General features: G+C 38.4%; 2 protein-coding genes across 2 annotated transcripts; both read right to left on the bottom strand.

Moving 5' to 3' along the window:
• Nucleotides 1-12,614: 12,614 nt before the first annotated feature.
• On the bottom strand, nucleotides 12,615-26,732 carry DTWD1 (DTW domain containing 1; the record flags this gene model as incomplete). Its single annotated transcript, XM_080351235.1, has 5 exons — nucleotides 12,615-12,713; nucleotides 20,301-20,545; nucleotides 23,777-24,053; nucleotides 25,273-25,416; nucleotides 26,457-26,732. 4 exons carry the CDS (start codon nucleotides 26,730-26,732, stop codon nucleotides 20,316-20,318), a joined length of 927 nt encoding a protein of 308 aa, XP_080207361.1. The 3' UTR covers nucleotides 12,615-12,713; nucleotides 20,301-20,315.
• A 16,453-nt stretch (nucleotides 26,733-43,185) lies between these two features.
• On the bottom strand, nucleotides 43,186-71,659 carry FGF7 (fibroblast growth factor 7; the record flags this gene model as incomplete). The annotated part of the gene is made up of 3 exons (XM_080351133.1): nucleotides 43,186-43,380; nucleotides 43,762-43,865; nucleotides 71,374-71,659. The coding sequence occupies 3 exons, from the start codon at nucleotides 71,657-71,659 to the stop codon at nucleotides 43,186-43,188; spliced, it is 585 nt and encodes a 194-aa protein (XP_080207259.1).
• Between the last annotated feature and the right edge of the window lie 430 nt (nucleotides 71,660-72,089).

Genomic DNA, 72,089 nt, shown 5'->3' with positions numbered 1-72,089 from the left:
ATAAAATACAATGGTTTTCTATTAAAACAAGCAGGGGTTTCGCCTCAGAGTGTGAAATGTATTTCAACCCTTGTGTAGCATCGTTAGGCTATATCCCGTGTAGACTCTGTAACAGCAGTAACCCTCATACTTTCCTGCATCCTTTGGCCCCTTATTCTGGGTGAAGAAAGGGAGCTAGATACACAGTTAAATTAGGAGGCATCCTGAAGATCTGTGGGAACTGATATTACTTGTATGTTGGCGGCAGTTTTTCTGTAGGCAAGATGTTTCTTGAGACAGACTGATTCTTTTTCATTTTGTTTTGGATGTAGTAAAGAGGAAGGCTGAATTTCCGTAGTCATGGTGAGTTAGAGATTGACAGGAATCCATATTTGCCTGCAGATAGCATTAAACCGAAGTACAGTCGTGCTAAACATTTAAATATTGGCAGACTGGAATTACTGTTTGGCTAAGAAAGTGTTTGTAAAGAGAAACATATTTGTGTTCAGCTTTTAAGGAATGTGGTCTAGTATTTAGGTATGTTTTCTTGTCTAATATTTGTTTTCTAGCCTTTTTTTTGTATGTGTGTTCTTGATTTTATGTTTTCCCCTCCAGTGTCAAGTGTATTACATCTGAAACATATCAGGCCAAATTTGGTGCCGTAAGAACACACAGATGGTTTTTACAACTGACTGAGTTCAATGGTCAGTGCTATTTTATAGACCAAGGGTTATTGCAATCAGTATAAGGTAAAGGCCAAATCACATCCTATTTACTCATGTGAGTAATCCCACTAATTTCAGAAGGCCAAATGAGTAACCATGATAGAACTTTGCCTGAAAGGTCAGGCCATAATATAATGAAAGGCAAAGTACAATAGGAATCCATCGTAATGATTGTTTTGTTATGCAACAGGAAGGTGTAGTGTTATTTCAATAACCCTTCCCAAGGACAGCATCCTTTTCTGTTCAAAAAAAGAGGCAAGCACAGGAAAAACCATACTCTTACAGGATAGGAAAATTGTGACCGTAGCTGGAATCTACTAGATACAAGGGAATTATCTATATTTCTTGTTGCCAGTTGGGCATTTAAATGAGCCATGCTAAGAATGATTATATACAAAATAAAATTAGCTCCTGCAAGGCAGTGTGGATTAACATGGAAAAGCAGCAGGCGGTGGTAAGTCAGGGTTGCCAATACATCATGCTGCTTTCCAATTGAATGTAAGGCTAAAAATTCGGTTTTTCAGGATCCTGGGTGAATCCTTGTATGCCTTTTGCTACCAAGAAACTACTTCTGATATTAATTCTTTATGAAATAAAGAGCCAATATGTTATAGGTTAGGGAGCCAGTCCAGGGCCAATGGAAATTAATGCAGACTGTTCTCAAAAGCTTTTGGGTCAGGGCCTGTATATACTGCAGAACTCCAGATGTCATTATCTGTGTTGAAATATGTTTGAAATGGAAAATGAATCGTATAACAAGGCTTTGGTTATGTTGAATAATATTTTCCTTATAAACAAGATTGTTAGGTTCTTTGCATTAACTGCTTTTAAAATAATGTTAGAATGTAGAAAGAATAACGCAAAAGCTAAAAGGTACATATAGTGCTTCTTAAGGGTTCACTAACTTCAGAGATTATGTTCAAGATATATGTGATGGTACAGAAAGCTGATTTTAAAGGAACAAAAGAGAAGGAAGGAAGCCTGTTTCACTTGGGGACCTGCTCCATAGCCAAGCTTTGTGCAGGTTCTGAAAGACCTTCCTTGCCGCCTCCTTCCAGCTTCACTGACTTAAAATGTTTTGTTCAAAGTACCATCTTTGTTTGAAGATCTATTTTTCTCTGATTAATATTGGGCAATTTGTATACAAGTTTTAAAATTTTTATTGAAAACTTCCTAAAATGATAATACAACTGAAAATTAAACTCCTATGATATCCGAGAACAAGATTGCAATATCTTTCTATGTTGGGCTTTGTCTTGACTGGAGAAATTCATACTGTACATTGATTTGTTTAGCACTTACTTGGGTATATTTAACAAAACATTATGCAAGTGATGACAAAATATATCTGCAAGTAAAATATCGTATTATCTTGAATTAATGAAATGATCTAGTCTTTTCCTAAAGAGGGAAAAACATTTCCTTAAACCACCAACACATATGGTGAAAGCGACTAGCACTGGGAGCAATAATATTTTCTCACAAGGAAGTATTGTTGAACTCGTTGTGTGGTCTGCATCTTGTAACAATGTTCAGATGCTACGCTGTGGTCTGTATTCCTACTAAAGCACTAAAGGTTGTGAGAAGTTACTGGGGAATTTATGACACATTTAACTTTTTTTTTAAATGAACTATTTCTCCATATTTGCCCAAGTGGAATATTTTGGTAGTCCCATATGCATGTACCGGATCCTGGGGTCCCCACTAGCATCAGGTTGACAAAGATTCTATTATTCCAAATTTAATTTTCTGGCAAAACCAATATATACCAGTTATGCATGTGAAAGCATGTGCAGGAAATGCCTTCTCCTGCCATGGGTGTCAGTGACACAACGTCAGTGGAAGTAGGGCTTGGGATCTAGGCCTGGTTTTATTTTATGATTAATGAAGAAAAGTGCCTTTTATTCCTGAGTGTATAGTTTTTTTCTTATAGGTTTTATATTTGTTTCTCCTAATCCTTCTTTTATTCAAATGGTGACCAGATTTGTTCATACTTGGAATGGTGGTTATCACGCTACCCAGGGAGTTACACCTGGCTTCTATTTGCCTCTCATACCAGAAATTGTATTTATTATTGCTAACTATACTGTCTGCTGCTTTGTCCTCTTGTGTGCTTCATTGTGACAGATTTGAGTTCAATTTCGTTAGGAGGGACTTACAGGAAGTCAAAATAAGGTTAATGACTTACCCAAAGGGAATTACAAATGCGATTAGAATTTGAGGTACTGCCTCAAAACTTTTACTACAGGCACTGAACAATGCTGGTTTCAGATCTTTACTTACATCCATGATGCATATTAATGCACAGAAGTTCTACTGGCAACCAATGGATTGTATAAGGATTGCTGCTTGTAAATACAAGAATGCTAATATAAGCCTCTGCTTTGTTTATATCTATTGTCTCTACAGTAAATATACATATTTCCAGGAGTGATAAAATGACCAGAGAAGAAAATGTTTAACAGAATTAGTGGGAGTAGTGAGAAGACGTGATAAGAAAACTTTGTCACCTCAGGTATGTGTCTATATCCTTTGCTTTTTCATCGGCGTCGGACCAATTTCTTTCTGCATGGTCTTGTCCAAAAAGGAAGATATATCCAAAAAAAGGAGAATGTTCCTTGAGTTGATTAAACTACTAGGTTAAGTGTTCCGAAGATCATTGCTACCCAAGTAGCTACGTTACTTTGTCTAATTGAGATACTATACGTATTTGCTATGATCTAGAAGTACTAAGCTGCATGTGGGAATTTACAATCTGAGCAGCATCCTTACTGAGCCAACTGTCAATTTCTTGGGGTAGAGGATTTTGTGGAGTAGACTCGTCCTGATTTTAATTTTTTTTAGCTTTAAATTTCCATTTAGGGTGGAAAAAACTATTTTAAAATGGGATTCTGTTCTAAGCAAAGCTCAATGCAAGTGGACTTCAGTTTGGCCTTAGAAGCATTTTAATTCTGATTTAATTTTTAGAACTTTAGATAGAACAGCCTGCTCTTCTAATACAACTGCTTATGATCAATTTTGTGTGAGGAGTCTGTTTTGGTAGTAAAAGTCAGTTGTTCAAGGCCTTTGCTCTGAAAAAGCATTTTCTAGGATAATTGACTAATTTTTTTCCATAGAGTATATCTGTCTCTTCCTTATATCTAGTCTAAATCTCCCCTCTTTTAGTTTAAAACCATTCCCCCTTTTTCTGTTGCTACAGGCCCTAATAAAAAGTCTGTCCCCATCTTTCTTATAAGCCCCTTTAAGTACTGACAGGCTGTTCTAAGGTCTCCCTAGAGCCCGTCCTCGCAGGAGAGCTGCTCCAAACCTCCAGAATATGCTTCTCTGCCTTCTCCCTAGAGCAGAGTTTACAGGAGGATATGGTACCGCTCTGTCGTTGGACATAACATTGGACAGGTTATTCAATGTTAAGTTTTCTTCTGTTCAATAGTCAAGCAATCCAAAACTAGGAGGGTGGTCTTGGCTAGCAAAGCCAGGCGTACCAGCAACAAAGAGCCCGATTCTGCCTCAAAATACGGATGCTGCAAGCAGCAAGAAGCCCGATTCTGCCTAAAAATACGGATGCTGCAAGCAGCAAGGAGCCTGATTCTGCCTAAAAATACGGATGCTGCAAGCAGCAAGGAGCCCGATTCTGCCTAAAAATACGGATGCTGCAAGCAGCAAGGAACGAGGGGTATGTGCAGAATCAGACCCTCCAAGAAAACTGTTCACTTATATGGGCAAATATTTGCCATGCCTGTTCAGTAGATCATGGAATCTGTTATCCCTAGGGCAAGGGAAACAATTTTATAGCCTTTTTGTTTTCTGTTGTCCTTATTTGAGCATATCCCTTTGGCTGTGCTATGTCTTTCATTCAAAAAGAATCAGCTTTGCATTTCCAGTTCAGTAACATTTAGTCAGTAACAAAGCAGCAACACATTCATCAAAGCACTGAATTAATTTGCAGAAGCACCAATCTGTAGCTAATTTGAGTGTGTAGCAGGGAAAAGACCATATATACTTTTATTTGCTATCTTATAATCCATCTCCAGATGAATGTGGTGTTCAACATTTATTAAAACTTAGCTATTTCTTATTAGAGGTGGAAAATAATTGGCAATATAATTAGTAAAGACAGAGAAAGGAAATATTTTGGGAAGAAAACAATCTGATAGTAATCAAACCTGAACTGGTTTTCTTACCTGCCCTTAAGGCTTCCTACACCCTAGAAAACTGTTCAGCACTATATCTGGAAGAAATGAAGTGTTGGGTTTCATTAATTCTTTAAAGTTTTTCTAAAACAATACCATAACTGGAGAGAAATCTGATGGATGTCCTGGAATTTATCCGGAGGTCACATAGCAGTCAATATACATATTGACAAAGCTTATTTTCAAAATGATTGTTCCCCAGTTAGCTTTACACTGGAGCCTCATTCTTTGAAATGGTATTGTGTTGTCAGATGAGAATAGCTCATATGTATTAAAAGAATAAAGTAAAACATTTTCTTCTGTGCTATAATACATGTAAGGAATGGATTGATTAAATCTGAAAAGTAATATGTGCCTCCAAGACTGAGCAAGCTGGGACTGAGTTGGAAGCAGTACCAGACATTTTCAGTTTCATTCTGCATACAAATGGAGACTCGACTCCTTACACTTAGATTTTGACCCGATTTATTGTGAGGACTAGGTTAATAATTAGAAAAACAGTGGATCGAACTTACATGCCGTGTTGTTCCTTCTTAAAGGTAAGGTGTAAAATCCAGTTGTCTTACAAACGAGTACTTGATGTATTCTGGAAAGCTTATGTTGCTTCTTGTGCTATCACATCTTTTCCACGGGCCATAGTACAAGCCATATCAACACAGCTATACAGCTATTCTGTTTAACCCCAAACTTCCAAAAGGAAGACTACATGTTTGCTAAATGTAGGAATTTCAGAGCATTCTTTATATCAAAATATTAAAAAAGAGAGAATCGGAGCTTCATACTTAACTTGATAAAATACACTGGTTTTACCCCTAAAGAATATAATAGTTAAAACAGTTTTAAATGTGTCCAGTGCAGAGCAAATCTAGCAAAGGTGCAATATCTTTCAACTTGAACTAATACAATCAGCATTTTTCTCTTGGGACAGAGTATTAAGAAATAAGCCTGGAAACAATAAAGAATAAGGCAATAACTGAGGCATTGTAGACTAATATTAGAAAACAATACGTCAGTGTTGATGCTAATTGAAAACATGTGCTCAAATATATGTCAATGGATCCTGAAACTGAGTTTTGGGGATGTCAATTATTTTCATGGTTGCTTGGTGGATTGGTGTCATGAAGAAATACGGAAACCAGAAAATGTGAAGGGAGGAATGTGTGGAAGTCTTCTAATCAGAAATGGATATTCACTTGCATTAATAAAGAATAAATCTTTCTCAACTTTAAACTATTGGTTCTCAGTCCTCCTGGAGCTTTTAAAAGACTTTCAATGCCTTTACGTTCCTTTATGAAGAATAAGGCTTTGGAGTGCAGCAATACTATGTGTTCATATTTCAATTTGATTTTCAGCTGATGCAGATAGGAAAATAGATGATGAAAGTACATGAATTCCCAAAAAGCGTCACTCTTAGCTAAGGGCGAGTATAAACTAGGGTGAAAGATCTGAATTGCTTATAAAAAGCTTAAGTTTTTTCAAAGTCAAATGTTCTGAAATGAAGAAAAAAAAAAAAGCACTGAAATATTTTGATTTTTTTTTTTTTTTGAACTTCTCATTTATTTTCTCAACTGAATTATGAGGAATCAACTAAGCACTCTGCAGAATGTTTAGCTAGCCCTATAGAAATCCTGTAACAAGTCTGCAAGACACACTGCGGAATCCCACAAACCACACTGCGGAGATCCGGAACAGCAGCAGTGCTGTAAAAGATGTGGGTGTTTATCTGCTCAGGTGTATATGTAATCCCAGCCATTGCTGTAACTGTGGGCTAGTTTTGGAAAGAAATAAGACAGTAAGAGTCTTGTCATGCAAAATATCAAATTATTTCAGCTTCAATTATTGCTGTGTAATCTTTCAGCAAAATTTCTAGAGGTGTATCTACTTATGTGACCCAATAATGATTGATAGTTGGTAATGATCATCTGCTGACTGAGTGCTTGAACTTTTGTTTTCATATAGTTCCTAAATATGAAATAAGTGAAACAATTTATTGAAATATTAACTTAATATTCTTACATAGTGTTTATTAAATTGCAGAGACTGGCAGTGGAGCAGATATGCCTGTTACTGAAATACCAAACAGTTACTCTGGCTGAGTCTTGCGTGCAGAAGGATTTCTTCTTGACAACAGTGCTGAAGACTGAGGGTGCCTGGGCTGGTTCCTCTGGATGGACGTATCCTGTCATGTGTTGTCTGTGTGGTAAGGAAATACCACTGCTTTGTCCCCTTTTCTGTGTGAAATAAGTCTGGGGCATCTACTTTGGAAACTTGTAGAAATAAGATGTTGCAGGAGACTGGATGACTGGACTGGCTCCCTGGCAGAATTTTCCTTATATTGCTAGTAAGTAATGAAAAGTTATGACAACTGGATAGAAGTCTGGGTTTTTCTAGAACTAGGATTTCGCAAATGAAGTCCTTAAATGCCAAGATCAGCAAAGAAATTGGAATATGTCTGGGCTGCATGACGCGGAGCTATACAGAGGTGTCCAGCCAGCTCAAAGATTGCAAGCAGGATATATGTGCTAGGAGAGCCCTTCCCTGTTTGTACTCTGCTTTTCAGTAGCTCCTTAACCCATCGCTCAAGCACTTCTATGAGGCGCTTTGCTGAGCAGCGTAGACACGCTAACAATTCAATTCCTGCGGGCTGTGGGCACGAGGACTGGGCATTGAGTGGCACTCACATGTCAGCATGGAGATCAAACACCTGGTCTGAGAGAGTCCATTCTTTCAGATAGGAGTGGTGCTCTTGTAAGAGAACTTGTATAGCTTTGCCTGAGTTGCCTTTCTGTATGTAAACAGTTCCTAGTACGTTAAATCTGGCAAGTGAACTTTAGCAGCAGCCAGGCAAAGTGCTAACTGCAGTGCGATTTACTCGTAAAACCAACAATCTGAGTTAATATTTTAGAAAATGCTGAATGGCCTTCATGGAAGGATCTCACCCAGCAACTGACTTTGAGGAAATGGGAAATGTGCTGTTTCATAACAAGCAAGAGGGGGGATGTTATTTAAACAAAGAACAAATCTGTTTTGCTTGGGCGAAATGTTAAGGTAGTTTAGGGAGAAGAAAAATTGTATAAAAATGGCAGAAAACCAAGGTTTTCTCCAAGGTGTATCTGAAAATCTGCTTGAAATATGTGATATTTACGCCAAGTGGGATTCTGAGGCTTTCAATTGAAAAAAAGGCCATGCAATACTGAACTGTTGAACCATGGCTGTGTCAGCTTCACAGCCTGTGCAAGTAAACCTCAATGAGCTGAAGAATAAGGCAACCTGCATCCCAAAAAATCTACATGAGATTTTACAGCAAATGAACTATTTATTTTGGGATTCTTCTAAGGGACTCAGAAGTGTTGCTTTGACTAGTGTGCTCATTTAATATGTTCACATTTACGGCATGATCAGATCTTTGCCAAATGCCATTTTTGGGTGGATATAACACAGCATCTACAGCAGGAAGGAAACCTATGGGAATTTTTGGAACTTGCACTGAAACTGAACTAGACCAAGCAATTGAAAAGATAAAGTATTCTACTTCTATCACTACTCTAGATGAGAGTTCATGTGTTGTTCAGTTATTCAATAGTAGGCTTTTCAAGCTACCTTGGTTCTTGCATAACACTCTGTGTATTTCACTGACTGTCACTTTAATCATGTTAAACTCTTGTTTCCATTTCCTTTGATCTATCCAATTCATACTTGTTATACAAATACTAAAACTGTTAAACATCTCTTTTTTTCCATATATGCCACCTGTGTCTCGTCTGATGGTAACAGTCATTCCTGCCCAGGCTTTGCCCGTAAATACAGACCTCTACAGTCATTACTCAGCTTCATGCCTAATAATTTCTGTTCCTGTGTATATGCTGTGCTACCTCAGAAGCTGGAGTGTCCTGAACTTTCCAAGAGTACCATTTTTCTTCACCTTGAAATCTGTTTTGAAAGCCTGAGCCTGCAGAGTCATTTACACACGAACTACCTTGAGTGCACATTATAAAAGCATTGCCCAGCTTCACCTTGACAAGTTTACTCTTGCTGTCTTTGACGCCAACTTTTATCCTTCATTTGAAGTGTCTCAGGGCACAGATTTTGCTTTCCTGTCTGGTGCAGACTAATGCCAAGTATTAACTGGTGTTTTAGTGATGTAGAAATATGTGAGAGACTTGAAAAATTGCATTATAGACACTACAATACAATATAAACTAAGAAGGGGTTATAACAAAGGTTCGATCACAAAATACAAGGTTGTATTTCTTCTTTCCTACATTTGCAGTGAAACCTTTTGTTCAAATGTACTCAAAGTATAACATTTTTGTGACTTGGTGCCCCCTTGTCACTAGTAAAGCTATTTGATACAGCGTCCTGTATGTATATGGTGTTAGTGAAAGCTGAATGCTTCCTGATGTAGTGAATTACAACTATATTGATGTTATAGTTCTAATGAAAAACCTTGGTTAACTAAAGTATCACACTTGATAATACAGCATGTGTCTCGGCAGTACTGCTGTCCCCATCCTTTTGTAATGATATAGCACAGGGCAAGAGGGTTCATCAAGGCCCTAGACCTAAGACTACACTAATGTTAATTTCATCAGGCTTACAACCTTTGTCACATGCTGGAATTTTGAGGATTTACTCTTGATACATATTCCAGCTACTGTGTAAGTCTGACCTGCTCTTTATGTTTAGACCTTAACGAACAATGCCTCACTTTACATCTGTGAACTCTGCTGGGAGTTTTTCTCATCTTAAAAAGCAGTGAAGGCCTCTGGCATAACCCAGGGATAGTGGAAATACAAAGAATTTGGGCATAAATCTTAAATTGATTTTTTGTTTTTAACCTTTTGAATGGCACTGTTTTATAGCTAATAAATATGAGATGAAGTTACTTCACTGGGCCTCTCTCGTTGTGCTAATTCTCATAAAATAAAATATCTCTTGCTTTTCCTAAAAATGGGTAAGCCGGCACTGCCAAAATTCATGCGGGGTAATCAGCTATTGAGGCTGAGATTTCTCTAAGAATGGCAAGCTTTGGCCAGCATTCATTTTCAATTTGCAACAAAACCGAAAAGCTTTGTGTCATGGTATTTTAGGAGAGTTTCATTTCTGTAGGGCAGCTAGACATGGAAAATATTAACGGAGATCAGGAAACATTCAGGTTTCACGCACCTCGTCCACAGGACAGCATGGCTCCTGAGGTGAAACGTGGCAGCTAATCATTCTTCTTTCATTATAATGAACTGCAAAAAGATTATTTAATGAATACATGTGAACAAAAGACTGTCTCTAATTATATAGGAGAAAATACTTAAACTAGTTCTTATGCACTGAAGCTATTGAGCACTTGCTGTGTAGCTGGCTGCTCCGGTTTGTAGCTCTGCAGAACCCCGAGGGGAGCCGTGGGTCTTCTCTCCCCGAGTGACAGGCGCTGGCAGCGCTGTGTGTACCTACAGCTGGAATCAAACAGCCTTCTCCAGCTGACCCAAGATTACAGTTGGCTTCTTTTAGATGCAGCTGCGTGCAGCCCTTAGCCAAATGGATGGGTCATCATGATGAGGGGCCTCTGAAAGGAGAAGGATATGGAAAAAATGGAAGAAAACTGCCAAAGTGCCTCCCCTAGCAAAGCAGGCTGCTGTAGAGAGTAATGGTAAGTGCTGTTGTTTTTGTATAGTCACATTTAAAAAATCCAACAGAAAACACTCAAAGTCCTAGAAATTTGTTACTAGTCAAGATGTTTATATACTCTTCCCCTGAAGATTAAAGAAATTATTTTTAAAAGGGTCAGAGGCTTTATTTGCAATAAAATAGTGAATTCTAAATGAATGCTGCAGTGTTAAACACACACACACAAAAAACAGTGTTCAGAGTGTTAATGATTTGTGGTTCTAATTTTCGCTCTATTCTCTCTTGGATTTTGTTTTTCTGTATAAGTCTTAAGTTTGTGAGGATGGCACATCTTTCTTAATATATTTCCACACTGCATAAGGAAGGCTGTAACAGCTGTGATCATTTCTCTGGAGATGCACATGATCTGTAGCAGCAGGAAGAAAAGCAAATATAGCTCTATACTGCCTCTGGGCCTGCGCCCTCCTTCTGAGGCTGCCAACTAGTAAAGCAGAGACTACATAGGCCATTGATGACAGACAGGGATCTGGGAATTTCAACAGCACTTTTTCAGATCTTTGCATCACCTTGCACTGGCCATATTTCCTTCACATAAGAATTCTTTACTGCTTTATCTGTTCTAGAGCTGCTTTGCATCACTAGACCCAGCTTAAAGGATGGGAGTCAAACCATATAGTTTGGTTCCAAGCAAATATGCAGGTGATAGCTTGGGTTAACGAGCTGAATTTAGTACCATGGGATCTTGAATTCACTGTCTCCATATCAAACCTTTTCAACTGACAGCCTTAAAATGTTTGACTCACTGTCCATCCTGTAAACTCAGTCTGGAAATGCAAGATCATTTTATCTACTTTTCATAAGCTGAAATAGGTGTCGCTTCATTGCTGTAAATGAAGCTAATCTGCTTGTGTTGTATCTCACAATGTAAGTTTGTTGACATTATATTTGTGAGCATTTTAGGAACTTAAAAACTGCCAGGAAAAGACATTTCTTGTGTTTGACTGGTTTTATTCCTCTCTTTGCTCCAAGTAGACCTACGGTTGGTTTACACCTGGAAGCTGTTCTCCGTGTAACAGTACACTAAATTCCTTTGGCTCACGCATCTCAGGCACTTGGAGGGCTGCTGCAGAAGTTATACAAATGGTACGGGCAGAACATCCTTGCAGTCTGTGGCTGCCAGGCTTCGGGAACGCACAGCCAGCCCTGTGCTTGAATGGGTAAGAGATGTGGAAACTGGAATGTGATGCTGACTTGAATAAGGACTCTAGGAGACTGAACAGCTGTACAGACTGTTAAGCTTGAATTTACTGGGCAAACTGTGAACAACTTAAAAACCAATAAATTGGTAGGCACGTGGGGAATCCCTGTGGCTTTTGGGGATGTCACGTTTCCCAAACATAGTAAGAGTTCCTTGAAGGATTGAATTAATATGAGGATAAGGGTGATCTAGTTGATACTGCTGGTGCTACAGCTCTAAACTAAGGCCTGTTTCTTGATCAATAGTCTAGAAATAGGCCATTCATAGCACTGTGGCTAGAGGTTTGAGGAATTATTAGCAATTTTGAGAGCTGTGCTCTACCATCTTCACCCAAGCTGCGGAATCTCTTGGACTGCTAAACCATTAATTGCTGGACTGACAGTGGATTGTGGGCACATGGAGTGCTTCTTGCATGCGGAGCCATGGAGATGAGGAACTGAACAGAATAGACTGTAGATTTGAACCTTAAGTGCAAAGTGTTGAAATAAACTACATTATAACATAAAGGACGTCATCCTCAGATTGCACATATGTGATCTATTTAGCAACCTCACAAGAGCCTTGTGTAAGACTCCCTCTTAAATCTTAAGAGTATTTATTTTCGTGATATCTTACGCAGAGAATGCACAGAATATTTTAAATAGTTTTCATTAGCACATGGATCTGCCAAGATTCAATTCTAGGTTTGAACACCAACAGATGGATCTAATATTTTCATTCGGATGAAACAACAAACTGCCATTGTTTATTGTATGCTTGATTAATGTGCTTTGGTGTTGTCTTGATAACTTGAAGCAGTGGCTTTTCCTTTCATAATAACACATTTTGTAATATATTTCCTTTTTGTCTCAGATACAGACTTGGCTCTGGTCACTGGTGCAAATGACAGCAGCACAGGAAGATCCCAGTTGTTAGCACTGGCATGGCAGGGCTGGAACTCTGGAAAGCAAAGAAAGGTACTAAAAACCAGGGACAGAGTTCAGTGTTAGTTATGATATATTTGTTTCTCACAAGAAAAGTGCCAGCATGTATAGAAACAACAAATGCCTCTTCTAAATTGATGTCTCACAAGATAAATATACACAAGTTTAACTGAAAATGGCCTATACAGGGAGAGCAGAACTTTGCAGGGGTGTACAAAAAGAAATCCTGGTCATTTCCATAGGACCATGCATATGCTGGAACAGCTACAGTTTTGCACGTTACCTTGCTTTCATCTACTGTGTTAGTTTTCAGGGGCTTCAAAAGAGTCAAGATTATTTTTCTTATCCCATTATATCTTTTTAATGGGTTTTCATTTTAAAATGAGCAAAATCAGTTAGGCTATGCCTATGCTACAGATTATTCTGCGCTCAAGAATTTGGCAGTATAGTTTTGTCAGCAAATTCCCTGGCAGCTGCTTCAGGCATTGGTTTTAAACCAGTTACCCAGAATAAAGTAAGCCATATTCAAGGAAAAGAGGCAGATTTTGGTAATATAAAGGTTTCTGTTATATTTTTGGCCAACTGTCATGATGGCAAACAATGCAAGCGCTTTTGTACTCTGAACTGACACAGGTATGCGGATTGAAGCCAATACTGTAAACGCTTTGGGTGAGGTTAAAAGAGGAAGCAGCACGATCCAACTGCTTCAAGTAGACTGAGCTGATTTACATGATGGTTCTGAAAACTGAAGCTGTATCAAGTTGCTTCCTTGTCTGCTGTAAATATGAAAAGGTTGGCTGTGCAGCATTATTTGGCCCAAAGGAAGCCTGTGAACAGAGAAAGCTTGGCTAGAATGTTTCAGCTGCATAGCCCAATCACTAGAAAATGCAGGTTTAGGTCAGCTGAAATTCATGCTACATTTGGCAAACAATTTAGTAATGAAATTGAATCCCCAAAAATGACTTTTGAAAGAAATAAAATATTTATGATGTTCTTGAAATACAGAATTTTTATCTAGCATTACCAGCAACATTTGAAATTAAGTCTGTAGTTTCAGCTTGAGCAAACTTTTTTTTCCTGGAACCTAAAGTATTGTTCTTCTGTGGAAAAAACACTAAGGATACTTCTTTTTTTCTGACTTACAAAGTCTGATTCTGCTCAATTTTTTAGCATCTGTCTCTAAAGCAAATAGCTCCAGAAACTACTAAAACAGACATTCGGGCTGGGAGGCTGGCATTCAAATATGGCTTTAAAAAGACTTGCTGATTATATGGGACACTTCAAAATGGAGTGCATCCTAGGAATGTGTTATATAATTTAGAACTTAATTGAATCACAGAATCACAGAATGTCAGGGGTTGGAAGGGCCCTGGAAAGCTCATCCAGTGCAATCCCCCCATGGAGCAGGAACACCCAGATGAGGTTACACAGGAAGGTGTCCAGGTGGGTTGGAATGTCTGCACAGAAGGAGACTCCACAACCCCCCTGGGCAGCCTGGGCCAGGCTCTGACACCCTCACCGGGAACAAGTTGCTTCTCATATTTAAGTGGAACCTCTTGTGTCCCAGTTTGAACCCATTGCCCCTTGTCCTATCACTGGTTGTCACCAAGAAGAGCCTGGCTCCATCCTCCTGACACTCACCCTTTAGATATCTGTCAACATGAATGAGTCCCCCCTCAGTGTCCTCTTGTCCAGCTCCAGAGCCCCAGCTCCCTCAGCCTTTCCTCACACGGGAGATGCTCCACTCCCTTCAGCATCTTTGTTGCCCTGCGCTGGACTCTCTCCAGCAGTTCCCTGTCCTGCTGGAACTGAGGGGCCACAAATAGACACAAGATTCCAGGTGTGGTCTCCCCAGGGCAGAGCAGAGGGGCAGGAGAACCTCTCTGACCTACTGACCACCCCCTTCTAACCCACCCCAGGTACCATTGGCTTCCTGGCCACAAGGGCCCAGTGCTGGCTCATGGTCACCCTGCTGTTCCCAGGACCCCCAGCTCCCTTTCCCCTACGCTGCTCTCTAATAGGTCATTCCCCAACTTACACTGGAACCTGGGGTTGTTCCTGCCCAGATGCAAGACTCTACACTCGCCCTTGTTATATTTCATTGAGTAGAAGTAAGGTTTTCTATATGGAAACCAGCCTAACTCATGATGATGAAAGCCTCAAGTCATGAAGTTATGTTTAAAACCATGACTTGTGGACATTAATAGATGTAGATGTTAATATGACTAGAGATTGTATCTGATCATTTTTGATAGCATGGCTGTTGAAGATGGTACTGAGACATCAAATGTCAGAAAAAATGAAGGGTCTGTGTTATTTAACTCCCAGACAACTTCGTTTATTAAAGTTACATGTTATTCCAGATCATATACACAAAAATGTATTCTCACAGAGTAAAATCCAGGTCTTACCTCAGTTTGGTAAGACAGAAGGTATATTATAAAATTTACAGTTACTTAAAAGATTTACATACTGTTTGTAATAAAATCACATTGAAATTGAGTAAATAGTGGCCTAAACCAAGGAATTTATAAACTAATTGCATATTACTAAGTAAAATAGAAATCTGAGAAACATTGTCTCTGGTTTGATTACTTGGTAGCACGTAATCACAAGACAGCAAAGAAAACATGATGTTGCATTATATATAATATGAATCAAGGGTCGTGTGTGTGTGTGTGTTCACTGCAGGTGTTTGTGCACATGGGTACTGGAGACAAACGTCTTTTCCTCAGCAGCAGGGTGGCTGCACTCCTGCTCCTCTTCTCTGCTGAACGAATGGCATTGCTGCCATGCATGTGAGTCAGAATTTCGGTGAAATTCAAAACCCTCTAAATATATTTTGCAGTTTTACTCTTTTAATTGTTTTGGAATAACCTGTTTACCCCTTTGGCCTCTTTTGGCATGCCCTATTTTCTTTTTTCTTTTACAAATCTAATACTTTGGTGCTGCTTGGAGATGCCAAGAAAATGTGATGTTTTACAAGATAAGAGTAGGGAATTACACTGGACATATTAGCAGCAATATTCACAATGGTGAAAATGTATGAAATATTATCTGTTTTTCCAGTGTATTGTTTGGAGCGATAATTCAGCGCTTGTGCTGGGTATTGTGTCCAAACTTAACAAATGAATTCCTAGCCAAATTACACATCCATGTTACATTAGCAGGGTCAGCTATGTGTGTATCTTATTAAAGTATACATTTGCTCTGTATATCTAACGGTTTATTATTTAATTTGGTAAACTGATAACACACTTTGATTGTCTTTATGTCCCTAAGATAGAAACAGCACAGGAGAAAAATCTTTGGCTTGTGTCCTAATGCATTTATTGCTGGGAGAGAAGTATATATTCATATTTACGCCGGTACACATACTTATGTATAGCTCTTCTGTCCCTCTTGTCAGAAAATCAGAAATTTTACCATCAGAACCTTTGAAGTAATAATATTCAGCCTTTATATTCCATGCTGAGTTCAACTGGCTTATAGGTCCAGCTTCATATGGAGAGACATGTTACTCAGAGGCAGAAATGAACTACAAGTAAGTGAAGTGCACAGGATCCTACATGGATTAGGACTCAATCTTGGGTATAGTGGTGTGGAGGATTCTCTTCATTCTTCTGTGGTATCTTCTAACATCCTATTGCAATACCAGTGGTCTGAAAAGTCAGCAGAAAAATCACAGTTGATTTGAATGATAACAGTTCCACTGTTACCGAAGTTAAGACAAAAATGTCCATTTTCAGTGAGGTGAAAATACAGTGTCTGTTTTGCATTAGAGAAGTAGTTTCCACCTCTTGCTGTGAGACTCAACACCACCACTAGAGTGTTTTTAGAGTTTGATGTGATGCACAACTTTCAAAATTCTACAGCATCCGATTCTTCTTCAGAACCCATAAAGTGGCAGCGATGTGTTGTCTTTCCCAGCGAGTGAACAGGAAGCATGTAGTAAATTCTTCATATAAACACTTTGAATTGTTGGTATTAGTGTCACCAGTAAAAATCAACGTTCATATTAACGGCAGGATTGGAGTTTTACTAAAATAATGTTTCAAGACAAGGGATAACGGATCAGGAATTATGTTGAGTAGTTCAATACCTTAATCTGTGATCTCATCTTTTGGTATCAACAGATCAGCATCTTACTGCCACACAATCTTTTCATCTTAGTGGAAAAGCTTTCCTGTTTTAATGCTGCTGCAGTCACGGTTTTGCTGCAAAATGGCTTTGTTGCAAAACAAGTTTGACGAAATCAGCTGCTGCGCAGCTTCTTGGAATGCTTTGAGACACAAATTAATGGTAGCTGGGAGTATAATAAATGCATTATAGTAAATGATGGGAAACTAATAGGAAAAATTTTCCCCCTCCTTATTTTGGTATTTTCAAAGATAGGGATAGGTGGAATGGATTTTCACATCACATTTTATGTGAGTGTGCTATGAAGGTATTTATGAACACAGACTGATTTTTAAAGTGTTCAAGCAAAATACTGAAGCTCAGTGCAAGAGAAAAGCAAGAACAGGTTGCTGTGTTACTCTGCAGCTGGGCCTGAAGAAGCCTGTGTGGAAACCAGATGAGCTCAACTGGAAAAGGCAAAAATGTCAAGCAGTAGCAAAGGATTTAAATCCGGTGAGATTACAAGTGCTTTGGAACAGTCTGCTGTAGATTGCAAGTTACCATCTCTCTTCAGTCTCAATGTATCTTTACCCCATGCACTGACATGACCTTTTATTCAACCTAGGCTTGGATGACATTCACGCTGCCTTCCAGGAAAGGAATTGTTTTATGCAGCTCCCTCTTATTAATTTTGAAGAAAGGATTAAATACTCCCTCTGACCAAGCATCCAGGCATGCTAAAGTGAAGCCACTTCACGCTCCTGGCCAAACAAAGAACAAAAATACCCACAATAAGCAAAAGCAGATGGCTTTGGTGGCAGGAAATGAATGAGCCAGACTGCAGGTAAAATGGTTCTCTGAACACATCGCGCAGGTTTGTAATGACAGGTTCTTTGTTATCTGGGGCCTCCCCACAGGGGGCCAGATGTCTTCTGTTGTGAAAGGAGATAGATAGAGATGCTCTTCCTTTTCCTCCCCCTTTAACTTATGGCTGTTTAAGTTACTGCTAATGGAAGTAGAAGCCTGTTTTCCTCCTTGCTCTCTGATGTTTTTGGAAACAGAAGAGATAGTTAGTGAAGGGTTATTCTGATATGAAAGAAAAGGCCCAGAACTGGCCTTTACCTCCCCATGACCCTCATTTTAAAGAACAGGGAGGTCAGTGCTGCTAATTGCACTTGAAAGGATTAACCACTTGTTTGCTTTCATTTGGTGGAACAAAATTAGTCTTCAGCCTCAAAGCTGGAAAAATGTATTGGTGGTATTGAGACATTTTCAGGGTGAGGTAGATGACCTGGTTGGTTTGGTTTTTTATACCAGTATTGCAGTTAGAGGATTTAAATGTTTTAACAGAGGGGAGAGAAGGAGCAACTACATCTGCTGCTCAGAACAGATTTGCAGCAATAACCTCCTTGCTGCTCTCATACAAGGTTATCACAGGAACATCAACAGAACATAATTACAGATACTAGATGTGCCTCTGTCACTTGGTATAAGAATGACTCTTGCATTACACTGAGGTTGCACTGGAAGGAGAATCTGAACCCAATTCCTGGACACAGTGTTCCAGATGTAAAATCATTTCCGTACATTGATTTCACCTGAGAATTAACTTACTTTTGGAATAGACTATTAATTCCCGTTGTTCAAATAAAGTGAGGTACACAAAACTTAAATTTTGAAACCATTTTTAACCTTATGAAACTATTTTCCAAAAGTAACAAAGAACAGCTTATATAAGCTTTTATCTGACCTCTGCTTCTTAAATAAAAAAACATGTTTTCAGGGAAATGTGTATTGGAAGTAACTCCTCCTCTCCCCCCAGATTCTTCTCTCTGGTTCTTGTAAAACATTAGGTCAGTAGGTTCATTTTATTCTGCTTTGTTTAAAGTGGGTGAAAGTTTCCTTTTCAAGCTATTATACTTCTGTCATTTTTTTTTAAGAAACATTACAACAATCTTTGTTTAAGAAATACAAGAACAGATGGAAATGTCAAAAGACTATCAAAATTCATACCAAAGGAAATAGCATTAATCATCGTCAAAAGCCAAAATAACCTCTCAATAGCAATAAGAACCAAATGAATATGAAATGTGTTGTTTCAATAGTACTGAGACATGGCTTATTTTTTCTCATTGCTTGGCACATAAACTCAATATATACATATGTATATTTTTAAATGTTCTTTTTCGCTCTAACGTCAAGCCTGTGTTGCTCATGGTGCTGTTTGTGTGCACTGATGTAACTAACAAGCACTTCTTTTTGCAAATGGAGATGTTTTCATTGTCCACCGAAATGCATCTTTATCTTCATCCACACACAAATCTGAAGATAAGGGTGACCTGCAGAGACTGTATCTTGTGTTTTAAGCAATTACTATTTTCACCACAGTGGTTGTCTATGACCTCTGCCAGCTTTAGCGGTGCTGGCACAGTGTGCCAAAGACACCAGTAGAATTACATTCACGTGTGACAACTGCTACCCACACCAGCAAAAATGTCATCAGCATCGATCATGTCTTATTTGTGCTGTTCAAAGTTACACTATTACTGCAAAAGAAAAAAATACAGCAGATTCACAGTCTGCTTAAATTAAGGAAGTCTCGTGAGAAATTCTGTGGTCAGAACCACCATCTTCCCTGTTTCTTGTCTCTGCAAATGACTTTGTTTGGGGTCCTACAAAAAGATCTACGTTTTTCAGACAGCTCCTGCAGTGCAATGAGCCCTTTCAGCTGCTTAGAATACAAGTATGTGGCATCTACAAAATTTTATTATGATATACCACTATCACATTTAAGTTAGTGTTCCCCAAAATAATAATATTATATAATAATAAATGTAACTAATCTGTTTGAAAAAGTGTAAAATTATCCAAGAAGTTGAGAATTCTCTCAGTACCATTCACATACTTTTATATTATCTAAATCCTGCACTGTATAACAATGTTTAAAGAGATGGCTCTTTTCTGTTACTAGGACAATTTTCCAGAATTAATCGTGAAAATATAGAATTTATATTCTATTCACTTAATTAATGTGGTCTTTCATTTTGTATTTTCATTTTGTATTAAATATCCTCATCGGTATTACTGGGTGAAACACAAAGTATTAATAACAATAACAAGCTACCATACTAATTCCTTTTTAGAGTTGGAGAGAACTTTCCTTATGGCAAAAGGGGCCGAGTCCTCCTCTCCCCACCTCAGGAAATGCTCGCACTGTGATGAGCAGATCAGGTCTGCAGGTCAAACACAGCGATGTTTAGCAAAGCGTAACTGTGTTCAAATAAGTAATTCTGATCGGACTGTTCACCTGAGCAGTTCTACAGCCTCAAGCATGCAGGACATGAGGTCTGCAGCTTATTTTGGACAAACACCGTAGCCATTATTAAAAGTACAATCTATTTCCAGCCTTCTGTTAGATAAAAACAGTTATGTTTGTGTAGTTTATCATTATAAAAGAAACAAAATAAAACGTAGTGTTACTTACCTTCAGACAGACAGCTTACTCTTTTCCTGCACAACACTTGGCATTTTTAATCAATGTGTGCATAAATGAAAAGAAAAAAAGCAGATTATCATATTGTCCTTTGTAGTTCTCTTGCAAAATCTCCTGATGATAGTCCACAAGGAAATAATAAATTGCTTCTATTGTGGAAAGGTATGTATCTGGCTTTCCTTTCTGATGACGCCAAAAGCAAGTTTTCCTTGTCTTTAACTCAATTTGCAGCAAGCCTGTCAAGAAAAAAAGGATGACATAAATTAGACAATGTGGATTGATGGGTGGGATGCCAGGCAAGTGTTTAGTTTTGTTTTCTGACTAGATGGCTGCATGCAAACAATTTCCCTTCCTGCACCTCCATTATGTGTCCGTAAACCAGAGACAATAGTTTCATCCTCCTTTGTGGACCACTTTGAAATGTGATGAACAAGTGCTGTAAATCGCAGGCTACAACACTCACGTTTGCATATTTCGGTTATCCTTTCATTCATACAGCCTCACCGCCCTCGGTAAACTGCAGAGTCTCTTCAGATGGGAACAGTGACACCCTAACCTACACAGATTCATCGATGTTCATAAAATGATTAATAAACCTCATCTTTTGCAAAGCTGTTACCTTTCAGGTATAAAACAGAATTCCTCAGACTGTTAGTTTTGCTAAACTGAGGAACATTTGCTAACAGCCAGACACGTTTCATTTATGCTTGTTAAGTAACTGAACTCTCACTGGGATTCCTCAGGAGTAAGTATGACAGAACCTGGTCATTAATTTTATTAGAAACTCAAACCATTCCCACTTGAGATGAAAGAAAGAAATTTGGTCTCTGTAGGGCATATTAAAATCTTTTATCTACTATAATCTGTTTTATTATTCAGATTTTTAAATGTGTATCTTGATATTTATGTTCCTTGAGATGCACAAACTACTCAAAATTAAAACCACCTTAACGTGTAATCACTTCGTAAGCAGGATGGAGAGTCGGATTACGGAGAACAGCGTATACACCTGTCAATAATACCAGGATGAGGTTGTAAATTCTTTTCTGAATGTTGAAGTCAGATTGTATGTCATGGGATGGTTTGTACAAGTAATAGTAAAAATAACACTATGGTTTAAGAATTGCTTATGAACAGAAGTTTAAGGTGCAAATTGGCCTCTAGGCCAGCACTTGTAATTAATTCTACACTTTTTACTTACAAACTGTTTAATTCTTTCTAGTGTAACTGCAAGACGGATTTAGTTGTTTGCTTTGCAGTTAGTTAGGTGTGATCCCCCAACTAAAGCAGATGTATGATTCAGCCTTTTACAAGAGAATGTATAAGCTAATAAAATAAGACATTTGGCTAATACAAAATGGATCAAACTTACAGGATAAAATACCAAAGCAATCTGTTCATTTAAGAACTGTGTCGATGTTGCCAATAGGCTCCATCACTCATATGAGAAAGTAATCATTAACATTAGACACAACGGATTCCTTTCTCATCTAGTGATCACTTTTAATGAAATAATCAATTGTTCACGTTAACAGCTTTCAAATATTTCCTGTCTTTAACTGCTTTCTAAAGATACATTACACCACTTTTCCAAGAAGATATAAAGTATTTTTTGTCCAAGTTTTCTAGGCTTATTTTTTTTTAAGATTGATGTACTCATTTGCTTTCTCTTGCAGGACAATTAGCTAGATTTACTCTCCATATAAAAGCAGGCTTACAAAACACAAGGCCTTTATGTTTTCTTGGCTCTGTTAATGTTTCCATCCAGTATTCACTGTAACTTAATCTTTCTGAATAAGTACAGCAATTACTTTTTATTTGGAATGATAAACACTCCTTTTTGAAATTTAATATATGAGGAATATTTTGTTGGATGACGACATCATTTGCAATTAAACTGAAAAATGACAATAGTTGTCTATTTTTCAAGTGCGTATGACATAAAAATTTAATCAGTTTATGCCTAAGGAACTTCTGCCCCATTCATCTTGGAAGTCAAAAGTGCAATCTCTAAAATGAGTATTAATATGACTTATGTCCTTTATGACAGGCACTAAGGAAAGCAAGGAACGCAGGGGTTGTGCACACTGTTCAACCGCTGTATGGAGGGTAAAATTCTCCCCTGGGTGTGGATGTGACAGACTGACTTGCATGCCAATCCTGACAAGTGCTCAGGGGAACAGGACTGGAATACAGGTGGAATAGAAACAGAGTTCTAGGAGAGAAGAGTCCACCAGATCAGCATTCACATGGGGTAACTGGAAACCATTCTTTAAGAGCTCCAAAGTAACGCCAATCACAAATTTTTGCCTGATATACTGCATAAGCTTTCATGGAAATCTTCAGTTCCCCTGGCTGCCTGTTACTTTTCTTAGATTTATCCTTTTAAAATAAGTTCCAACTGCTTTACACTAACTCGCAACATGCAATTACTCTAATCTTTACAGTAATACTTCAATTTATTTGATAGGGTATGTGTTGTGTTAAACTAAATACCTAGTAACAGGACTTTAATTAGCAAATACATTATACTAATGTGTTGGATTCTTTAATGAACTGACTAGACAGCAAGACAACATTTATCTTGTAAGAAGCCTGTGAAGTTCCTTGAGAGTCCAGTGCAAAGCAGGCACTAGTAAGCAGCTGTATATATTATATATAAACTTGATTGCCTGCCTCCCAGCTAAATGCACCTTTGTCACTAATGAAAGTATTTTCAAACTCCTACTTATCTCAAAGGAAATGGAATGTTATTGATAAATTGCTTTATCTTTTGTGGCTTTTATTTAGAATACTTAAGTGTAATACTTAAGTGTAAACTTGTTATGAACCTAAGACAAAAAAAACCTTTGCAGAATTACAAGTTTTTGCTCTCAGAGAGTGTAGAGGGCCAGCAGGCGTTCATTCCCCTTTTGTCTGGAAAGGAGTGAGGTTGTTAAAATGACCATAAAACAAAGAACTTTACCGCAACAGAAAGAGAAACCAAGCTGTGACGTGCTTGTGCTGTATCTCCTAGATCCCTCATTCACCTTCTTGTGGCCTGTCTGCCACTAGCGTGTTCAAAAATGCTGCCCTGGCTCTCCTGAAACAGCAGAGCCACCTGCAAGGGGAATCTTACTGGCTTCCTTCAGGGGCCAGACAAGGTACTGTTCTGTCGTCTTACCATGACGGCTTATATTCTGTGAGACTGAGGAAATTTGTTCCAACAGAGAAGCAGGAGAAATAAATATAAATGTTTTCTTAGTACCAGTCTTATCATTTTGCAAAACAATTTATATGTAGTGAAAAGTAATGGAGTCTTTGACTCAGGATGTCTCCAGCACTGAAACAGGCTGTTAAATCTTTCCTGTATACTCAGATATAGGGCTCAGTATACACATATCATGCTCTGGTCTGTTACATAAACATAAATTTCCCTTACTCATTTCTGTAGCAATAACATCTCAATATTATATAGTTTTTTTTACCTTGAAGTCGTTCGTCAGTTATTATTTTGTTAGTTTGATTCCAGGTACTGTCAATAAATATTATTTTCTTCAGTCTAGTGCCTTCACTCCTGTTGCTTGAGATGCCTTCATTTCGATTTTCTTCTTCTTCTTTAGGTTCTATTTTTGCTTGCTTAAGAAATGGCTCTTTGGAACAGTCATCGTCATTACCACAACCACTTTTCTTAGTGTACTTTTGGAGATGGAAAGCAATATCTTTTACTGAAATGGAATTGGGTCCAGGAAATATTAGTGCTATCTAAATGGAGAAAAGAGAAAAAAATTGGAGTGTCAAAATCTAATGAACAAGAATTGTGTCATTAGAGAACAGAAATTTTCTATCCCCGCCCACAAATATTTAAGTAAGGACAAAATGAAAAAGTATCTCTTAAAAAATATTCTAATGTCTAAAAGGATAAAAGACTATATTAAAATACTGAATAAAGATACTTATCAGAGATCTTAAATTAAATGTCACCTCCATCCCTGTGCCACCAACTCTAATACTTCTACAAAAAAGAAGCTTTTTCAGCCAAGCCTTGTGTCAGTCCTGGGGAAGTTCAAACTTCACTTGTCGTTGCAGTACGTGGAGCAGCAAGGCCACAAAGAATAGCTTCTCATTCCCAAATTTTAGATTAGAAGAAATAATCTCCTCTGTATTGCAGGTCCCACAACTGTCTGACATGAAACAGGCCAGCGATGGCCTTACTTAGTGTTTTTTCAGCAGCTGTTGCAGCGTTCTGAGGCTGTGAGCTGGACAGCAGGGACAGCACAGTCACTGCAGCCTTTTTGCCACCTATGCTTCCCGTGATGGCTCATTCCATAAAGAAAATAACATCTCTATAAGCTGTTATTTTATTCTTCATGTAGTCCAACAATAATGAAAGTGCTAATTATGACATCGAACGTGTACATATTAGATTTCAGGTTAATAACACCTGATGAATTTAATCACATCTAATGAGTGAATAATCGTACCTAATGAGCATGTAAATCCAAGTGCATAGCTTATTTTTTTCAGGGTGCTGACTGTGATAGACAATAGTGACATTTCAGTAGGTTTTTCGCTATAATAGCAAACGTTACAAATTTCAGGGGAGTTTAAATACCACAGCTCCTGAATACAATAAGCACACCACCTAACCGCTGCTTAACTTGCTGTGAGCTGAACACTTCCACGTGTTTGGGCAAAATATTTCTTATGGTACACAGTGAATCAAACGATCCATTATCTAAGGTGGTGAACACAGGAAATTCAAGGTGGTCAGACAGTGCTACAGTTTTTCTAAGCTTTGGAACAGCCTACAACCACTATGTATTTGCAGGCGCAAGCAAGATGGGGTGGACTGGATTAAACAGAGTGGTGCTTTCCTCTCGCTCCCTCCCAGCAGACTCCAGCACCACTGCAGGAGCAAGGACCGAAGATACCTCTGCATCTCCCCAGCACAAAGCCCTGATATTTATAGAGAACTTCTTACTTCGTGTCTTTTTTCTTGATATTCTGGAATGCAAGGGTATTTATAAATTGTAACATCATCAGGTGCCAGGAGCCTAGCGTGCACAGCGGTGCTTTTGCCATCTGTTTCATTTGGGTGTTTAATAATGTCGATCTTCAAAGGTAACTATAGTAAGAAACAAACAAAAAATAATGTTTATGTTCATATATACGGGTGTAAAAGTTTATGCAAAACCCAGGTGAAAACCCTATAGGTATGTAATTGAGACATACTTGACAATTTTTGATGTGTTTCCTTTAATAGGCTTAGAACTAAGCTAGAGACAAGTGACAAGGAGCACCTGTTGCATTTTCACAGTTAATGTAAAAGGTACCTAAGTATACAATGAATACAATTGGAACGCTGTGGTAGTAGCATGGTAAAACCTCTAGAAATAGTAACAATAAGGTAAATCATCTTAATTTGGGCTACATAATGGTCATAAAATACATATGTTTATCTGTATAAACTAGTCACCTTATTGCAAAACCAGCCATTTCAATGAAAATACACCTAAATCAAATTTCCAGAGTACTTCTAAAGTATTTTCACAATGCCTTCAAACTACAGTGTCTTCAAAATGCATTTTAGTTCCTGGGTGACTTTGCAAAATGTCACGGCCCTCTTTGATGGTTTATCCAAGTATTTTAGCTGAAGGGCGTTGCACTTTTTATTCTTTATGAATAATTTAAGAGTGGTTATCTGAATTATACAACCATGATATTTAGACATGCTTTTAGCTCATATTTTATGTAAAAGTCACTCTTGGTTATGGACAAATCATATTGTTTGTTCACGATATGTTCTGTTCTGGCCAGAGTTCTTAGAAACTGGAGAAAGAAGGTAAAGTAACTTTTAAGAACTAAGTGAAAACATACTCATTTGCATGAGAAGCTGAGTGACTTCAGCTTGTCTTCTCATCTAGTAGCTATATAAATGTTTATGGGAGGACTGGTACATTGTCAGTGTTGGCACATGTAAATCCTCCAATAAGAACAATAATTTAACTGTAGCTTATTCAACTGTAGTTTATTCTTAGTTATAGCTGTGTTAAAGATGAATGTCCCTAAAGAATGAATCATAAAAGAAATGGTCGTAGTCTGTTCTGTGTCTCCAGCAACTAAAAGACACATGAATGCTATAAAAAAATCCATAAGAACATTAACCTTCACAGTTGGAATTTCTTTGGGAGGGACAGTTTCAACAGGAACAAAGCATGTATAACAATAAAACATCCGTGAACTACTGCAGCGGGGGCATTTCGATCTCCCACTCTTTTTGGCCTTTTCAAGTACTTCGTGCGACGCCAATTGTAACTGTTGAAGTGGATTATCTTGAAATGATGATGGAGTCTGCAATTCTAGATGTTCCAAAAGTTCAGTATTTCTTTTTGGTCCTTGAGGGTTTTCTTCATTTAAAAGTGCAGACGAATTTAAAGACATGGTTAGCTGAAACAGACAATAGCTGTTAAATAAAAATCCAATATACTATGGACTAATTTACCGGAAATTATTCCATTTGATCATATTTAGCAAGAAATACTCCTCAAAGAAGATATTTTCTATAACAAAAAGAATAATAAAATCATCGTATTCGGTTGTTATCGCACCAAGAACTCCAGATTTGAGGAGGGTATGAGATAAACAGGTAGAAAGAACTTGAGATCTGTATTCTTAATGCACGTATGCACACATTTATCATTTTACTAAGATAAGGTAACCCACTCACTTAACTCATACAGCATGGTATTTTTTTTTCTTATTGTTAGGATCAGCGTCTAAAAGATGTGAAAACACTGGTAGACACTATTTACCTGGATGAGCAGTCCCATTACCCTTCAGTGTGACTATTGATAATGACTTAAACGCCTACAGGGCAGAAATCCATAAGAGAAAAGGTAATTGTACAAATTTATTGACATTAAATCTTCCAGGAGCAAGGCTTGAGAATGAAAAATTAATCTGATGAGCTAAAATACCCGTTTGCTGTTCCATATCCCAGATAATAAGTGCTGACCCAGTCTAGACTCATTCTGCAAGTTTGTATTTATGTACTAACAGTGATGGATTTTTTTCAGGCTTTCTTCAGGACAGATGTTGTCTCCCTCTCTGCAGCTGGCATCGAATTTTCACTGTAATGTATGAGAAACACGACTGTGGGCCCCTACCCGAACCAGACAGCGTTCGTACAGCTGTGCGCAGAGGTTTGTAGTCACAGTTGCATTGAAACCCTTCTGACTAATCACTCAGGGTCCCCTGGTCTCCAACGCAGCCCCCGGTCAGAGCCTGCAGTGCTTATAAACTGACTTAAACTGACTTTTGTGCTCTGCGCTGCATCACTTAAAATGGAAAAAGCCATTCTCGGTATTTACTTTCAGCTAATTTAGGTTTACTTTTTCATGTCAGGGATCACACTTGTGAAATGATGTAACAAAACAGTCATGTTTAACAAAAACAAACAAACAATAATTCCTGAGACGTGATCCAAAATTAAGTGTTTAAATAAAACCAAGTGTAATTTAATTGAAAAAATAACAAAACCAAAACACCCTGCTAACTTTCCAATAAAAAAATTAAAATTAATCCCAGAGAAATTAGTTGTTATTTTCTGGTAAAATTAAATACTATGCTATGATACTTCTCCCTTCCCGCCAAGAAGCTCTGACTTTTTAAAGGTCAGGGGTATCTATTCAGATAAACACAAAATCTAATATGCACACAAATTTCATAGTGCAATTTGCTTTTAAGAGTCTCTGAGATAAAGCAAATATACCCTTTATATTTATCTCAGCCTAACCCGTCCTGTTACCAAGTTTCCCCAAGAAGCACAGGGGCCAAGAGGCCCCGTTGTTTTCCATGGGATGCCCGTGGCACTGTGACCTTCATCTGTGACACCCCCAAGCGCCTTCATTATTGGTCCTGACAGGAGAGATGCTGCTCTAACCGCGCAGGAAAACCTCTGTGGTCCCAAAGTCACAGCTGTTCACAAAGTTACAGCAGTGGACACGCAGTTTACTTTTCTTTCTTAAAAAAAAAAAGACAGCAATAGAGCTCACACAACTTGTAAGACCCAGATGTCCATTCAGACATTTTAAGACTAAATCAGTGTGTCTCCAACTGATCTCCAGACCCCAGGTCAGTCCCTACCGATGGAAGGGTTCTGGCTGTAACTGTACGACAACTCCGAAGCTCAGGATACGGAGGTTTTGTGAGCAGCTCACAGAACGCGTGTCCCCGCGGTGCTGCGGGCGCCCAGCCCCGTGGCGGCAGCTCGGCCGGGCCAGGGCACCGGCTGATGGGGCCGCAAGGAGCTACCGGGACCTTCTGTGACCACAGGGACCGAGGAGCACAGAGCGGCCCGCGGAGCGGACTCTGCGGGCTCCGTGCAGAGACAACACCGCGCTCCTCCTGCCGGGGCGACACCGCCCGGCCCCGCGGGACACCGAGGCCTCCGAGGCGCAAACCCGCCTCACGGCGCGGCCACCGCGGCGCTCCGGGGCCGCCCCACGCACGGCCCGCCAGTCTCTCACCTCACGGGCCGGAGAAGCGCTACCTCCGCGCCGCGCTCCCCCCTCTTTCCTTGCCCGCACCCCCCTGGCCCTGGTGCCCTGGCGGTCGGGGGGGAGCCTCGCACCGCCCCGCTTCTCACCCGCTCGCTCGGCTCCAGCCCCTCCGCGGGCGGGCGCTCGCCGCAAAGCGCCGCCGGGTTCCTCTGCGGCCTTCACAGACCCCGGAACGAAAGTGTCGGGCTCGGCCGCGGCGGGGAGCGGGGGGCCGGAAGAGCGTGCGCGCGAGCGGGCTTTTCGGCGGGGAGCGGTTGCCAGGGGCCCTTGGTGACGGCGCGTGCGGGCCTGCAGGCGAAAGGGAGCGCGTGCCTTTCGCGGGCGTTGGACTGCGCGTGACAGCCCCGCGCGGCTGGCTGGCTGGCTGGCTGGCTGGCTGACCGGCTGACTGACAGACAACACACAGACCGGCTGACTGACAGACCGGCTGACTGACTGACTGACGACACACAGACCGGCTGACTGACAGACAGACAGACTGACTGACTGATAGACAGACTGACTGATAGGCAGACAGGCTGGCTGACTGACTGGCTGACGGATGCACGGACGGATGGACAGACTGCCTGGCAGGCTGACGGATGGACAGACTGCCTGACGGACAGTGTCCTCCCTCGCCCAGCCCCAGGCCAGCTGGCTGGCTGCGTCTCAGGGTGAACCCGGCAGAGGAGAAGGTCCCCGGGCAGCCCAGGGCAGAGAGCGGCTCCTCGTGCCTCGTCTCCAACACCGCGTCTTGTGTTTATTTGTGAACCAGCTTTTCCACATTTTGTGTCACTAAAACCTGAACAGAGACCAGATCTGTTACCTGGCGGGAAGAAACGTGCCCCTCGCAGCTGGTTTCCCTCACAGGTGTTCCCTGCCCGTGTGAAGTGACCCTCAGGCTTTGGTCTCCTCAGGTGTTTGCGTTCAGCATACTTAATGGTTGGCACTGAGGGCTGGGAGAATTGTGTTGCCATATTTCTTGTTGTTTTGTATCTAAAATAGGACATGAGATCTTTTCTGAAGAACTCCATGGCCTGGTTGAGCATGCTGCTCAGCAGTAGCATTTACCCGGTATTCAGTTACTGCATTTTTATGTTGCTAAAACAGTAATTTTGGTACGGAGAATATTTCTCTTGACTCAGTGAAATGAAATCTGTGATACATTAGTTGTAATAGCCTTAGGGGAAAAAGTTGACATTGTAGGCAGATTTTATGGCGAACTTTGATCTCTGTTACACCCCAAAAACCTCACTGACTTAAGTGGTATTCCATTCAGTGGCAGAGGATTTCTACCAGCATTCTGTTGTTATTTGGTGTGTTTTGACTTGATCTGTTTTTCATGCTAGTGGTATGTAATACTTTGCAGTAGTAAGAAAAAAGAGCTACCATCCAAATTTTTTTATCTCCTTATGGCTGCAACAATACATCTTGATGTGCAGCAGTGAATTATGTCAAAATAACAAAATATTGGACACAAAGAAGACTTTTATAATAGTTTCTACAATTCTTTCTTGCCAAAGTGAGTTATAGTAGGTTTTACAAACTGTACCATCTCTTACTCTGATTCATTTACTTGGATGCTTGATCCAGAACTTGTTTGGGAACAGAACCTGCTCATCATTTAAAGTCGGTTCTGAAATCTGAATTACTGCTTTGTTGACTTTTATTCTATACAGTTTTTGCACAAAAACTGTGATATTAAGCCATTTTTAGGAATGGTTTCTATATAGTTTTTGTTTGGGGTCCTTAATTTCAGAATTTACTAAAAAGGTAATTTTTTTCCAACTGGTATTTCTCACACTTGGTTTCTGCTCAGATGTAACAGTATAGAGCTTGAATTTTTGATTACACTAAATTTGGAAGATTCTGACTGATCTTAGACTTCTGCTAATCTGCAACCTTTGCATTTCTTCTAACTTCTAAACAAAACCAATAATAACAGTGCTCATTTGTCAGGTGATCGGACATTCACCTTTTCTTCAGTATGTGTTTTAGAAGTACATAAATAATAGTATTAATATTTTGTATTGAGTTGAAAATGGAAGTTCTGTCTTTATGATTAAGTGTCCTTACATATCTTTCACATTTTTAGCACGTTTCTCGACATCTAAGGATGTGTAGTATTCTCTTTACTGGAAGAAATGACAATGAACTTGCAGCAGAAGATGCAAAAGCCTCCTTTCACTTTTGAAACAAGATTTGGTGAGTCTGACTGCTTATTATTTTAACTACCCATGCATATGGTGAATGAACATGCAAGAGTCAGGTCCTGAGCAAAGCCATGTGAATGTAAATATTGAGAATTGAGTTTGAGCATAGATTGTATTTCCAAGACCCTCAGGCACTGGGTAGGAAGAGTTTCATAGAAATGACAAACCTTTAAGAGAGCAGCCTCTCTGTTTTAACTTTCCTTTTTTGCAAAGCTAAACTATGGAGGAAATTTTTTGCCTGCTGTACAGCAGTTTTCTATTGTTGGAAGTATGCTTGAGTGATGAGTCTGAATCAAGCTTTATTTAAAATATTTGTTCAGTCCACAACATTGCTAACATAACAAAAAGTCTTGAACCCCGAGGCAAAAGCTTGTGATGAGTATGAGAAGGGGAATAGCTAGTTTTGCTTTTTAATGAGCTTGCTTTCTTTTCTTGTACTGATAAGACTACTAGGGAAACCTTTGAACATGCCTTTGTATTTTGTTAAAGAATTTAATATAGAGCTGTTACCAGTGATTCGTCAATATTACATTCTTTTTGGAGGAAACAGAACATTCCTTTTGACCTGCCTATGTTATTTGCAAGTACTGATTCACTCAAAGCCTTTCACTACAGAGCTATGAGAAAAATTGCTCTTTTGCATTGAACCAGAACTTCTCTCACAGGAACAAAGAAACAGAAAATGTTCAAAAGTATTTTGATGGGTGGAACATTTCATTATAAAATTTATTTTTTTTCTTAAAAAGGTATATTTTTAAGAGGAGCAATCTCACATAAAAATGGAAACATTTTAATTTGGCATACTGTCAAACCAAAATATTAATATACTTTAATTTTCTGATTGGTTTTACTCACCTTTTTCCTTTTTACCTTAAAATGAACGTAGGTGTATTAATAGTTTGCATTTCATTTGAATTTTTTAAAAAGAAATATTTTTGTCTTGCTATAAAGATAGAACACGTCCTTATCTTTCAGCTATACTAGAGGGTTTGAAAACACATTCATTACTCTGTGTTAACACTTACTGAGTTATTTCAGGAAAGAGACCAGTTTGATGATTAACTTCAAATGTCTACTGTTGGTTTCAACAATTTGCTCAAATATTTAAGCTGCTAGTTTAAATTCTCTTGCTGGATCAAGGAATAGAGTTTCCTCCTATGCTTCCAAGGCAGTTCTCAACACATGGAAGGCATTACTGTCCTTTCTGAGAACCTAAATTGCACATGATTTTATTTGCCTCTTTAGAAACATAGTAACTCTTTTTTTCTTGGGTTATCTCCTTCTCTAACTAAAAAGTTATAGTCTTTTTAATTACTCTGTGTATGCTATAATGAGCCTCCCTGGCCTATTTCTGGTCTTGTGTTTTTTGGAGATGATGTAGTAATCTCTGAAGGCAGGACATGGGAGAGGAGGGAATCGCACTCTATGTTAACAATGTTGCCAAAATTAGAGATTCTTAGAAGGTATATGTAAAATGCATTGATACTGGTATTACTATTCTTTATGCAAAATGAAGTTCCCAGGTCACCTGATTTAATCTTAGCACTTGTATCATTTTCAGAAATAACTCTTTTTACTATGTACTGATTGCAGAAGGAGTGGCCAAGTCATATCTCTCTTGATGAGCCTTATTATTTGATGGATAAGTTACAAAAAGGATTATTTCTTCAGTGCTAGATATAAATATCTGTATGAGCATGCTCCCTTGAATGTCAGTCCGCTCTCAGATTTGGAGAAGATAAATGCATGTGCCACTGAAGTGGATAAGCATGCTGAAAAAATATGCTTATTACAGTGTGGACCAGCATATCATTTGCTTAACCAACCTCATTGACTTTTATGAGGACATAACAAGATGGATGGATGATGGCAGAGCAGTGGACATGGTCTACCTTGACTTGAGTAAGGCATTTGACACAGTCTCCCACAGCATCCTCACAGCTAAACTGAGGGAGTGCGGTCTGCATGAGCGGGTAGTGAGGTGACTGTGAACTGGCTGAAGGGAAGAAGCCAGAGAGTCGTGGTCAATGGGGCACAGTCCAGTTGGAGGCCTGGATCTAGTGCAGTGCCTCAGGGGGCAGTGCTGGGACCAGTACTGTTCAATATATTCATCACTGATTTGGACGAGGGAATAGAGTGCACTATCAGCAAGTTTGCTGATGACACCAAGCTGGGAGCAGTGGTGACACTGGAAGCTGTGCTGCCATCAGAGACCTGGACAGGCTGGAGAGCTGGGCAGGGAAAAATGTAATGAAATAGAACAAGGGCAAGTGTAGAGTCTTGGATCTGGGCAGGAACAACCCCAGGTTCCAGTATAAGTTGGGGAATGACCTATTAGAGAGCAGTGTAGGGGAAAGGGACCTGGGGGTCCTGGGGACAGCAGGGTGACCATGAGCCAGCACTGGGCCCTTGTGGCCAGGAAGCCAATGGTACCTGGGGTGGGTTAGAAGGGGGTGGTCAGTAGGTCAGAGAGGTTCTCCTGCCCCTCTGCTCTGCCCTGGGGAGACCACACCTGGAATCTTGTGTCCAGTTGTGGCCCCTCAGTTCCAGCAGGACAGGGAACTGCTGGAGAGAGTCCAGCGCAGCCACCAAGATGCTGAAGGGAGTGGAGCATCTCCCGTGTGAGGAAAGGCTGAGGGAGCTGGGGCTCTGGAGCTGGACAAGAGGACACTGAGGGGTGAGCTCGTTAATGTTTGCAGATATCTAAAGGGTGAGTGTCAGGAGGATGGAGCCAGGCTCTTCTTGGTGACAACCAATGGTAGGACAAGGGGAAATGGATGCAAACTGGAACACAGGAGGTTCCACTTAAATTTGGGAAGAAACTTCTTCCTGGTGAGGGTGTCAGAGCCTGGCCCAGGCTGCCCAGGGGGGTTGTGGAGTCTCCTTCTCTGCAGACATTCCAACCCGCCTGGACACCTTCCTGTGTAACCTCATCTGGGTGTTCCTGCTCCATGGGGGGATTGCTCTGGATGAGCTTTCCAGGTCCCTTCCAATCCCTGACATTCTGTGATCTAGAGAAATATTTTGTTATTCACAGATCTTGGTGTTGTATAGGAAAGATGAGACATATAGAAAGACCAAAATGGTGCTCTTTAAGCCTTCCAGTCATTCCAGCGATGCAATAGGACTATATGGTATATTAAGTTTTGTGCGCATATACATTTAGATGTAGATCTAGATATACTAAAAATATTTTCCTGATTAGAGCTTTTAATCCGAGCGCAGAGCGGGCACCCTGCCAACGAAGAGACAGGGAGTGCACAAGGAGATATCAGATACTCTGAAATCATGTGTTTTATCAATCTTGCATATTAAGTTATTATTAATAAAAATAAAAATTATTTTAATGACCTTTTTTGCAAATTAAGCTATCATTAAGTAGTATTACACAGACTAAATTTCACAATCTAGGTTAAAATAGTTACTAACTAATAGGACTGAAGAATATTAAATGTTGTGTCACATACTACATTTTTCTGAATTAATTTTAACTGCTTCAGATTTATAAATGAAGGGAACTGTTAATTCCTGTTATTTGTCTAAGTCCAAATACTGTCAAGCTGATAAAAACAAGTTGTGCAGAGTGGAAGATTTAAAATTCAGATTGTTGAGCAGCCTCGATAAACTCTGTGTCTAAATAGTCTGATAGTACTTGCTGCAAAACATGTGCGTGAATGGAACATTTTTGAGAAAAAAATGTTTAAATACAAACAGAAGCATGTTTGTTGAACTTGACAGTGAAATAGCAATATACAGAAGTAATCACTAGTCCTACAAAATATCAAATGTCATGATTTTTTTTACATAAACCCAAGCGTCTTGGTGCTTGGAGAATGGCTGTAGACCTTACTACTTACACTGGATAAGAACCTTCTGTGAGTTTGTAATCTATAGCTACTCCTATTAGCGGTGTTTGTAATACACTGCCAGAACCTGATGCAACTTTCTGAAATGCCACATCTGTGTTAAAAATAATTACATTTGGAAGACTGATTTAAAAATTTTGTTTATTTGTGCTTAAATATGTGCAAATGTACCCAGAAATGCAAGATGCAAGGAATATGGAAATCCTGTTAGCACTTCTGCACGCAGCTTTGGCACAGTTTAGGATCAATGATGCCTTCTCATGTAAAAGGAAATACGTTAATCTGCTTTGTTGTTATGGTTATTTGTAATGTTTCTGTTCTGTGATAAATTTAATGCAACAAGTGTGACTTGCTGTCTTCCTAATTTTGTATACCTTCATTTTCGTGTTTTAGACTTTACGTATTTAGGCTTTTGGTCTTAGTTTTACTGAAAATTTTAAAAAGCAGTTAAAAGTTGAGAATGCTGCAGATAACTGACAAGTGCGGATCAGTGTCTCTATTTAGAAAGCCTAACACTGAGGTTCCCAAAGAAGCTGCTTTTGTTCTTCTCAGTATAAGCGAAACATTTCCCCTGCAAGTTTTTTTCCTTTCTGCAAACTGAAAGAAGTTCCTATTTGCCTGTGGATGGTGTTCCAAATGAAAATCCTTGTACTTTTTACCTTGGTCTAGTTTGGGTTTGTTTTGTAGTTTTAGGATTTTTCAAATCTCTGCATTCAGTTTAATGAATATTTTATCGTTGTTCTGACAGAAAACAGCCTCAAAGTTTGGAGAGTTTTGTTTTGCTCAAAATCGTATATTTTAGCGTTTCAAGATGCTATTTGGTGGCGCTTTCTCCAAAGGTTTAAGGTATAAATTAATTTCAAGTATTCTTAAATCTGTTATTATCACACAGATAAGCCGCATGTTCCACAAGTACAAAAATGCAAGTGTTTTACAGATTAAGCTCAACTGCATAAAGTGTAGGCCTAAGACTAACTTTTAATGTAGCTTTAAACAGCAGTAGTTGAATGGATGAAGAGCTAATTTAGTTACCAGTTTTATACCATGAAGCTTAACATAAACCTTTAGATCAAACTGACTGTTTATTTTAGTTTGCTTACTTTGTGTAATGGTGCTAGGACTTATAAAAGGTATGAGTTTGGAATATTTAGGTTAAGAACGTAAATCAAAAGTGTCTGGATTCTGTTACCTCAGGTGGTCACTATGTTCTTTATTAAGAAGAAAAGGAAATATTCATGTGGCAGGAGACTGTGATTAGGTACACTGGCTTTGATTCAGTACAGCACTTAGATTTCATCTTAATTGTCCACTGATAGACTTAACATATGTTTCAAATAATGCATATTCCTAAGTACTATTCTAAATCAGGAACTACTGCAATATACTAGAAAAAAAATCTGTTAATCCATTTAGAAGAAGAACATATTGGAGTAAGGGGTAGAATTAACATAAGGATTTCCGGTGGTATTCCTTTGTGTTGTCAAAGCCTCACAGCGTAGGATAGATAAACGTGAGCTTTAATAATGTCATGCATCAGTATATTAGTACACAAGTGTATCAGAATTTATTCTGATACCTTTTTCCTGATTTTTTTTTTGCCCTTCGGACCCTAACGAAGAACGTAAGACCACTTGTTTGACAGAACTGCAGATTTTGTGGCACTTTTTCTTCTTGTTCCCAAGGATGCTAAAGATGCCTTTTTTCCTGATAACAGTACAATTACTTAGCATTTTCAGTGATACAAGGATAGATGCTTTATTACAGCTCTTAAAAGTATCAACAGGTCACATAAACCAATTTAGATCACAGAATCCCAGAATGTCAGGGGTTGGAAGGGACCTGGAAAGCTCATCCAGAGCAATCCCCCCATGGAGCAGGAACACCCAGATGAGGTTACACAGGAAGGTGTCCAGGCGGGTTGGAATGTCTGCAGAGAAGGAGACTCCACAACCCCCCTGGGCAGCCTGGGCCAGGCTCTGACACCCTCACCAGGAAGAAGTTTCTTTTCATATTTAAGTGGAACCTCCTGTGTTCCAGTTTGAACCCATTACCCCTTGTCCTGTCACTGGTTGTCACTGAGAAGAGCCTGGCTCCATCCTCCTGACACTCACCCTTTAGATATCTGCAAACAGTAATGAGGTCACCCCTCAGTGTCCTCTTGTCCAGCTCCAGAGCCCCAGCTCCCTCAGCCTTTCCTCACACGGGAGATGCTCCACTCCCTTCAGCATCTTTGTTGCCCTGCACTGGACTCTCTCCAGCAGTTCCCTGTCCTGCTGGAACTGAGGGGCCACAACTGGACACAAGATTCCAGGTGTGGTCTCCCCAGGGCAGAGCAGAGGGGCAGGAGAACCTCTCTGACCTACTGACCACCCCCTTCTAACCCACCCCAGGTACCATTGGCTTCCTGGCCACAAGGGCCCAGTGCTGGCTCATGGTCACCCTGCTGTCTCCAGGACCCCCAGGTCCCTTTCCCCTACAAAGGAGCTGAGCTGACTGTCCATGGCATTATTTCTCTTCAAGGAAAAATAAAACTGCATCAGACATTTCAAAGTGTTTTTGGGAAAAGCATGTCAAGCAGAGTATGTAACCTGCTTTAATTCTTAAACTGTGCTGTACGAATTTGTCCTGATGGTATCGTGTTCGGTATCCCACGGCTGACACAGTGGAGGCAATACTGCATTCTAATTATTTAGCTGTGTAGCAAGACTAGCTGGACTGGACTTCCCAGTGATCAGTAATGCAAATATGAGGCATTTCTGATAACCTGCTTGCATTTCTATCTTTCCATCATGGTATGTGTTACATGCAGTTTTGGAACTCTTCCTGTGTAAGATGACTGAGGATGAAGCTAGACTGGCATTTTTCAGTTGAATTTTATTAAGTATTTTTCCCCATTAAATTAGCCTCTGATGTCACTTGGGGTTTAAAAGCTTGTATGTTTGAGGGAATGGGAACTGAAAATCTCTTTAGAGTTGGGAGCAGGATGATACTAAAAGAAAATATTGTATTTCTAAGGTTATATATAGACTCTAGTCCAGTCCAGTCATTGCCTTATGCAGTGACTCTGTTCTGTAGTAGCTCTTTTAGCTGTAAAAGTACTTAACTGTTGCAGAATTGGCCAGCATGCATATAATCATACCCAGAGATGTAACTTATATTTGAACTGATTTCATGCAGATTTCATTTCACTGCTTTCTTTGTGACACTATGTAGGAGAAGTATTCTGGAAGAATCTGTGGTAAGCACATAAATGCCTTAAAAAGGAAAGAAGCCTTAAAATTCAAGCCCTAAGCAAAACGGTACTAATTCCTGGAAAAGCTGCTGAAGGTAGTTGGGATTTTGTTGTTGTTGTTGAAACAGAAGACTAGGAGATCTTCCCCAGCAACTATTTGTAGGTGGTCTTGAAGGTCTCTCTCTCTAAAAAATGTTTGCTTTCCACAAATATTCTTACAGGATTCAGACTGTACCTGCCCTAGAAGTTTCTATTGGAAATAATATTATCTTACCATTAAATATCTGCAGGTTTTAACAGTAACTTTGTGATTTTTAGATTGTATGTCATTTAATATCCATTCCAAAACTTAGATTTAGAGCAGATTTCTATCTTCAGTGCTCATTTATTTAGATTTCATGACAATGTGGATTTCATTATCTTGTATGTTGAAATTGATTGACAACTGCAATGGAAATGTTTTTGAAGTAGATATAAAATACAGAAATATTTTCTGAAAACCTTTCTCTGTGTCAGTCACTGTTTGTTGGGCAGAATTTTCTTTTTAGTTACAGAGAAAATTGTACGTAGAAAAAGATTGCCCCGAGAAATTTAATTTAGAGAAGGTTTACATACTTCAGAGTTCTGTATGCATCAAATCGCAAATGAGCCTTTAACTTGGAAGAGCTGGGTATACCCACAGTATACTCTGTAATGTGTAACCACTATAAATAGATAATGGATAGAATTAACTGAAATTTAGTCAGACCAGAAAAAAATCTGAAGAAAGTAGGAGGCTGCTGCTACGGCATAGATTCTGTATCTACATGGAACTTATGGTATGGGAGCTGTGCAAAATTCTGCTGGAACGAATATTGAAAACCACTGAATAAAGTAAATTATATATTGCTGCCAGAATAATTCACAACCTCAACAAAACATATGCAAATGTATTAAATTACCAGAACTGGAACAACCACAGAGTCAGATTCACCCCTGTGCAAAACCAAGCAGAATCAGAAGGGAGACAGCAAAAAGTGTCCTGCTTGACTTCAAGTACATGAATGCAATTATTTCAGTTAACAGGCTGGGATCCCAAACCTGAAGTTGACCATGGACACAAAGATTTGCACATTGGAGACAGGAAATAAAGAGAGTTCTATTATTATATTTGGAATACTAATGGAGTGATTTTCAAAATTAACATAAACTCTATTTTTATTTTTTTTTTAATTCTCAGGTTGCAATCCAAAGAAATGCATATGGAAGAAATGGAGTCTCAAAAGCTTTAAATCATACTAGTAAAGATGCTACTGCAAACATACAAGCCAGTGCATCTGCCAGTTCTGCAGCAGCCTGTAAGTCTTATAAATATTTTTAGACACATATTGCACATTACTTGATACATTTTGGAAAGAAACTTTTAGTACATTGCAGAATCTAATTGTCAACATAATTTATTAGTAAGATTTAAAGTTTGATTTGCACAAAATCAAAACTTTATAGCAATTAAAAATGAACTGTGGATTTTGATCGACTCTAAATATATATCCTCCCAATAGGCTGATACTTCCATTTGATTAAGCTGTAAACTATATTACAAGATATATAAAGAAGCTGCTGATGCTCCATCGAGGAAAATCTGCTGGTTTTGATTTGTCAGTTTCTCTAATACTAATGACATCTACTCTTTTTTTCTACTCCTTTCTCTGGCATGTGGCTCCCATTTTCAGTATGTCTTGCATTCTAGCCTCTTAACTTCTATCCCTTTGTCTTCCCTGTCCTCATAGGTCAGATCTTGGCTTTTATTCTTTCATATCAGCCTGCTGTTCTTTCTCATTGCTGCTATTCTAATATCTTTTTGCAAGCTTTTTGTGCTAATATTGCTTCTAGCTTGCTCCCTTTCTGAACGTTTTCCAACATTTTGTTTCTTTAAACTAGCCAGCTTCTCTCTTCTTCCTGCCTGAAGTTACTCTTTTCTGTCAAACAACTAAAGCCATCATTTTATGCTACCAATCTTCTCTTACTCCTTTTTATCTTCCCTCTGCCCCAACCATAACAAAGCAACTTTTGCCATCCTTGCCTTTTTTTTCCCCAAGTAGGAACTGATTATTTATGAAGCAGGTTCAGTAAATCACCTCAGCTGTTGATTATAATAACACTTCTGACCTAAGTGAGTCTGTTTTAATGACAGTAATTTCTCCAGTCACTGAAGCTATTGTTATTTTGATGTTTCTCTCCAAGATCTAATGACTTATTTTTTCCTATGACAATAAAATAAAAGGGAGAAGCCTTAATATTTTAGCTCTTCCTGTTAGTATCCTATTCTGTGTTCTTACTTTACTGCTTAGGCTTGTAGGATGCTCACAGTTTTGTTCAATAATCACTTGTTCTCTTTTATGACCCCTGAGGAGTTAGTTGCTTCTCCGGATCCACTTTGGTGCCTAGTTTTCTGTTAAATGAATAAGAATAGGGTGTATAGCCATATTAACATATCTTGTCTTCCATTAGAATTGACTGTCCATGGTTTCTAAATGTTCCCTTTCCTCTAAAGGTCTCATGCTGTGTAACAATATCGCAGCAACTTCTATAGACACACACAAGCTGACCTGGTTAGCAAGCCTGAACAGAGATAGCAATGTGCATAGGACACTACGGTGTCCTGTGTCGTAGCACAAGTCACTATGAATGTGGGTAGAGACAGCTATATATTCACAGAAAGTAGTGCAGAGAGTTATCAGCAAAAAAGTTTCTTTGACAGCACAGTCTATTGCAGGGGTGTTAATAAATGTAAGAGTAGTTACATTTATACAGTCCTAAAATTCCATTCAGCCCTTTGAAGGCAACTGCAAGGCCGATGCAGCCCCCAGTGAACATGAGTTTGAGTGAACATGGTCTGTTGCGTTCCGTGAACACAGAATCCCAGAATGTCAGGGATTGGAAGGGACCTCGAAAGCTCATCCAGTCCAATCTCTCTGCTGGAGCAGGAACACCCAGATGAGGTTACATAGGAAGGTGTCCAGGCGGACCCCTCTCGCCAGGTTTAATTCTAAGGAGGCCTCAGCTTTCCTAGTTGCCTCCCTACACCCTCTGACAACAGCCTTATGTTCTCCCCAAGTGGCCAGCCTCTCCTTCCATGGTCTATCAACTCTCCTCTTCCACTTGAGCATCCCCAGCAGTTCCCTGTTTAACCACGCAGGGCTCCTGGCTCCCTTCCTTGACTTCCTACGTGTTGGGATGCTCTGATCTTGTGCCCGGTAACGAGTGATAGATAACCAGCAAAATCACAGTGAGAGCTTACTGATACAGCTGTATTGACAAATTGTTCTGCCTAGTCCCATTTATATCTACACATAAATGTTTTCCAAATTACAGGATTTATTAAACAAGTTGTTGGTTTTTTTTTTAAGAAATATTTGTTAAAAAGAGTTCTTGCTGTTTTCTGAGAGTGTAGTTAGAAAGTATCTCATGTATGATAAAATGGCTGACTCTAGACACATGTAATGAAAAGTAGAGCATTTAAGACCATTAGTAGTTAACTCTGTCGCAGTGATCTAGCAGCTGGTTTAGCTATTTTTTTGTGATCTTTATCTAAGCACAATTATCACAATGCCGAGACAACTTGTAAACAAACTGAACAGAATGAAACTATGTAATGCATTAGTCGTGTAGGGCTTAGCTGAACGCTTTAGTAGCTAGAAAATTAAGATGTCTTTTCTTCATCAGGCCACATTGATTTTGGCTGAAGTTTCAAACTATTCATATAGGCTCTCACATATCCTGTAGCTATGAGAATAGGTTCTACCATCTGAGGAATAGTCCCAGTACCTGCTGGAACTGTAACCCTCTTTTACCTGGTGTAACTCTGAGCATGCTATGAAATTCAATTAGCAAGAGTATGTGGCAAAGATTTCTTACATTTTTGCATTGTTTCTTTTGAGATGTCCATTGTGCGATTTGCTGCGGGCTGTCATTTTTGTCTGCCATCCAATGTATGTTGGCAAGAGGGTTGTGTACTAGTCTTTGTGTCTGCTCACACAAAAAAATTCATGCATCAGCCAGACCATTTTGTTATTCCTTTAGAATTAAAAGCATATGAAACAGATGCAGCTTAATAAGTATTTTTTTTTTATAAATAACATTTAAATAACTTAGAACAATAAAGTTCAAATACAACTTAAAATAAAGTTTAATGCTGTAACAACAGAAAAAGCATGTATAAGGGTAGAAAAACAATATTGAAAGCTGTATGCCCTAACAGGAATTATACAAAAGATAGGAAATGTTACATAAAAAACCTTAATATGTCTGAATTTTTGCTTCATCGTTATATAAAATGTTAATTTGTGAAAAGTGAGATGAAGTACATTATTAATTCCTATTCTTATTTTACATACACTATTTGAAACATCTTTTAGAGCAGCATTAGGTATTTATTTCATTAATAGATAGGAACATTTTGTAGTAGAGTAAACTTAGTTTTTCCAAACTAACTCTTTTATCTGAATACAACAATAAACATTTACAAGATTATATATTTTTTTTCTGAACATATAGTTTATGTATAGGATATCAGTTTCTTGGGGGAAGTATTTAAAATACTGCTCAGCCTCCACGTTTACTACTGACTTGATAATCTGACAACTCATTCCAGCAGCCTTAAAGTCTGACATATTTTACACAACATTATCATCTGCTTATTATTATTATAGCAGCCATATTTAGGAAGCAGATAGGTTTTTTTTTTCTTAAATAAAATATTATCAGATAATCAAGTCATGGCTTATTCTTCGGGGTAAATTAATTTAAGAAACTACCCAGTTACAATGACTAAGATAACGATTGTACAACTCTTTAGAATTTTTTACAACTTTTAGTTAGTAAATCTGGTTTTGTGTATATTTTCAAATCTTTTTCATGTAGTCTCTTAAAAATAAACATAAATGCGCAAGTCCAGCTTGTTCAGTTTCTCAGTAGTATTCCAGCCTCTCTTGATATCTCATCAAATAGTCGTCTTAAAAATAATCTTCCTGCTGGAACCAGTTCTTTATAGATCATTTGTGATTAGGATATTGCCAGAGGAAGAAAGTGGGATGCTCTGTGTTCTTTCTTTGTTTTTTTACCTTTCATGGGGACCCCTTTGTGGTTTAAAGTAACAAACATCTCCTTTCCTTTGTGTGTCCATTTTGCAGAAGCATAAGTATTATAATGGTTCTCTTCAATCAGTTCTATGAAGTTGCAGTCCTCATTGCATACTTTCTGTTGAGAGTAGATAATAAAATAAAGTAAAATAAGTACGAGGGTTTTTTAAGACAGGAGAAAAATATGCACTATAAACCCCACTTATTAATAATATTTTTTAATTAATAAATAGGAATTCTGAAATATGTATATTGAATATTTTAGCTTTGTCTATCCCCCCTTAGTATTCCACATTTTTTAAAAATATATGAGCTCTAAGCACGGAATTTATTAAATAGACATAAAAGTCTACTACAGAACATATGGGAGAAGTGCAGGATACATTTTAAATTGTTAGGAATCTATTTTATACAAACTATACAGACGCTACATCTACAAATATCTATCGTTAAGCTTGTATGTGGTGACCGTACACAGAAGAGAAGTTTGCATCCATACCTTTCCATAGAGTCTTCCTGACTTGTTCATTGCCAGAAAGTATTCACTTTCCACTCCTTTGATTGCCACTATTCCGACTGCCACTGTTCGGATTTCTAGAATACCTGTGAAGGGACACAGTAAGGGCTGAAATATGGTTGGTTGTTTCCGTGTCAACTTAGGAGGTTTAGTTAAACTCATGTTCTGTAATACTTCTGCCTTTCCTCAAAATCTGCAGCAACTAGTCATAGAAAACAGAAAAATCATGTATTTATTCATGTGAAGAAAGGGCTAGACTTTAAAAATCATCTCTATGTGATCATGTCTCCACACAGCCAGTTAAAATTTTTAGGTATATATTGAAGTTGCCATGTTAGTATACATAATTTTTCTGTTTTTGAAGAATCAGCAGGTCTTTATCGGGGTGCATTTGGGAGAATTATATGCATAGCCATCAATGTTCACAGAATTTGTGTAAAGCCTTTATTTTAAAGACTTGTGCAGCAGTATCATCACTTTGAAAGAGTGTAAACCTTAGAACTTGTGAGTGATAGAAAACAGACCACGATGTCTTAAATAAGATAAAGTATTTGTTTGACCTTTGTGTGCTTTTATGACTGATGAGAGCTGTAAAGATACGTGTATTTGAAAATCATTAAAAGCTGCTCTGAGAACTTATTTATTCAAACCCAAAAACATTTAGAGTTGTTTTCTGCAAATTACGCGATTTTCATCTTGCTGATGTATATCTGCAATAGCTTTCTGTAGCCACTATGACACATTTAAGTTACCTGCAACATAAGAACATATTCTTATGTTAATAAAACAAACAAACAAATAACTGAGCAAAGGCAGGAGGATGGTGCAAGTTATTAAGGAACATCAGGTTGTTTTCAAGCTTGAATATTATTATTCTTTTAAGCAATAGCTTAGATTTCTGAATTTGAGGTATTTTCTTCCACACTGAGCCACCTACAGAACTGTGTGCAGTAGCATCTGTACTGTGACTCGTTCTCCAGTGAGGCCTTCCGAAGCCAGCCAGCTCTTGGCAAATTCCAATATCTGAAGCATGGGGGAGGAAAGCGAAGTAGGAGGAAAGAGAGGCTCGTGTTAGATTGTTGCCTGGAAGATGACCTTCCTCTTGAACAAAACATTTCCTTCTCTTCTCTTTCAAGTTTGTATTGACTCTTCACAGCCACCACACACGATAATAATTTTTCATTATTTAATTTTAGAAAGGCATGAAATATCTAGGATATTTCTCCTTCCCTATAGTTTTTTTTAGTATCCTGATGTCCTTTGCTTGCTTTACTGTTCTGTGTTCTTCCTTGATATTACTGATATATCAGTCACAGAATCCCAGTGTCAGGGGTTGGAAGGACCCTGGAAAGCTCATCCAGTGCAATCCCCCCATGGAGCAGGAACACCCAGATGAGGTTACACAGGAAGGTGTCCAGGCGGGTTGGAATGTCTGCACAGAAGGAGATTCCACAACCCCCTGGGCAGCCTGGGCCAGGCTCTGACACCTTCACCAGGAAGAAGTTTCTTCTCATATTTAAGTGGAACCTTTTGTATTCCAGTTTGAACCCATTACCCCTTGTCCTGTCACTGGTTGTCACCAAGAAGAGCCTGGCTCCATCCTCCTGACACTCACCCTAGCCTGTATTTCTTTTTCTTCCTATTTTCCCTACCAGTAGATCAGCTGTCTCCTCTCATGGTCCGTGCCCTGCTGGGCATTCATCTCTGAACACTTACACTGCTGTGCTTCTCTACAATGCTAAGCCAACTTTAAGTCAAGCTTTCAGAATTCTTTGACAAGTTTCACTCTGCTGCAGGCCTAGCAACAAGTCTTACAAAGAGTAATTTCTAACTGAAACTTACAAAAATTATATTAACTTTCATTTAAATTACACTTTAGAAAAACCACAGCAAGGCTGAAAAACAGATGAACATCTGCATCTAGCCAAACAAAAAACATAACAGTGGAAGGGATCTCTGGGTCATCAAGTCCAGTGCTCTGCTAGCCTGGGAATTGCATCAGATAATTCTCTTTTCATAGACTTTGCCAATACTAAATTGGAGTTGTTATTTCTTTGCCCCCAGTGTTTCCGCTGAAGGCTGTTCCAGAGTTTGATTTATTTTAATGGCTAGAGACTCTGTAGTAATTTGCAATCTGCATTTTTTCAGCGACAGCTTATATCCATTTGTTCTTTTGCCTCTGCTGGCCATTAACTTAAGGAGAGGGTTTTTTTAAAAAACAAAAATCCATGTTTGAGTTTTCTATTTATACAGGACTAAAAAACGGAAAGATTCAAAATGGCTTTTTAAAACAATTCGTGCTAATAGAAATTGAGATTTCTTTGAGTAAGCGGATGTTGGCTGAAGTTACAGTAGTAAGAAATACTACTGCTTTTAAAAAGGAAATGCCAAAAGCTTTTGTCCAAGGCTGTATTATTGCTAGAATTTTTACATGGTTTTTTAGCTTTTTTTTCTTTCCCCATGAAGTAGATGGTGACATTCATACTAACTTGTGGCAATTATTTCATTTTAGTTTTTGGTGGTAGTTTTTCTACTTTATTCTCAGTTGAGACATAAATGTCTGTCATGTGGAAACTTTGCACTATCCATATAGAATTTAGTAGAAGATAGAAGCTGGGGATGTACAAATATTTTATAAGCCTACTGTATAGCTAATCTGAATGGCAAAATAAAATGTTATCTCTCAAAGTTTCATTCTACTTGGGCTCTACATGCGATAGCTTTATTGTATTCAAGTCTTTATGTGTTTTTTCATCTTATTTTTAAAAATCCCATTGTGCCTACAAGGCAATGCATTTTAATTAAAGACAGATAATTTGAGATTCAGAAATTGTTATGTGTATTCAGTACTATTTGCTATGCTTTTATGTGCTTTTCAGAATTTTAAGCAATTATGTACCACCAGAATTAGGACGAACTCTCACATAAGTAGTATTTGACACTCTAACTCAGAGGTAATTTGAAATCCAAAGAATGTTTTAGGTCTTTGAATGGCGCTTTTCTAAAGATACTCTGTCTGTGCATCTCTTCATCAAGTTTAGTGAACTCTCCAATAACTATGTCACTTTAAAAATGTTGTGATATTAGCAATGTTAAAGAGAGAAAATAAGACCACGGAGGGTTCAGTGGAAACAGAGCTTGTGCATTCTGGATTCTTTGCTCAGAACAAATCTATCTCAGAGTTAAATGGCCAATCATAAACTGCATGCACTCAGTTTTCTGTTCCCAGTTCTACGTCATGTCTCTTCCGATGTGTCTTTATGTGTCCCTGAAGGAGAACCGAACCATGATTTTCTCCATTTTCAGCAAGGCATTTATGCGATTTCAGTCTCTGAGGCAGCATCTCACGTGCACTTTTGTATTTGATGTGCAAGTGATTAATCACCGAGTTCCTCTCTCTGTATTAAGACACATGACACAAGTTCCTTAAGCAATAAGACAGCATACTGTAAACTCCCTTTTCTTCCTCTGAAGGCTATGCCTCGGTATTTCTTCTGTTCACTTCAGAAATGTAGTATTGCTGCTATTCGTTGTATATTTTTAATTTAAATTAAATAAATGACATAGAAAATGGAAATACAATTTTTAGCAACCTGGGAAAAGTAAGACTTCACTGTGTAGTTAGAACGGTGATAGCTGATTTTAGCTGAGAATTTGATGTATGATCTTTCAGTATATAGTCTCTTGTATGGAACTCACTTGTTTTGTTATACACAGAAAGTATATTAGGTTATCTGCATCAGCATTGCAGTTGAGTCGCATGCTTAGATTTAGTATCCAACATCGGAGGTTTCTCACAGACCAGGAAGAATTATTTTTGAGTAATATTCAATTTAATACAAACAGAGATTTCAGTACTATAACTGTTCTACAAGGTGCTTCTGAACGTACAAGATTTATAAGGTGACCAGCTTTTTCCTGCACACCTATGATGCGCTACATAATTCTCAAAGCCCTAATTCTTTGATGAGCTAGCTAGTTAATACTCAGCATGATATATAAACACTCAATACAAATTTTGAGATCAAAGAGACATGGTATCTACCAATTACTATTTCATATTTAAATATAAAAATGAACTTTTATATTATATCATCATTATAGCACCAAAACAGGAAATTCCTAAAGGATAGAGCAAAGAATAAAATTATAAATCCATAAAATAGAGCAAGTAAATTGTATTTTTCCCCTCTTTCTTTCACTTTCTTTCAGTATCTCTATTAAGATATCACATTATACGACGCTCTATGACATTATAGTAATATTGGTCTGTATTTTGTCTGTATTCCTGGCATTCGATCATTGTAAGAGAAATTACATCATGGTAAATAGACACTAGGATGCATTGTTGCATATAGGAACCTAAGCCATCAGTAGGTGTCAAGAGGTGATGAAACTGTTCAACCAGAATTTTGGCCAACTATATGTATTTCGTGTTTCTTCTATTTTTTTTCTTCTATTTTTTTAAACCCTCTTTTGTTTGTCTGTTTTTTTTTTTGAAATTCTGCGTCACCACAACGTCTTTAATAAGACTAGCCAGGAACATTTTGTGTACTGGAAAGTAACCCAATAATCTCATTTGCTATAAATGCAGGAAGAGCTTTGCTTCTGATGAATAATCGGTGGTATTAAAATCAACAACGAAACAGTAATATACACTGAAAATTAGCTTTATAAGGATGGTAATTAAGGAAAACTCACCAAGGCTAGAGAGTGTATGTTCTAGTATACAATTTTTGACTGCCTTTAGACATGAACCAAATTAACATGTATTAGTTTCATTGCCCCTCTACTGTGAACCTAAGTGTAGCTGAGCTTCAGTGCTCATACTAATTCTTGTTAGCTGGTTCATTGGAAGAAAGTTAATCTCTATATCCACAGAAGAATGGTAATAGAAGTGAACCTACTATGTTATGTTTGTAGACCATTTTATACATAAAGGCAAAAAATTCCGTCATCATTAAAGTGAATAGTGAGATTTCAGCTAACTCAGTAGAGCCAGGATTTTATCCTAAGGTAGTTGCTTCAGTGAGGCAGGAGAGGTATAGTAAGTTAAAATATTTTCAGAAAAAAACCAGCACAGAAATAGAGAAAATGGCTGAACACACAAGTGAGATTTGTCTTTGCCAGTTTCTAAGTGTTAGTTTATGTAGCACCGGATACTGCTGAAAAATTAGAAAGAGCCAAAATCTTCCTTTGGAAGTAAAAAGTTCTAATTCTTTCAATCTCTGTTCATGAAAAGAAAAAAGTCACCAAGCTCAGATGGAAAAGAGAAAATTCTTCTATGTAGAGTGCTTCATTGAAATCCTCTTTTAATAATCTAATAACCAAAATTACTTTAAAGACATGCTTAAATGGACAGATACTGATGATGAGAATTTCAGAAGGCCAAACTTTAACAAGGTCTTAAATATCCTTGGTTTAAAAATGAAAACGTAAACTATGCTTTTCAGTTACTTTATGTGAAGCATCCACATAGAAGTTCAGAAGAGGTTAAAGAGAAGACTGGAATATACCACAAAGTAACTGGGAAAGAAATCAGATTAAATCCATAAAGAGGAAAAAAACCTCCCAAACCCAACCATGAAAATGGGCATAGAAAATTGAAACCAACCATAATTTCTATAAAATCAGCATGAAATTCCAAACAATTCTATATGGTTGCATGGTCAGTGTATCAAATGTAGCTTGAAATTCCTGTAGTGAATGAAGTTTCCTACAGACCTGAAATTCTGTCCAGTGTATGTAAAATACAGTCAGTTGATATGTGCTTTAGTTTCCCAGTTTCTGTAGTATTCTAAATGCTGGAAAGAAGGCAATAAGCAGTAAAGGAAAGAAAAAGGAAAGAAAAGCAAATGTCCAGAAGCTAGTTATTAATATTATTTAATGTTCACATTTCCTTTTAAAAAAATAGCTAACAGTATATCTAATGCTGATTTTATAAAATATGCTAAATGGTTTATAATACTAAATTTTGCATAATATTTACAGCATTTTATTCCTTGTGGCCTGTTTGTGCACTTAAGTTGGATAAAAACCAAGTCTGTTCATGATTTTTAGTGTTAGGGAGGCTGGCACTGACAGTTAAGCGCTCATGAGGAACGTATTTGTGAAACACCCTTTCCTAGGCAGAATTGACTTAAGTTAAAGTATGTGGAATCTCAAACATGGAAAGAGGGGGTGGAAAAGACTTGGATGGAGAATAAGTCTAAACAAAATGAAACTTCCAAATTTCACTAACTTGTGTTTCTAATTAATTAAATTTGGAGCATCCAGTTATGAATTCAAGTGACCTTTGCAGATGACTCAAGGCCAAGAAAAATGCTCTCATCATTGCTTACAAGACAGTGTTTAATGGTATCTAATGTAATTTGTTCTTTTGTTCTGGGATGTAATAAGTTAATGTCTGTGCTTCTTAAAGCAAGAAAATACTAAAAACATAATGGTCAATCATACAGTATTTTGGAAAACTTTCCTGGTGCTATTAGCGCATGCCTGCATTCGGTGAGTCATTGCAATAGTATCATAGAATTGTAGAATCGTTTCAGTTGAAAGAAACCCCCAGGATCATCAAGTCTGATTGTAACCTAACCAACTCTAGCACTAAACCGTGACCTAAAAGCCTTTAAAACACCTCCAGGGATGGTGACGCTACAACTTCCCTGGGCAGTCCGTTCCAACACCTGACAACCCTTTCTGTGAAGAATTTTTTCCTAATATCCAGTCTAAACCTCCCCTGGCACAACTTGAGGCCATTTCCTCTTTGTCCTATCACTTTCTCCTTGGGAGAAGAGACCAGCACCATCCATACTACAACCTCCTTTCAGGTAGCTGTAAGCAGCGATAAGGTTTCCCCTCAGCCTCCTTTTTTCCAGGCTAAACAGCCCCAGCTCCCTCAACCATTCCTCATAAGACTTGTGCTCCAGGCTCCTCCCCAGCTTCATCGCTCTCCTCTGCACTCTCTTTAGCACCTCAGTGTCTTTCTTATGATGAAGGGCCCAAAACTGAACACAGTATTCTAGGTGTGGCCTCACCAGCGCCGAGTACAGTGGCACAATCGCTTCCCTAGTCCTGCTGGCCACACTATTCCTGATACAAGCCAGGATGCTGTTGACCTTTTTGACCACCTGGGCACACTGCTGGCTCATATTCAGCCACTGTCAATCAACACCACCAGATCCCTCTCTGCCAGGCAGCTTTCCAGCCACTCTTCTCCGAGCCTGTAGCATACAACCTAAGTGCAGAACCCAGCGCTTGGCCTTGTTAAACCTCGTACAACTGGCCTCTGCCCAATGATCCAGCTGGTCCAGATCCCTCTGTATGGCCTTCCTACCCTCCTGCAGATCAACACGCCCTCCCAATTTAGTGTCATCTGCAGACTTACTAAGGGTGCACTCAATCCCCTCATCCAGATCACTGATAAAGAGTCTAAACAGAACTGGCCCCAATACTGAGCCCTGTGGAACACCACTTGTGACCGGCCGCTAACTGGATTTGGCCCTGTTCACCACAACTTTTTGGGCCCGGTTCTTTATCCATCGCAGATACACTCATCCAGGCCATGAGCTGCAGCTTCTCCAGGAGAATGAAATACATTCATTAGCTGGCTTATTACACTTTAAATGTTTTTTTCCAGAGGACACTATCAGTATTTGTTTTCTGAAAGTAAATGAATACTTTCATGGCATAGTTTGTGAAGTATTTGTTTGTGCTTATGTTATTTTGATTCTCAATAATATTTTTAAATGGTTGTGCCTTAGAGTTCATTTTAGCTAGAGCAATTTGTGTGCTCATTCTCTCTCAAATATAAAATCTAATGGTAAAAAATTTACTGCAAAAAGGTATTAATTTAAGAGGTACTGTAATAGGATTTAATTATTCTTTTACCCTTCCCGATTATTAAATTACAATTGATAGAAAGTAGAATTTGCATTTGTATTTTGTACTCTTCTTAGCAAGAGAGTGCAAGAGCTTCCCAGATGGTACCTCATAGAACTTGTTTGTAAGTAGAAATAGATATACAAGTATATGTTATAATGATTTTCAAAGCAGAAATGAGATTTTCTGTCAATTTTCTGTCTATGGATATGATTTTAATAAGCAATTAATTATGGTAAGAGAAAAAAAGCTACTACATAAATTCACTATCACTTTCTCTTTTATCTGTCATATATCTGCTTCTCCTTGTGATAGTCAGGATTTGGATTTATGGCATAAACACATATAAAATATGTTATTATTTACGGCATGGACCAATATAAAAGGCTAAGAAAGCTTTTATTTAAATGCTTTGTACTGTATCCATGTGTGCATTTGCCATGCATATGTAGACTAACTGAAGCACTCTAGATATGAATATGACTATAAATATGATCTGCACATAAACTATGGATCTGTCAGGGATTTTCAGTAGAACCATTGAAGCTACTGCTTCAGTGAGGTGCCAGACATCTGGATATTATGGACAAATATTCAAAGCACTCAAAACTCCTGGGTTTGTCCCATATCTAATTTCCAAGTAGGAAAAATTGCAGTTGTCTGAGGAAACATGATTAACGATAGAGAGATATTCCTTGAGGACTTGACGCAACATATCGTTCATGCATCCTCAAGTAGCACAATTCGCTTATAAGGTTTAGTCTGTGTGCAGAACATGCTTAATTAAGCATAAGCAGGTGATGTTTAATTAACTTTTTGCGATTCATTGGGCACAAAACCAGTAGACATACTCTGTTAAAAAAAAATACCAAGGTATTTTTTGTACTTTGGTTTATTTTCATGTATTGATCATTTTAAAGATTTCTCACTTGACATTATCCAAAATTTCTTCTTCTGAATATGTATTACTGGAACCACAGCACGAAATGTGAAGTCTCGTTTGAACTTCCAGATTGGTGTTTAGGAAATACAGCTTTCTTTTTACTTACAAATCACAGAATCCCAGAATGTCAGGGGTTGGAAGGGACCTGGAAAGCTCATCCAGTGCAATCCCCCCATGGAGCAGGAACACCCAGATGAGGTTACACAGGAAGGTGTCCAGGCGGGTTGGAATGTCTGCAGAGAAGGAGACTCCACAACCCCCCTGGGCAGCCTGGGCCAGGCTCTGCCACCCTCACCGGGAAGAAGTTTCTTCTCTAATTTAAGTGGAACTTCCTGTGTTCCAGTTTGAACCCATTACCCCTTGTCCTATCACTGGTTGTCACCAAGAAGAGCCTGGCTCCATCCTCCTGACACTCACCATTTATATATTTGTAAACATGAATGAGGTCACCCCTCATGGTCACCCTGCTGTCCCCAGGACCCCCAGGTCCCTTTCAACTACACTGCTCTCTAATTCCCCAACTTATACTGGAACCTGGGGTTGTTCCTACTCAGATCCAAGACTCTACACTTGCCCTTGTTATATTTCATTAAGTTTTTCCCTGCCCAGCTCTCCAGCCTGTCCAGGTCTCTGATGGCAGCACAGCTTCCAGTGCCAGCCACTCCTCCCAGCTTGGTGTCATTTACCACATTTAATCTGCAGTGGGAAATGCTAAAAGCCGTAATACCCTTTCTAGTTACCTTTTCAAAGTGAATAAATATAAAGCAGAGCTCATCAGTTTACAAGACTCAGTAAAGCTTACCCTCACTAGTTACTGTAGTGAGGATTTCAGTCACCATGTTGCAGTGAATTATTGCTGAAGACAAATAGCTTAGAATTTTTGAGTATTTTTCCTTATTGTACAACCTGGTTTGGCCTTAGTTTTGTATTAATTCTCTGCTAATGTTGGTGAGTTGGATAGTTTGTAAATCAAATGCTTCATTCTTCATTGAAAATGGTAGTGTGATAAGAATTGGTCTAGGATATTCTGGCTCTAAATTTTCTTTCCTTCTGTTTATATCTCTGGAACGTTAGCACTTTGGATCACTGTCTTTCCAATATTTCTCTTGATTTGATATTCAAAACCAAAAAGGTGTAACATTTTTCACTGAATTAGGTTCTAAAATTATGAAACTTTTGAATTTAGATGTCTAAGTTGTGAACAGCAGTATTCAATAACACCTGAATAACACACTGCCCCAGGCAGCCACTTATGAATTTCTCTTTAAACTTATTAAAATGCCTCACTTTGCTGATCTCCACTGTGCATTTCATATGGGTACATTTTCTTGATCAGCCCTTCATACAGCATGTAGTAATTTTTCATTTTTGCAGGAAACTATTTTCCTCCAGTAAAAATTGCCTTGGAGCCAAACATATGGTTATAATGAAAAAGAATATTATTTTTTAGAATTAATAATGTCTTAATCCTTGATCTGAAAAAGTACAGCGTTAATAATGTGCTGATATTAAAAAGGGTGGAGTGACTGTTCACAAAATATAATTGTAGCACTAAGAAGCAAGTAAGAAAATCACCAAGCAGTAAGAAAACTAATGATTTAATAATTTAGAGCTAAATTTGAACAAAAATTACTTTCCCTGGAGCTCAGATGAAGAATGTTTTTAGTATTTAAATATTCGGTGCCAATTTCACTAGAACAAATCTTCTTTTCAAGCTTTGCAGACTTTTAGAGTCTAACTGCAAAATAGCAAATGTAAATGCAAAATGCTGCTAATTAATTTTTTCACAGCAAAATGAGCCACATCCATTTAGTGGTGCAAAACTTTCCAAATTTAGAGTTTCAGTGCCTACCGCTATTCTGATTGTCTGAAACTTGGAAAATTCCAGATAGGACTAGAGCCTCCTCTCTCTCCAAATTCTTCACTGATGTAAGAGTGTTTAAATATATTAATTTGTTCTTTGATATTTGTTACTATGCTATTTTGTGTTTTCATCTAGTAAAGAGCTAGTGTTTTGGTGTCTTGCCCCAACATCATCACTGATTAAATTTCCTTCCCGCTTTCCTGGGTATAATTAGTGATCATAGTTGATATAAAATAGTCATATCATTTCTATTGGAAGACTTTTTCCTCTGTTTTTCTAAGGAAGACAGGAGTGCATATTCACATACCTTTTCTGTCTAGAGGAAACAGGATGATTCTTTATCTGAATTGTGTTCTGAAGAACTTCAATTCAAGTGCATTTCATGTGCTGTTATGGTTTATCACCTGTGTAATCTGGCTACAGGCAGTTGCAAAGATGTCCTAAATAGAACATGACACTGTGTGCTGGACTGACTTTGTTAAACGGGGCAAAAATACGTCTAAGACATAACCTGTTCTTTTTTATATGAAGTATCCCAGCTCTTTTGCTCTGCAGATTGTACTGTTTCCAGCCATTCCTGTGCTGGCTTCTCTGGTCCCTGAGACAGGCTTGACAGAAGGAATAGCAGAGCTGTTTTCTGGGGACAAACCGAATCTAAGAGCTGCCTTCCTTTTCTTTCAGGATCATTTAGCATTATGCGTTGTTGACAATCATTACTAAAAGCTATTATTAAATGCACACAGAATGATCATAATTGCATTCTCCGTGCTGAAAACTGTATTATCAGTTTAAATGTAAAGTAAAATGCATTTTTAATACTGAAAATGTTCCCAGATGTTATGAAAGTGTAGGGCAAGCACTACCCGACTAAATACATTTCAGTTTGATTTCCAAATCAGATCTGCTACTTGGTGCAGGAACAGCTGAAGCCAGACCTCTGAATATATCAATTAGAGCGTCTACAAGAACACAAGCAGGCAGTACGTCATTCCTTTCAAGGTACAAAATGCAAGAAGCTGCTAAGAAAATCATACTAACCCTTTGCTGCACCACAGAGTGGCAACTGATAGAAACCATCTGCCTCACTCTTTCTGCCTTCAAAACACTACTGGACATGGATTTATATGATATGGTCTCTCGAATTGTTCTGGTTTGCTGCCGACAAATAATTTAGATTTAGTTGAACTTTCAGAATCTATCTTAGACCAAACACTGAAATATAAACTCATAGAAGAAAATGTAAAAATCCTCAAAATAAAACCCAATCTAATCATTTAATCCAATTCTGAGAAATAAACAAGCATTTTTTTGATGTCTTTCCTGTCTTCCTCAGTACAGGGATCAAAATGTGTGTCAGTTATCCAAAAATATATATATTTTTTTTTCCCAAAAAGCTTAATAATTTCTTGTCTTAATTTTGGCTAATGTCATTAATTTACTTTTAGTTACACAGTATTTTTACCAGTGTAAAAACTTTGTCTGATGAAAGCCTGACTTTAGGGAAACTGTACAGTTAACAGAGCATAGCATTAACCAAATTATATGAAGAGTTTCTTTAAACTTTTTCATTAACTTTAACACACTTTATTATGTGTTATCCATTTGTACACAACCCAGTTTCTCACTGTTTTTGTTCTAGTTTCTATAGCCCTGTGTGGGAATCAGTGCAGTTATGTTTCTTTCAATTATCATTGTTTACATCAGGTGAACTTACATAAAAGGGGCATATAAAGGGAAAAGAAAGCTGCCTTGGGTTGTTATCCACTCTTCCTTTGCATTATCACCAATTACCCTACTTACAGGCTATTTTAAAGGGAGGATTTTCATTTGTATCTAATGCTGCTTAACTCCACCTTTAGTTACTGAAACATTCTTAAAAACCTAGCCCTTAGTCCTTTAGAAGATCAAGTCTCTTAAAAAGAGAAACTGGCTCTCAGAGCACACAGGTACTAATGTATTACTCTATTGTTACAGTTTATGATAAAGTTATCTGTGACCAGGCTGTTAAAGGACTTAATATCTTAAATTCAGATCCATCCTGGCAGCCGCATTGTTATATTCCAAATTTCCATCTCTGACAATAACTGAGCAACCTGTTTGATAGACGGCAGCACAGTGCACTGGCATAAGCATCAAGACATTGTTTTCTCTTTATCTTGAGACAAAAGGAAGATTTCATACCACTCAAGCATTTGATAACAGTTTCAGATGGGCTTTTGGGAATGCTTCACTTTTCAATTTCTCTGCTACGATTTACATAATTCTTATTTTGCTTTTATGTGTCTTGGTGTCATGAAGTTTCGATGAGCTCCATAGAAGTAATACCTAAGCAATCTGTAGCAGAATATACGGACCCCTTTAAAATCTGGAAAAGTGCTGGGCTATGATTTGTAGATATTTGAAAACCTGCATTTCAGCTAATGGGCTTAAACAGCACCTTGTTCAAGCGGGGAAGGGTAAAATGTTCTCTGAGAGGAAGCAGAATAACATGGTAGAGATTTCTTCCATAGGTTCAGAGAGCTAGAGAGTTTAGATGAAGGTTAGTGGGTTTTTAAGCTGAGACTATGGGCTGGGTAGCAGAAGGTATATGTGCAAGTAAAGGGTTTGAAGCTCTTACATTTTTATTTTGTGGAATATTTACATTAAGTTTGTATAATTTTGTGATTAGTAGACTCAGGTGCAGGCCTTTTTTGATTCTGCATTGCATTTATGATCCTTTCTGCTTCTGATGATACTGTTCTCTCCTAGAGTTTGTAACACAAAAGTAAAAGTTTACTGTGTTACATTAGACTCCACAGGAAATTTTAGCACTGCCTTGAAGACCACGAAGTTAGAGGAGCACAGAGCTTGGCTGTTCCCGTAGTGGTGTGTCCTAAAATAGATACAAAAAACCTGTTCTTGGTAAAGAATTTGCTATGCTTTTTTTTTTCTCTGACTGGAACAATTAGGACTATTCTAAGCACTTAGAGCGGTGAAGAAACCTTTTTTTTCCTTTGCATAAAATATTTGTGACTTCAGCTGTATTGCAACAAGGAGCTGCAGAAAAAGTACTAAAGCTGACTGAGGAGACAATTGGTTTTTTACCACAAAAATGAAACAAAGTGCTTCTGCTGTTCTTGACTTGGTCTTTTTGTGCCACCTCAATTCCTCCATGGCTATAACGTATTCCTGATTAATATGTGAATGCAAATACTACACAGTAGAAAAAATAATTACAAAAAAAGTTTCTATTTTTACTATTAAATATATATTCAGTATAAATAATGCATTCAGTTTTTAGTCAGTATAGAAATGTGGATCTGTGATTTTAATATAGCTCAAAAAAATTAGAATAAAGTTCCATTTATATCTTTCATACAGAAATATAAAATTGCACGTAGATTTGAAAAGTGATAGCTAATTATTTTTCAAGTTGAATATCCTAAATTGGGCATATTCTGGTGTATTGTACTCTTAAGCCCGTATCTTGAGTAGAATAAATAGAGATAACAACATTAGTCCAAGAGAGATGTTGTTAAGATACAGATAAATCATTCTGACTTGAAAGTCAGGAAAAGATGAATGGTGGACCAGGAATTTCATTTTTCTTTATGCCAGTCTGTATTACCAATGTTATGAAACTATATCTTAAAGTAAAAGCACATGGATTTGCAGGAGCAATAGTTATTATTTGGCACCTTCTAAAATTAACTCCTTAAGCCATTGATAAGCAGCAGTGACAAAACTCTTAGGGGTTTCAGTAGAGCCAGGCTTGTACAAACAGCATATATTTGTCTCTTTCCTAATATGGGTCTCTCAACTCTTGAGCAAACTTTTCCTAATGAATCACGGGGTTAGATAGCTTTTCCACTAGTCAGTAACTTAACTCCTCCACAGCTGTGCAATATTTTTTCCTTTCAACAGCAACTACTGAGGCTATTAATGGTGGTTCTCTATAGTTCATCAGTAAGTCAATATGAATAGAACAGCCATATTTTGACTGTATGTTGAAAAGAGAGCTAATGCTGTACTTTCAATGATTACATTCTCATGTTGGTTACATCTCTGTGTTGTTGAGAATGTGAATCAAATACCATGCACACAGAGAAGGAAATACTTTTTACCTGTATGAAAAGGGAACTGCTGGGTATGCTCAAGTGGAAGAGGAGAGTTTATAGATCATGGAAGGAGGGGCTGGCCACTTGGGGAGAACATAAGGCTGTTGTCAGAGGGTGTAGGGAGGCAACTAGGAAAGCTAAGGCCTCCTTAGAATTAAACCTGGCGAGAGGGGTCAAGGACAACAGGAAGAGCTTTTTCCAAAATGTGGCAGATAAAACTAACAGCAGAGGCAATGTAGGCCCACTGATAAACGAGGTGGGTGCCCTGGTGACAGAAGATACAGAGAAGACAGAGTTACTGAATGCCTTCTTTGTCTCTGTCTACTCTGCCCGAGGCTGTCCTGGGGAGCCCCGAACCGCTGAGGCCCCAGAGGAAGGCAGGACAATGGAGGAGTTTGCCTGGCTTGATGAGGACTGCGTTAGGGAGCACTTAGGCAATCTGGGCATCCATAAATCCATGGGTCCGGATGGGATGCACCCGCGGGTGATGAGGGAGCTGGCTGACATCATTGCTAGACCACTCTCCATCGTCTTTGCCAAGTCTTGGGAAACGGGAGAGGTGCCTGAGGACTGGAGGAAAGCAAATGTCACTCCAGTCTCCAAAAAGGGCAAGAAGGAGGATCCAGGTAACTACAGACCAGTCAGCCTCACCTCCATCCCTGGGAAACTGATGGAATGACTTCTCCTTGGTGCCATCTCAAGGCACATAAGGGATGAGAGGGTCATTAGGTGCAGGCAACATGGCTTCACCAAGGGGAAGTCGTGCTTGACCAACCTCATTGACTTTTATGAGGACGTAACAAGATGGATAGATGATGGCAGAGCGGTGGATGTGGTCTACCTTGACTTGAGTGAGGCATTGACACAACAGCATCCTCACAGCTAAACTGAGGGAGTGTGGTCTGGATGATCGAGTAGTGAGGTGGACTGCGAACTGGCTGAAGGGAAGAAGTCGTGGTCAATGGGGCAGAGTCCAGTTGGAGGCCTGGATCTAGTGCAGTGCCTCAGGGGGCAGTGCTGGGGCCTGTATTATTCAATATATTCATCAATGATTTGGACGAGGGAATAGAGTGACTGTCAGCAAGTTTGCTGATGACACCAAGCTGGGAGCAGTGGTGACACTGGAAGCTGTGCTGCCATCAGAGACCTGGACAGGCTGGAGAGTTGGGCAGGGAAAAATTTAATGAAATAGAACAAGGGCAAGTGTAGAGTCTTGAATCTGGGCAGGAACAACCCCAGGTTCCAGTATAAGTTGGGGAATGACCTATTAGAGAGCAGCGTAGGGGAAAGGGACCTGGGGGTCCTGGGGACAGCAGGATGGCCATGAGCCAGCACTGGGCCCTTGTGGCCAGGAAGCCAATGGTACCTGGGGTGGGTTAGAAGGAGGTGGTCAGTAGGTCAGAGAGGTTCTCCTGCCCCTCTGCTCTGCCCTGGGGAGACCACACCTGGAATCTTGTGTCCAGTTGTGGCCCCTCAGTTCCAGCAGGACAGGGAACTGCTGGAGAGAGTCCAGCGCAGGGCAACAAAGATGCTGAAGGGAGTGGAGCATCTCCCATGTGAGGAAAGGCTGAGGGAGCTGGGGCTCTGGAGCTGGACAAGAGGACACTGAGGGGTGACCTCATTACTGTTTGCAGATATCTAAAGGGTGAGTGTCAGGAGGATGGAGCCAGGCTCTTCTTGGTGACAACCAATGGTAGGACAAGGGGTAATGGGTTCAAACTGGAACACAGGAGGTTCCACTTAAATTTGGGAAGAAACTTCTTCCTGGTGAGGGTGTCAGAGCCTGGCCCAGGCTGCCCAGGGGGGTTGTGGAGTCTCCTTCTCTGCAGACATTCCAACCCGCCTGGACACCTTCCTGTGTAACCTCATCTGGGTGTTCCTGCTCCATGGGGGGATTGCACTGGATGAGCTTTCCAGGTCCCTTCCAACCCCTGACATTCTGGGATTCTGTGAAATATTCTCATATATGGATAAGTATACCCCAAACAAAATGGTATCACAGACAGGAAAAGTGAACATCTAATGTGAAGAGGAAGAGAGGGGAAAAAGCTTTTGGTAATGGCAGTCATACATTTTAATTTAAGCCTACCAGGAAAAACAAAATTGTGTATGTCGTGGACATAAGATGATCACTTGCTAGTGATGAGCCGACAGTCAGGAAGCATGGGTTTGTCTCACATAGTTGCATAACAGTGGCTATTTAGACATTTTTAAAAATATCATCTGAAGTGATTTAGAAATGTGAGTACCTTATATATGCTATGGGGTTTGGGTTTAAGTATTGCTTTTTGAAATGTAACTTCAAATATCCCTTCGGTACCTGTGAGCACTTTTAGAAAATTGTCTCTGGGATGTGTATGGATCCTATCTGAAAAGGACAATGTACAGAATACCTACTCATGTTTTTGAAATATTTTGTTCTATAAGAAGAAAACGTGCGATTAGTATTCAATCTTATTTTGGAAAAGGTATGTATTTATTACATTCCAAATGTTAAACACTTCTGAATAATTTCTCACAATAATTATGACAAATATATCTTCTATCACTAGATCGTTTTCTGCTTAAGTGATATAGCCATTGGAAATCATCACATTCTCTTACATAATCTGGCCAGATCAGAGCTAGGCTACTTTACTAAATTATGGGATTTATGCCCTATATGTTATTAATCACCTGATGAATTCTGCCTTTGGTCTAGTTTAGTCTAATGCTAATTTTATGGTTTTGGTATAGACAGGGCTTGTTTCCAGTGTTCCTTATGGATGAAAATGCCATTTCAGAAATTCCCATGAAATCATTCAGAATGTCTCCTGGAACAGTATGATTTGAAATAGATGAATTCAAATTCAAAACACTAGATTACTTAGCTAAAAAAATTAACAGAGCATGATTTCCTTGAAGGATGTTGTAACAGTTTCCTAGAAAGATGTGGAAATCCTTTTTCTTCTTTAATTTTGTTGCATGACAGTTACGTTCAGTAATGCAGACTGGACTTCCCAAGTCACAGAGAGATTCAGTCAGAAATGAAGGTATATTAAGTATTTTTATTTCGGTATTTATAATCAAGTAGCCTGAGCATTAGTGTACTAATTTGAACGTTCTGATTGAAATTGGTGTATAATAATTGAAAAGAATGGTTTTATTAATGGCATTTAAAGGGAGAAGTACAAGTGGCCTCGGACTCCTGCCATTTAACTTTGTAGTTCGAGCAGACTCTCCTAAGGCTCCTCTCAAAATTCACGTAACATTTGGCTTCCTTTGAACTAATAAATATCAACTCCAAACTCCAATACCAATTCACCCAAATGTATGGCTGTTCCACTGTTAGTAAGCTAGGAAAACGAGCCAGACTGTCTTTTACAGCCTTAATAAGAAAACTGCCTTTTGTACTGCTGAAACAGGTGCTCAGAGAGAATGCTTAGCACCCTGAAGCATCATGCTGGTAGTGGGGGGTGGCAGGATGGAGAAGAGAGCAGGAGACTCAAAACACCTGTGTGGCTGATGACATTAATAAGAGGGAGGAAGCCAGGCCCAGCCAGCCCCTTGGAGCTGGCCAGCAGTCCCTTGCAGGGAAGAAGCTCTCCCTGTGTTTCCTGCTCCTTTTTTTCCACATTTCTCATGTTGTTTCTTGCCTGCTAAGGTAGGTGATAGTATTTGTTTCCTGTGTGGATGAATGGTGTTTTTGGAATAATAATTTGGACATAAGGTATAAGAAAGTTCATTTTTTTTTCCTGACTTTTATACAGTGCTTTAGAGTGCTCGAAAGAAGAACTTGCTTGCCCTGGAAATTATGTACCTTTTAATTTGTTTTTTATTTTCAGTCTTTGTTGGAAATATTGACCAGGATCTCCATCCTCAGTAAAAAATGTAAAAGGTTCAGTTAGAGGAACTGAGCTTACTTTAATTGGAATAAGGGCTTTTTCTCACCAGTAAGTTTGAAAATAGCCTCTTGAAGTTGTATCCAATTGAGTTTCTGGTGAGTAACAACATTTGTAGGTAGAGTACTGTTTGAGAACTTGTCATGCCTGCAGTTCACGTGTGTGCTTAGTACGTGGCAGAGATTTCTTTTTGTACTATGGTATGGCATGGTATTAGTAAAAATGGTGCTAAAGTAATCCAAAGCATGATACTGGGTGGGGAATTTAATTGGAATGAATCCCACTTTGAGAACAGGTATTTGTCCCTTTCCTTTTGTAAAGGCAGTATTTCAAATTTTTACTGTAGTATTGGAAAGTGAAGTGGCTGTGATGACTTCAGGGCTTCTCAGGTGCATTTTCCCCATGTAAGCAGACAGAAGGGATTGCTGCTGGGGAAGGTCTTGTACTGGTCTTTCCCACAGTGTGAATCTGTCTCTTGTTGCAAGGTGGCCATAACAAGCAAGTCTCGTTATTTGAATCCTTACATGCTAGGTTTACATAGCTGGTGCCCTAAATCCTCATGAAAATCCCACCAATGAATACTCAAGACTGCTTGGATTTCTTTGTATCATTTTGCACATTACAAGTAGTCCCTCAGCTGTACAGGCTATTCCAAAGGAAATAAGTTAGCGTGGTGGAATTGAAGTTGCTTTTGCTGGCGAAAGTTACACTTTCCGATTGTACTAGTACTGGCTGCACTCTCTGGGATTCAGTTATCCTTTCTATTTTAGCTCAGAGTTTCTGTCAGGGAGTACAACTCATTTTCACAAAGTGCTTGCTGCAAAAGCTACGCGAGCGCTGGATGGAATCAATCTGTTCCCCGTTCTGTGTTGCCGTCTTCCCTTGACTTAGGTACATCCATGTTTTCTCCGAAATCCATCTGCGTAGTGGCTACCTGGAGAGCCTGAGCATTGCCACTCTTACAGTTCACCTAGACCCCTAAAAAGGGCAAATCTATCATCATAATGCAATGTTGTGCATGTGTTATGAACGAAATTAGAAAGCTGTTGTGGTGAGTGTTTCTACACACCTGGCAAGCATCTAAAACTTCACTTTCGCCACTAAATTGCTTTCAGCTGTGCATACAAACAGCCCACGGAACTATGGCACCAGTTCACCTGAGCAGCTCTGGGGCTTCAGCACACATTCATGTGCAACCTTTTCAAAATCTGTTTTGATTGTGATTATTTTTTCCCCTAGTATCTTCAGCTCTAGATAGTATACATGTTCATCTAGAATAACTTCTGCCTTTAACAATCATCAAGTTCTCTATTTACATTTTGTTCTGTAAACAGTTACTTCTGATGAAAATATCAAATCCCACTTGACATTTAAATGTCATAATAAAAACTTATGAAATTAGGACAGGTTATTAATGAAAAATATGCTTTTTGTTGGCAGATGGACTTGTCTCTGTTTTGAAATACATGACCTTTCAGTTAGACAAATATCAACATCTGAAGGCATCAAAATGGCCAAGGACAAGTCTGATCAGCCTCTTTTTATAGTCTATAGCACCTCCCAGTGTCTACTAACACGTTTAAAAGAAAGTAAGCCAGCTTACCAAAAATGGAAGTAAGGTGAGGCATGTATGCTGTTAAAAGTTGATGTACTAGCGCTGGGAAACTCCTTTCAAAAACACCCCCACCAGTAACAGGAGTATTCAAAAAGTGTTTTGATTGATGTGATGGAGACGAGTGGTATTTATTACTCCCTGTTGAATTTATTGTGGTTATAAATGCTATGACGTGGTCATGTTTTCTGTGGGTTTTGTTTGTAGTTTTGCATTGATCTATTGATGTTTTGACTGTGCTTAATTTTGAAAGATTGTGTACCGAAGGAAAATGTCAGGGTTTTTTCAGAATATCTAGACCTTTTAATAATTTCATCCTGGTTTTGAATTGTCAGATTCCCACTATATATTTAAAAGAGCAAATACTCAGTTGGAATAAATTGACATAGCTTTGCTGATGTTAACTGGGATTTGCCTGTCTGATCATCTGATTCAGCCTGTTAAGAATACTGTAGTCTTCTGTTGGTAAATTGTGCAGGTTCATATCGCAGGCGGTGTGCGAATGCTGTACAAAATTCTATTAGAATTCAATCCTTATTTTGTTCTTTATTTCAGAAGCTAAGTCACAGTCAAGAGACTCTATTGATTGCATTGGTATTTTTATAGCTTGTTGTGTGTTTTCCTGAAGTTGTGGGCCCCATCTGTGAATATCCACTTCCAACTTTTCAGCACCTATTGTTACACAGAATTTTTTCCATTTGTGTAAATGATGTCATGTGTTCTGAAAGTTTTAAAGTCTGACAATTCAGTGCTCTGATTGTTAACCTCGATTATGTAACTGCCATAAGAATCTTCCCTGTTAATTTTTTTTTAATAATATTTATAAATTACATACAGCAGAAGGCGACTTGACCTTTCCATCAGCTCAGATCCAGAACTAAAAATTAAAAATGAAGTTGAAGGTCAAAAGAAACAATTGAAATACAGTTGCCAAATATAGTCATAGACAGTCAATTATGCAATGAAAGCTGTGTGCCACCCAAGAAGAGTAACAGCCTTCATTTGCCTAAACTTATTCTGTTTTGATGAGGAAAATGTTCCAAAATATACTGCTAGTTGATACGTCTTGTAGTGTGGAACAGTATAATTATGTGCTTTAGGCTGCCTTGGTCATCTTAAGCTGGCGGGAAAACCCAGCTGTTCTGTATTCCAGGATCGTAGAAATATGACAAATGACTTTTAGCTACTCAAACAATACAGAAGGCTGGAAGCAGCGAAAGGAGGGATCTGGATTTTGGTTTTGTTTTGCAAGATTGGCTGTATAAGGAGTTAAATTTTCTACCAAATTCTATTTACCTGTATGGAAAATTGCTTCCTTAACATTCATCTGAGCTCTGTGTTTTTCTGTCTAGCTACTGTCTTCAGTTATTTTAGTTAATATTCCATTAGTCAATTAATATTCCATAGTAAAAATATGTAATATCTATAACATACAACACATAATATATAACACACAATTCTTTTGTGGGTTTGGAAATTTTTTCACTAATAATTTTTAAAGCTCTTTACGTTAAGGTGAATAATTGTATCTCATAGAGGCACAGGGACTTGGAAGAATTTTCCCAAAGTCTGTAAGCAAATTGCTTAAAAGTTTGGATTAGCCTCAAGTCTCTTGCGTCTCAGGTCAGGGCCACTTCAGCACATTTTCTTCAGGATGGAGCAATAATGATACAATACAGATTTTTCTTTTGTATATTCAGAAATTGTAAACAATGCGGGGGGGAAGCTGTGGGGGAGAAGGGGTGAAATTTGTCTTTTTAAATGTATCCTGCAACTGCTTCTGCAGTCAAGTGCTAAACTTGATTGACAGTTGCATGAAAACGTAACCTTTCTCATTTGTGATAAATCTCAATATTGAGAGATTCAGAAAACTGCTAACTCACAGTTGAATTAAAAATGAATCCGTTTAAGCACAATGTGTATAGATTCAGCTTAAATGTTTTTCAGTCCTCAGGCTGGCTGTGGCTCTTACCCAGTTTTGGAGCACATGCAGGCAGACACAGCCCTGGTGGTTTAGAGCAGCTGGTGAAGCCCAAGCCCTCAGGTTTGATTCTCCCCTCACAAAGCTTATGCAATCACTTTGTGTTCAGACTCAGAAGAAAGCGAGCATAAACTGCCACTGGTCTGACCTCATACATAGTGAAAAAATACGTGGTAAGTGCTGGTAAATACCACAGAATAGACAAGGTGATGAAGATTCTGGAGGTAAATTCACAAATGAACGGTTTTAATAGTTTTGTGGCATCCCTGTCATCTTTGTCAGTTGAGCACTGATCTGGACATTGATATGTGAGATCTGCAGAATCTTGCTGCAATGGTTCAAGACTTTACTCCTTCCTTCCTTCTCCTCACTTCCCTCAAAGCAGGGGTCAAAAGAGTCAGTAGGAGCTGTAAGACAGGCACAACTCATCTACTTTGGTAATCTGCATCTCTGCTTAAACCCATCTTCTTCAGCATTTGATGGTGAGATCTGGGATTTGTTATAAGGTATAGGCTAAGGTATAGGCATAGAGTCTCTTCTGCTGGTTGAAACTTGAGGGCTAGTATCTATCACCAGTGCTAGACAAAGCTAGAGAGGGAGCAGGGAAATCAGTTATATTTAGATCTGATTAATCGCTGTAGTGCCACGTTATTCTTGGCACCGAAGGCCAGGTTTTGAGAGGATACACATATATTGCCATTTCAATGAAATCGCTGTTATAATTGAAAAGATTAGCAAAGTATGAATGTGAAGCAAAAGCACTTTCATGTTAGTGAAGGTTTGTTTTCTCCTGACACCAATGTATTGGTTGAACCAATGACCTCTTCAAAAATCAAGAATGCAGTTGCAAAGTCAGACTGTGTGTTTGGTTAGAACACACATAACCCCTAACTGATTCTGCTGCACCAATACCTGCCTTGAAAGATCTGATTTTCAGATAGTGAATCTTTTTGGTCCTCTATGTAATATGTATTTAATAAATTTTATATAGTGGCACAGCATACATATTCCAACATTTATTTTACCCTGACAAGCACATACAAAATGCCATTGGAAATATACTTTTGATTTCTAAGCAAGTTTAAGTATCTAACCACTAATGCATATGAAGTGTATTTTGTCATCAGTCAGGGTTTAGGTTTGAACAAAACTGAGGCGGAGTTCATTTAATATTGCTGAAAACTATGACTTGTTGGATCTTGATCAAAATAGAAGTAGTTTTCTGAGTTGAAAATTTTAATCAGGATTTCAGCTGTTTTGTGCCAAGATCTCACTCGACTATATATATATTTATACACATATATTGTTTTGTTTTGCTTTTTTTGGTTGCCTTTATCTACTGAAAAAAAAAAAGAGGAGGAAATAGGCACTTTCTGGGTTTAGAGCACACATGGAATATGACAGGATCAGACATCTTAGGATTCAGGTTCCGGGAAGGCTTTGCTGGTAACTCAGAGACCCTTTGAAGTCTTTAAAATGAGATTCCAAAGGCAACAGAGCGTGGAAAGTCCTAAAGCATCATCCAGTCCTAGTTGTAAATCCTCTTGGAGAGAGTCAAAATAAACTCGCATTTCTGCTGCTTTTGTTTTTTTATTCTGTACAAAATCCAATAAAATCTGGCAAAAATCATAAACACAAACTGAAATGAAAGGAGTAAGCAGTAATAAGGAGAGATTTATTTTCTATCAAAGATAGAGTTAACAAATTACCATAACATCTCCAAAGTTTGTTTAGTTTCTCTCACTTTTCCAATCATGAATTCAAAAAGGCTGGTTTGTGTGTCCACTTATTTTACATGAGCAAGAAATAGCATTTATTTTTTTTAAATACAATTCCTGTAGTATAGGCTTGCACAAGGTAGAATAAGTGATTGTCAAAGAGAGATCATTATGACTAATGACAGATTTTTCTGGGTGACCTCATCTCTTGGCTACTTCTTCACTCTTCCTTTAGTTTTTCAGTACGTGACTCTCAGTTTTCACTCTGCATTTTTGTTTTCCGAATGCAAGCAAAGCTGGCAGGTGCAAAGGGGTTTCCCCTGCCCGGTGCTGAGCACTGGCCTCTTATTTGCTTAGTTTACCCTTGTGTTATCACCCTTGTGTCCACCAGAAGGCTCTACTGCTTTCGGAAATGTGCACGGAATAATGTCCTGTGGGTACCTAACAAGGTCATCCCTGTTGTAAACAGGATTCAACAGTTTGCTTTCACTGAAACAGTACACACGCATTTCTTGGACTAAGCAGTTAACTTCTAATGTTTTTTGAAACAAGTGTATGATAAATACAGGTTAATTACAATTGGTGAGGATTTGGTTCAGTATTTAATTTTGCCATGGAATTGCAATCCGCACACATTTAACACAGTGCCTTTTGAATTAAGATCTTAGGAAACTTAAACACTTTCATTATTTTTTGCTCTTACTTTCATGGGGTGTATATGTATTTTTTTATTCTGTAACTTACTAGAGAAGCTTGAAATACAAAGACCCTAATTCCTCCCCATCTTGGCATTCTTACATTTAGAGTCCCAAGAGAAGCTCTCTGAATTTTGGCATTTGCCAAAGTTATGATGATGTTATTCTATAGACGTTTCTCAATGTGAAGATCATTTTCCACATAATTCATGGTTCACGATTCACGGACTGAAAACAAGTAGTTGACTCTGTCTGCAAAACTGTCAATGCAGCTTCTTTTATGAAGCCAAATTATAGTAGTTAAAAACATGAAGTTTTGTCTTGTTTTCATTTTAGCAATTCAAAAGGGAAAACAATTCCTTTATGTAAGTGGAAAATTAGGATAAAATATGAAGATATTTCTCAAAGCGACGCTTTTTGTATCTATTGATACAAAATTTGACAGCAACGGTTCTGACATTCTGTTCTGAGAAACAGCTCTGATTTACCTTTTACGAGCTTTCAGAACTGCAAATCACAGAGCAAGGATATTTGACTATTACAGTAACACATCTTAGTAATGGGCAGTATTTTTTAAATGATGCTTTTCAGAGACCCTGGATAAAAATAGCCTGTTTAGTCTCTTTTATGTCAAAGTTGTTGCTTAGGGAAAGTGTATTAGTCCAGGTGGGTTTTTTTTTTTTCCATGTGTTTGTTTTCTTTCCCCTCATATAATATTATTTGCTTTATGGGTGTTTTAGTATAGAGCCCTAACCACATCATCAAAAAGGCTTCTTACATACTCAGTTGAATAGAGAGTGTGACAAAGTTGTTTTTCACGATACTGATATTTTTAAGTTACTTGAAAAATCCAAGTTATCAGTGTTCACATTTTCCTCATTGTCTCTATTTCCCCATTCTACTTGTCCAGCAAAAGCGTTTGGATATTATTTGCTATTATAGAATAGATAAATTAGAGCAAGAGACTTAAACTTAAGATGGTGGGAGACTTCTCACATACTTTAACTCAATTTATCAGAGGTGGTTCATCATAGTGCCCGTCAGTTACCAGATAAACCACTCAAGTATTGATTTTCTCCCGATTCTCGTTGCATTTGCCAGAAAGAAAAAAAAATCAGAACTTTTTTTTCACTGCAATATAAAAATAAGGGCTTAATGACTCAAAGTTGCCTTTCTGTAGTTTGCAATAGCTAGTTACCATCACTAAACGGTCATAAAGTGTTGAGAAAACTACAGGAAAATGGATTGCCTTTAGCACAGGATGATCTGATCTTTTCCAATGGTTTAACCACAGAATGTTTCAGGGTGTAAGTGGGGTGCTTCAGCAGCATGGGATTCTGCACAGACTTGAGAACCTTTACTTGAATTGGAAATAATGCTAAATGACTAACAAAGTTTTTACTTAAGCAACATGGAACTAAACAAAGCAAGTTTATATAATTCTTCAGCTCTATAAGCTGTCATAATATCTGTAAAGTGTTTGTAAATTGGGTACAGTGAATATTTACTTAGCTGCAAAAACTTGGAAGAAACTATTTGAACAGTCAGTAACAGTTTTTCCCCGTGATTTTTATGGGAGCAACATTTCGGTTTGCAACTGCCCTATGGTTGTCTATTGTAGTCATGTCCTCCTGAAACTCACTGGGAGTCTTCTTGAATACGGACCAAATAATTTACTTGGCCGCTGGCCATGTGTTGTCTTTCAGAGGAACATGGCTGTTCACTATGTAATAGTGTAGGAAGAAAGGAGACATATGGAAACAAATTTTAAAAGCAGCAGTGACATTAGTCCATGAAGTTTTAACCACGCAACGTGGGCAGGAAGAAATAAAGGATGAAGAGTGGTGGCCAGGTGCTTAGCATGCTAAAGTGCTGTTCGTACACCAAACGAGCAGTCAGCATCAGCTGAATCATGCTAAAAGTTCTTAAAGTTTGATTTATTGATTTATTTCACTGCTGCTGTTATAAAAAGTGTAATAATATGTACAACCTACTTTTAATGGCATCCTTGGAAATATATTTGTCCTTTCAGTAGACTATAAACACTAGACCACCATGTCTCTGGCCCCTATTTCTTATAACTTTGCTTTGCAATATCATCCTAGGTATTTTCCTGTTGTATCTTAATAAAGTAATGTCTTTTCAAGCAGATGTCCTACTTCACTAAATAAAAATAGATTTGTAATAACATGAACACCAAAGTGACAAAAGTAGTGAGTGTAACATTGATGCCTTCAAGTGTAAATGGCAGATTATAGGTATTTGTGTGAAAAGTACAGATTAGTATAACAATTCTTTTACCAGTTCAAAAATGGTATTTGGTACAGATTTGCAAAATATTATGTGTCCATTCCCCCTAGATGAGTCATGGTTTTGGAAGAAACGGGAGAGAATATTTTTTCAGCATCATGATCATTGTAATAATGAACTGCAGAAACTAGAATAGATTTTGTTCCTGGCTTGGCAAACTCTCCAAAAGATTTTGCAAGACAGTTTACATAATTCTTTCCATTGAACTTTCTAGTATTGCATATGTTTTAATTGTTAACTCAAACACACCAAACTTTTAGGTAGTCTGTGGACTATATAAATGTGGTTTCACGTTTCATAAGTATTTTATGAGCAGCATTTGTGTATATACATTTTCATACTTGCAACCTTAATTCACTTGTTAAAATAGGCTCTCTGTTTGCTAATAGTTACCAGCTGTAACTAATACATTAGGAGATCTACAATGTAGTATTTAAAATGACGCATTTCAAAATCAATAACAAATGTCCTGCTGTAGGACTAATTGAAAAACTTGTCTTGTACAAAGTACGCTATACAAAATTCTTTTGAAATTACTATAAATCAAGGAATGCGAAACAACGGCGTGTAAATTTCTAAAAACGTAGAAATAGGAAAAGCGAAAATGTTACTTACTGTAGTTGTTGTTTGCTTCTCTTGTCCCCTTTACTTTGCCTCGCTTATCAATCCTCATATACCACTGAGTTCGACAGAAAAGTCTTCTCACTCTTACATCCCCCCCTTCCATATAATCATAGCTTCTGGTATGTCGCTCAGGGCTGGAACAGTTCACATTTGTAGCCATTTGCTCTGGAGTCATGTCATTGCAAGCTAAAGATATAGTGCCCATTAGAAAGATAATGTAAAAGTATGATCTGTAGAGCAAAATTGGCAGGATCCATGTCAGTATCCATTTGTGCATTATAGTGCAGTGTTCTGGGTGTTCATGAACAACATAATGAAAATTAAATCTCAAGTAGGCTGTTGCTCTTAGGTCACCGACCTGCCTTCTGTCTTTACGAGTTACAGATTCATTTAAATGAGATTGTTCCCTCTTCTAGAATTCTGATCGTTATTCCTTAATAGTTAATGGCGAAATAGAAGAGCTTCTTAAATATCTCTTCAGTCAGAATATCCTTTAAAGACACAAGTTATAAAAACCTTTGTTGTCGTGACCTTCTGTACTACTTGAATTTGCTGCTTGCACTGAAAGTAAAAGATCTGTGAGAAAAGGTGCATGTGTAAGTCTTTATGCTCAATTGTTACAAATGTGCAAGGATACATTATGCTACTGAAAATTACTATACAAAAACGTACGACATGCTAAACTGACTTTTAAAAATATGCATATG

The sequence above is a fragment of the Nesoenas mayeri genome (genome assembly GCF_963082525.1).
Source record: "Nesoenas mayeri genome assembly, chromosome: 11".
NCBI classification, from domain to species: Eukaryota; Metazoa; Chordata; class Aves; order Columbiformes; family Columbidae; genus Nesoenas; species Nesoenas mayeri.
Note: the sequence above shows the minus strand (reverse complement) of the source record. Positions and strands in the feature narration are given on the sequence as shown.